This window comes from Sus scrofa, chromosome 14 (genome assembly GCF_000003025.6).
Source record: "Sus scrofa isolate TJ Tabasco breed Duroc chromosome 14, Sscrofa11.1, whole genome shotgun sequence".
Taxonomy (NCBI): domain Eukaryota; kingdom Metazoa; phylum Chordata; class Mammalia; order Artiodactyla; family Suidae; genus Sus; species Sus scrofa.
The window spans coordinates 131,110,856-131,171,803 of NC_010456.5; the positions used below are offsets into that span (position 1 = coordinate 131,110,856).

Here is a 60,948-nt window from a genome sequence, read left to right on the forward strand (position 1 = left end):
TACGGCTAATTGGAGTTCCTAGAGGAGAAGGTAGAGGGAGTGACAAAAAAAAATATTTAAAAAATAGATAAAACTTTTCAAACTTAATGAAAATTACAAATCCACACTCCAAGAGGCCCAACAAAATCCCAAGCAGAGGAAACTTGGCAAAAAATACACCAAAGCACATCATAGTCAAATTGTTTAAAAACAGTGATAGAGAGAAAATCTTAAAAGCAGCCAGAGAAAATTTCATGTTATATAGAGAGGAACCAAAAATGACAGCGGATCTCATTGGAAACAATGTAAGCAAGAAGACACTCATGTGACATTTTCTCATGTGACATTTTAAAGTACTAAAACAAAATATCTGCCAACCCAGAATTCTATATCTGGCAAAAGGATCTTTCAAAAGGAAGGCAGCGACAAAATAAAAACCCTAGTTTTAATTACAACCCAAAGCAAAAAGTAAATATCCTTGAATCCATGACTATATAACAAAATGACTGGGCAAATCAATAAGTGGGAAACAATTCATGCAGAGACCACCTGCTCACAGAGGCGAACAAAAGCTCTGCACGCCTCAAGTATCGATGGCACAGAGCAACTTCTTTTCAAAGACAACAGAATAGAAGGGAAGGGGACAATTTTACAGTGTAAAAACCTGACAAATGCCAACAGTAACAGTGTTGGTCATGTTCACAGCGTGCACCCTTGAAATGATGTGATGAAAATGACACTGTACCCCCGTGATTGTCCTCCCCAAACCCCATGACTCCAAGTCAAATCAGGAGGAACAATATCAGAAGAATACGGTATTATGGGGCATTCCAACAAATATATGACCAGTACATCTTAAAACATTCAAGGTCAAAAGGAACAAGGAAAGTCTGAGAAACAGTCACAAGCAAGAGGAGCCTAACAAGCCATGATTAAATGTAACAGGACATCCTGGAAGAGAAGGACATAAAGTGAAAGCTAGTCAAGGATATACGAATAAATTATGAGCTTTAATAACATTGGTTTACTATGGATGACTCATCTACCACAGTAATGAAAGATGTTAATGGTGGGGAAAACTGGGTTTGGGGTGTTTGGGAACCCTCTTTACTGTCTTCGCAACTTTCTTATAAGTCTAAAATCATTTTAAAATTAAAAGTTATTTAAAATAAAACAAAAGTAAAATAAAATACCGGCAGATACACGAAAGTTGCAAGAATGTGTTACCAACAGCTCTACTCTATAAGCAATATTAAAAGATGTCTTTTCAGGCAGAAGGAAGATGACCCCATGTGAAAATCTGAAAGTATACAAAGAAATTTAGATCTTTGGAAATGGTTACTAGCTGTGTAACTAGGTACGATTTTTTCTTATTTTAAAAAATCTCCATAAAAGATCACTGACTTTCAGTTCCACTGATACAGAGCAGTTCCATTCCTTCCTGGTTCTCCTTCTCACCCCTTAAAAACCCTGGACATAAGTACAAGTAGAAAATGAACAGCAAAACAAATCCAAAGCAAGGAAACGTAAATAACAAAGATATATGCAAAAAAATGATAAAATTGAAAACAGGAAAACCACAAAGTCAATAATACAAAAAATGATTTGTAAAACTATTGTTCAATAAAATTTATAAATCTCTAGCAAGACTGAGGTCTAACAGCAAGAAAAGGTATAATCAACAACAGCAGAAAGGAAACAGAATATTATTACATATCCTTTAATAAGAAAATAAGGGAATACTGCAGACAACCATGCCCGTAAATTTAATAAACTTGAAGAAATGGAACAATTCTTCAAAAATCACAAACTACAACAACTCAATCAAAATGAATTAGACAACATTGGAGTTCCCACCATGGCACAGTGGAAACGAATCCAACTAGGAACCAAGAGGTTGCAGGTTCAATCCCTGGCCTCACTCAGTGGGTTAAGGATCCGGCATTGCCATGAGCTATGGTGTAAGGTCACAAATGCGGCTCGGATCTGGCGTGGCTGCGGCTCTGGTGTAGGCTGGCAGCTGTAACTTCAATTATACCCCTAGCCTGGGAACCTCCATATGCCACAGGTGTAGCTGGAAAAAGAAAAAAAAAAAGATGAATTGGACAACCTGAATAGCCCTATAACCATTTTATTTTGTGTGTGTGTGTCTTTTTTTTTGCTATTTCTTGGGCCACTCCCGAGCGGCATATGGAGGTTCCCAGGCTAGGGGTCTAATCGGAGCTGTAGCTGCCAGCCTACACCAGAGCCACAGCAACTCGGGATCCGAGCTGTGTCTGCGACCTATACCACAGCTCGCAACGCCGGATCATTAACCCACTGAGCAAGGGCAGGGACCGAACCCGCAACCTCATGGTTCCTAGTCGGATTCGTTAACCACTGCGCCATGACGGGAACTCCTTTTTTTTTTTTTTTTTGTAATAACCATTTTAGAGTAGAATTTGTAATTTAAAAATCTCACCAAGGAGTTCCCTGGCAGTTCAGTGGGTTAAGGATCTAGCATTGTCACTGCCGTGGCTCAGGTCATGGGTCCCTGGCCCAGGAACTTTTGCATGCCACTACCAAGGGCACAACCAAAATAAAAAATCTTTCTTGCCTTTTTAGGGCCACACTTGTGGCATATGGAAGTTCCCAGGCTAGGAGTCAAATTGGAGCTGTAGCCACTGGCCTACATCACAGCCACAGCAATGCCATATCTGAGCCGCATCTGACCTATACCATAGCTTATGGCAATGCCGGATCCTTAACCCACTGAATGAGGCCAGAGATCAAACCCACGTTCCACGGATACTAGTCAGGTTCATTACTGCTGAGCCACAATCGGAACTCCCCCCAGGAAAAATTTTTAAAAACTCCCCCAAAAGCTGGACAGCTGCATGTAAATCAATGAAACTGGAACACACCCTCACACCATGCACAAAAGTAAACTCAAAATGGCTTAAAGAATTAAATGTAAGACAAGACACCGTTAAACTCCTGGAAGAGAACATAGGCAAAACATTCTCTGATATCAACCTGACAAATGTTTTCTCAGGTCCGTCTCCCAAAGCAACAGAAATAAAAGCAAAAATAAACCAATGGGACCTAATCAAACTGACAAGCTTTTGCACAGTAAAGGAAACCATAAAAAAAAAAAAAAAGACAACTTACAGAATGGGAGAAAATAATTTCAAATGATGCAACTGACAAGGGCTTAATCTCTAAAATATACAGACAACTTATACAATTCAACAGCAAAAAAAGCCAACAACCCAATTGAAAAAATGGGCAAAAGACCGGAATAGACATTTCTTCAAAGAAGATATACAAATGGCCAACAAGCACATGAAAAAATGCTCAACATCACTGATTATTAGAGAAATGCAAATCAAAACTATTATGAGATACCACCTCACACCAGTCAGAATGGCCATCATTAATAAGTCCACAAACAACAAATGCTGGAGAGGGTGTGGAGAGAAGGGAACCCTCCTGCACTGTTGGTGGGAATGTAAATCGGTACAACCACTATGGAAACAGTACAGAGGTACCTTAGAAAACTATACATAGAACTACCATATAACCCAGCAATCCCACTCTTGGGCAAATATCCAGACAAAACTTTAACTTTCCTTGAAAAAGACACATGCACCCCTATGTTCATTGCAGCACTATTCACAATAGCCAAGACATGGAAACAACCTAAATGTCCAATGACAGATGAATGGATTAAGAAGATGTGGTATATATACACTCTACGGAATACTACTCAGCCATAAAAAAGAATGAATTATTCATACATATAACAGCATGGATGAATCTCAAAATAATTACACTGAGCAAAAGAAGCTGAGGGGAAGAAAAGGATACAGACTGTATGATTCCACTTATACAAATCCTACAAAATGCAAACTAATGTAGTGCCAGAATGCAGATCAATGGTTACTGGTGGGGGGAGGAACTGAAGAGAAAGTGTGTAAAGCAGCACAAGGAAACTCTGGGGTGAAGGATGTACTGTGATGGTTTCACGGGTGTACAAATAGGTCAAGCATCAAATTACTCACTTCCAATATGTACAACTAATTGGATATCAATCACAATTCAATAATGCTCTTTAGAATAAAGACAATATAGTTTTCTCATTAAAATATTTTTATATGACCATGTATGGGGCTTGTTTTTAGGGATTAAAAAATTAATATGTTAAACATGTCTCTGTTTAACAGGATACATATTGATAGAGCCCTCAAACAACATTCTTACAGGTTCTCGATTTTTAAGCATACAAAGGGTCCTTGGACCAAAAACCTGAGAACTGCTGTCCTAGGAGAAGGAGATCCTGTCATTTCCTCTGTCCCAGTATCACCAGCACCCACAACAGCCCCGGGGCACATGGGGTGTGAGCAGAGTGACCAGAGGCATCTCTCCAGCAGCTTTTAGTTCATTCTCTTTCCTTCACTGGCTTCGCCAGGAAAACGGGTTTGAAAAGCATCGAACCCTACCTCCTCTTAGAGATGCTCTTTGAATCCATTTCCCCCATGTTCCAGCCTTCCCGGCAGCAACTGCAGGCCTGATTTCTGGAACATTCTCCTCACGGCTTACTCGGGATGGACAGACTGTCCTACAGTAAAGCCAGATCCTGTGTCCAAGCCAACACAAGCTGCCATACGCTGGCCATGGCAGCTTAGGGGACGCTGAGGCCCCAAAAGAAAAACACCTGCGCAGAACATCCCCGACCTGAGAGCCCAGGGACACCCCAGCATCCTCACCTGTCACCTTTGGCCTTCTTGGTGTCCCCACTCCCACCCCCAGGCGTCCCTCCCTTTTCTTCAAACAGAGCCCCCCTCCTCAACAGATAAGGTCCCAAGGGTTCCAGGGCTCAGGCTTACTTGGCCCAAGGAAAACAGGAGGAGTGGGCGTGTTGCCTTAAGATCGTAAAGCGCTTTCAGATAAGCCTGGCACTTAACAAAGAGGGCCTTATATTCCACCAGGAGGGCAGCTTTTGACATTTGCTGCTTTTGTCCCATAGGCTAAAAGTGGGAGGATACGAAAGCTTCTATTACTGCAGGATCCTGTCCTTTAAACTAAGTGGCTCCCGGGCCACAGTCCTGGATGGCAAATTATCTGCTCTGGGGCAGAGAGAGACAAAAGATAATTCTTTCCTACAGCAGCAAGGCCTGCCCTCACCACGTCCCAGTCTCCCTTTCAGATGGCATCGCTCTACACCTGCCTTAAAAACCAGCAGAACACCCATGAACTCAGGGCTCCTGGGCTCCTAAAGTTCCAGGGCTCTAACCCCTGCAGCTCAGAAAATCCCCCCTTCCCCCATCCCCACCTTCTCCAGTTTCCCCATCAGCTGCCCACACCTGCCACAGGCTCAGGGGCTCCTCGGCACCCAGTCTGGACTGGATCTCTGAGCTGTGCCCGCACTGGGCCCTGGGGACCTAGCCAGGCCCCTCCAGCAAAGGGGAATTTGGTGCCATGAGAACTCGTGGTACCTGTGCCCAGAGTGATGGCCAGAGAAAGAAAACCAAAATCAAGGTGCTCTGGGAGTTCCCACTGTGGTGCAATGGGGTTGGCAGCGTCTTGGGAGCGCTGGGACACAGGTTAGATCCCAGTGTGGTGGGTTAAGGATCTGGCATTGCTGTTGTGGCAGCCTAGCTCGCCACCTCGGCTGGGATCTGATCCCTGGCCCGGGAATGCCATTCACGGGACAGCCAAAAAAGAAAACAAACAAAAAAACAAATAAAACCAAGGTGCCCTGGGAAAGTGGCTCTCTCTCCCTCTCTCCAAATCCGCTCTGCACACCCCCTGACTGTGATTCTAGCAGAAGCCGGAGGACAAATCCTGGTTCAGCGGACTCGGAAGAAATGCTGGGGCCTCAGAGGAAGGACGGAAGTGAAGGGGGGTGGAGGAAAGACGAAGAAAAGGAGAAAAACAAGTGACCCAGGGGAAAGTGACTTGCCTTTAGGGCCATGGTCCCCAAAATGCAGTCTCCGATGAGCAGCAGCACCTGGAAATGTCAGTTCTCAGACCCCACCACAGACCTGCTGCCTCCGCGTGGAAGGAGGGTGTTTGCCACATTTTCAACAGCCTCCAGCTCAAGTCTGAGCCTGGGCCCGGCTCAGCCTCGAACACACATCGGCACCCCTGGGGATCTTTCAAATCAGACACAGAGAGGCCTGGGTCCCACGCCAGAGAGTCTGGTGTGATGGGTCTGGGGTACATCCTGGGCATCAGAATTTCAACCCAGGTGCCCCAGGAAGCTTCTAAAACACCACCATCACTGGGCCTTCCTCCAGGACTAAAGGAATCAGAATCTTCGGGGTGGACTGAGTATTTCCATTTCTTTTTTTTTTCTTTTTTCTTTTTTTTTTATACATGGCCCCACCTGTGGCATATGGCATTTCCCAGGCCAGGGGTTGAATTGGAGCTGCAGCTGTGACCTACACTGCAGCTTGCGGCAACACCAGATCTTTAACCCACTGAGCAAGGCCTCCATCCTCATGGAGACAACGTCAGGTTCCTAACCCGCTGAGCCCCACCAGGAACACCTGAGCATTTCTAGTTTCTAGCACCTTCCACCCATGTGATTCCAATGTAGTCACTGGTTTTGGAAGCATTGCCTTGGGAACCTGCCCCAAATATTGGTTCTTCTGAGCTTCACCAAACAGACCCAAACTTCTAAAATAGCCCCCAACCCCATTCAACCAATGGAATAGTTATTTGTCCATCATCAAATGGCATCTCACGCAACCACTGTGCCCCATGTACTGACCCCTGAAAAATATAAAAATAAGCAATACGAAACTACACGCTGGTCCCATTGTATAATGGGAGAGCTTAGGACTGAGAGGGGAAAAAAAAAAAAAAAAAAAAAAAAAGCAGAAAGGGCGATGGATAAGGAAGAATCAGAGAGGTGACTTTTTTTTTTTTTTTCATACAATAAGGACAATGAAATAAGGTGAGGCAGTCAAGAATCTCTTTGGAAATACCCAGGAAGGCCTGCCCACAAGAATAATAAGTACGCTTCCCTTCCCACGCCACCCCTGGCCCACTTATTCCTGGGGAGGTTAAACAAACAATTTGTTTTGTCTTTTAAAAGGGGTGTAGAAATCCAGCACCAAGGAAAAGAGCGAAACAGCAGGCCGCCAGCTGAGGTGCTTCCAATAAAGATAAAGGCCAAAAACCAGAGAGCAGACAAGGATCTGGAAAGGGTGATGATTGAGATTAACCTGTAAGTAACCTGCCAACCCCAGCCGCGGGGGCAGGAGGGTGAGGCCCGCGGAACCCACAGAGAGAGCCAGGGGAGGTCTGGTTCCCTGAACCACGTGTGAAGCCAACGGCTCTGGAAGCATCGTTCTGGATGGAGTCCTGAGCGAGCACTGGCCGAATAAAGAGAAGTATTGTAATTCGCTGTTTACATGTTGCTCTCCTCCACTAGACCCTGGGCTCCTGATGGGCTGGAACTGCTGTCATCTAGCCCCTGGCTCCCAGCATTTGGCATAGACCAGCTGGCAGGAACCACCTGGCCAGTGGCTCTACAAGACTTTTTCTGATGCCTTGTGTAAATAGCCTATTCTTTAGAGGGACTGAGAAAGTTACATAAAATCCTGGCTAGGTTAACAGGCTCGCGGATGGCAGAGGTGCAACAGGGAACTTCCATGACAGGCCAGCACTGCACTACAAGATTGTAGGGCATCGAGCAGGGCCCTCCAAAAAATGCATGTCCTCCAGGAGCCTCAGAATGGGACCTTATTGGGAAATGGGGTCTTGGCAGATGAAAAGGGTAAAGGATGAAATCCCACTGGATGAGAGTGTGTTCTAACCCCAGGAAGGTGTTCTTCTAAGGGACGGAAAGGACAGCCAGCGACACAGAGAGGAGAAGGCCACCTGAAGACAGAGGCAGAGGTTGGAATGAGGCTGACACTGGCCAAGGAATAGCCAGAGCCGTCAGAATCTGGAAGCACAGGGGAGCTCCTGCCATGGCACAGCGGTAGCAAACCCCACTAGGATCCATGAGGACGAGGGTTCCCTCCCTGACCTCGCTCAGTGGGTTGAGAATCCAGCATTGCCCTCATCTGTGGTGTAGGGCACCGACACCCCTCGGATCTGGCGTTGCTGTTACTGTGGCGTAGGAAGGCAGCTGTAGCTCCTGTTCAACCCCCAGCCTGGGAACTTCCATATGCCACCAGTGAGGCCCTAAAAAGCAAAAAAAAACAAAAGAATCTGGGAGTGCAGGGAAGCATTCTTCTCTAAAACCTTCCCAGAAAGCATGGACCTACTGATACCTTGATTTCAGACTTTTAGCTTCCAGAACTCCAAGAGAATAACCTGCTGTTGTTTGAAACCATCGAGGGGCTAGCAATTTGGCGCTCCTGGGAACTCCTGTGAGCTGTGTGCAGGTGGGGTTTCGTGTTTGCAACAGCCACTGGTTTCCAGGTGAGCGAAGGAGGATTGAGAGTGGAGAGTGTCGCACTCGTCGATGTGGCCAGGGACAGGAATCAAAGAATCGTTGCTTTCCTGCCCAGCGGCAAACAGTTCCAAACAAGGGGAAAGGGAACCCTGTGATGCCGCAAGGCGGGTGGATGGAGTACAGCCTAGAGATGGGAGCTCTCTGGACCCAGGTCCGAAATATGCAGCCCTGGCAATTACAAACCAGGCAGCGCCTGCAGACACGCTTCTCGGGGCGACGCTGGCCAAGACGTCTCTGCAGGCCTGCGGTGTTTATAAGGGAAAGGCTCACCTTTGCAACTACAAAGACCTGGAGAGACAGAACACGTAATCAAAAGGAGCACATGAAAGGGAGAGACACATATGCTAACCATAATGTGCTATTTCTACTTAGAGAAGAAGGAAAAATCGTCTACATTTTTCTAGAGTAAATGTCTCATGATCCTGTTTCAAGATGATAGTAAAAAGCTACTTGCATCTGACACCGGCATGTTAAGATCTTAAGAAGGCCAGAACATAATAAGGGAGGCATTAAAAAAACAAAACCAAAAAAACCCCACTTTTCTTCATTCTCATTCTTCCTGGCACTTCCTTTGAAGGGTATTTAAAGTGGCTTGGAGCACTGGAAAATATGGTTTTCCATATTTGGAATTCCTCTTTTTCTTTCACACAATAGCACATGCTTAAAACTGTAAGTGACATCCCGACCTGCCCCCATGGTTGTCTTTAAAGACGTTAAAACTCCTGAAATATTATGGATGGAAGAAAAAAAAAAAAGGCAAAATAATCCCAGGGTTAAAGAACCTGCTGCTCCGTCTCCCCACAAGGGCTGAAACTTGGAGTCCCCTGTTTAGCGTTCAGGATTACAGGGTGGTGGAGCATGCCAATCCTAGCTCCCCGACATAGGCAACGGGGAAAGACTTATTTTAAAATATCTATTTAAATTGCAGCTCTGCATATGCTGGACACTCCTTTCTCCTCATCTCCTGCATCTTTCATGGAACTTGCCTTGGATGGAGGAGCACGAACAGTGGTGGATGGTCATGGACCAAAAGAAAGCACAGGGGTTTGGGAGAAGGGCTGCCAGATGAAGGCTGCCATTTAAATTTGAATTTCATATAAACAACAAATTTTAAGTATAAGTATATCCACAATAATGCATGAGACATACTTATGCTTAAAAAATTTTTCTTTTTTGTTGGTCTGAATTTCACATTTAACTGGGCATCCTCTATTTTTATTTGCTAAGTCTGATAACCCCAGTGGGGAATGGCTCAGACATGGGCTGGCATGCCCGTCCTGCTGCTAGTGAACGGTGCAAACTTGGGCAAGTTGGCTCACCTCTCGGAGCGTCAGTCTCCTTTGCTGTCTACTGCGGGTACTTCCTCACCATCTGCAGGGCAATGGCCCCATCATCAAAATAGGGCTACCAGCGTCCCCGTAATCAGTCCTTGCCACTGAAGGACTTTAGAGCATGGCAATTACCAGATGCTAATAGAGCTGGTGTGTCATGGTTCTCTTCCTTCCATGCCTTTTATTCATGGGGTGACATTGGCCTAGAATACTTTCCCTGCCCAGGGCATGCATACAGACACAGACACACACACACACACGTGCACGCGCACACGAGCCCACACCCACATTCCCACCCATTCCAGGCTATCTTCTGTTAATCCTTTGAGACTTGGCTCTGGCCTCAGTTCCTCCAGGGTCTCCCCAACTTCACTCTCCCGTGCCCCTTACCCAGAGCGGGTACAGATGGCTTTCCACTCTCCCGAAAGCCCTGTGCTCACCACATTGCTACTTCATTCCTCTTTAGGGGTCTTTGTTCCCCCAATAAACCATGCACTCTTTGTGCATTCCCTTTACTTTACCCCAAAGCAGCAATCCTGGGCAGGAAACCACAAGGCTCAGCCCCCAGAAATGCCCCAGGCATTTCTGCCATGGCAGACAGGTGTGCAGCTCTCAGGTTCTAAAAGGGCTTTATATATATCCCCCATTTTTCTTGTGCTGTTTACCTGAATCCTTCAAGCTACCCAATACACATCCGTGCAAGACTCACTCTATCAGGTAAGAGTCTCAGGGCAAAATGAAAAGGCAGGGTCCCTTGTTTGGAAATTAACAAGAATTTCAAGATGACAAGCAGAGACCGAACTCAGTGTGGGCCTTTTCTAAGCCCGGGGCAGCTGTACGGATGACAAGGCCACAAAGCCAGCCCAACTGCACGCTTTCTCAGTTCTGCTCCCTGGGCTACCCCCGTGGCCTTCACCAAACATCTGCAGGACTCGGCCTCCTGCCTCTACCCCTAGATGTCTCTCTAGAGACCTGCCTCTTCCAGCATCCTGTGGACCATTTAGGAGGCTTTGTCTACGCAGGGATTCACACGGAATGAGCCCTTGGTATTTGAGGGTGATCGTAAATACAGAAACCACATGTTCTGGTCAAGAGTTTTAAATTCTACTGCACAAATGAGGACATCGTCAGGTACAAATGCAGGGGTCAAAGGGACCAAGGGACAGTCTTTGCTGGCTGCTCGTATTCAACCAGAACCCTGGGGCCTGCGGAGCAGAACCCAAGGAGGGTGGACCCCATCCGATGCAAAAGGGCCTGAAGAGAATAAAAGGCTGAGTGGGAAAGAATGGAGCTGGGACCTCTGTCTTCTCCTGCCTTTGGTCTCGGACTCTGGCGGGAACTTCTTCTGCGGGTGTTCCTGAGTCATTACTTCTCAGCCTCCTTAATCGCGTGAGCCCCCGTGGGGGTGCTCCTCTGTGGAGAGCTGTCTGCCTCTATATCCCATCTAGAAACCCCCTCACAGACACACCCAGAAAAATATTTAGTCAAATAGCTGGGCACACCCCACACAGTCCAGTTGACAACATAAAACTCACCACCACAGGGAGACATCAAGGCAGGCATAGCATTTTTAACATGAGAGGGCTTTGAAGGGTCCTATTTCCCAAACTCCACTTTCGCAGTTTATCTGCCCAACCCCCAGCCATGGGGCACCTGGGCACTGCACCTGTGATTAACAAGGTTTGCGTGTGTGGACCCCAAAGAGCTGCGTGCCTCGGTCTCCCTTTGTGCAGCAATACCCAGAACATCAAAGCCTGGTATGCTAGCTATGTATGGGGTTTTAACCCAATATTTATACTTTGGTAGCTATTAAAGTGAAGAAGTGTTTACTTCTGGACTTGAATAGCGGAGACTGTAGGCCTGAAACTGATGGCAGCCTTTTTCCTGCCACTTGAAGCCTGAACATGAAGTCAACTCTAAGAAGAGCAGAGAAGAGTGATGGAGAAGAACTAGGATGTGGTAACATCATCAAGCCCTAGGTCAACCATCTCTAAAGCTTACATTTCCCGTCTTTTACTAACTGGGCCAATAGAGTCTTTTCATTGACTTTTCACAGTCATTTGCACCAAAATATCCCTTATGAGGACAAGAAGTCCCTTCAATTTTTTAGTAATGCTTGCATTTTATGATTAATCAAGGTCTTAAGACACATCTTCATGAATATCAGAGCTGAATATTCTTTCAGAGAATTAGTCACTCTTCCCTTGTTTTGTTCTTTACTAATGAAAAATTTTCCAGTTGGAAATGTTTTCAGCTACAAGTAACAGAGTACCTAACTGAAAATGGCTTATACTATTAGTCTCCCACAACAACTGGCTGGAGGTTAGCCTTCCAACAATCCCACCAAAGATACCAACTCTTTCTGTCCTTCCATCCTCACATGTTCGTGAGTCTCCCCTCATGGTCACAAGATGACTGCTGCTGCCCCAGAAATCACATCCTCACACAGCAATGTCCCATCCATGCAAGAAGGAAGATGGTGGGAGTAAAGGGCTTTCTTCTCATAATGCTCTCTGGCTCTTATCAGAAAGGTAAATCTTTTCCCAGACCACTTACGGGTTCCCCATTATTGGCCAGGACAGGGTTACTTGTTCCCCCATAAACTACTCACAAGCAAAGGAGGATGGAATTTCCATGACTGACTTAGACCAAGCTTGATTGGTCTAAACCTGATCGAGGAAGAAGGAAGACTAGCTCTTGGGAGGCATCTACCCTGAGATCTCATTGTCTACCATCACAGAACCAAGGCTAATATTAACACATAAGAAGAAAAAGCAGCAGGCAGGTGAATTCCAATTTTACCCAAGCCTAGCTCAGTGTTCTTCTTTGCCCTTAAAATAAGATCAGAATAAGCCGGAGGGAAAGGCAGCAGTATTAAAATCTATATTTGGAGTCCCTAGAGCTGGAGGAGATGAGTGAGAGCCACAGGGCTGGGCCTGGCCTCTGCACCAACTTCATCTGCCCCCGGCAATGAATTCTAAAAATATAGACCTTTTACGGTCCTGTATTTTAAATAGCAAACTCCACATATATAATCTCTACTCCTTCCTTGCTACAAATTAAATTTTCATGACAAGGAAGGAATGACAGCTACATCTTGCTTTAGCAGAACAAGTGAAGGTGACATTTTGAATCTTGGAGCTCAGGTTTCCTAGGTGTGTGGCCTTGGGCAAGCCGGGCCCCCTCTCCGTGCCTCATTTTCTCATCTGGACTATGAAGGTATGAGTACTGTCTGATGGGAGAGTCAAACCGACAGTCAATTGGGTTATTCCCAACTACAAGGTTCTTTCGGGTAAACATCATTGGTCTCCAACAATTAGATGAAAGTGGTACTGGGATCTCCCCCGCCTCCCCCGCCGACCACCTCTCTTCAGGCCGCTTCTTAGCAAAGTGGTCACACACCTCGTCTGTAAACTTGAGAAAGTCTCAACTGTCCTCTTTTCAGGGGCTTCAATTGCACGTACATAAAAGGTCAGTGTCATTCAAGGTGGACGCCCAAGCTCAAGCCTCAGTTACAGGCAGTAAGAACCCTCCAAAGCACAAGCTGCACTGGGCCAAAGCAGAATCAAGTTTGGGACATCATTCCAAAGGGCACAGACTGTCTGTGGGCCTCCCTGTGCAGTCCTCTACCTGCTCATGCAGTAGGGAGGTGGTTTTATACCACAGGCCAACCCCCGCATGTCAAACACATAACTCACCACTGGAAAGCGATTGCCCTCACCCGTTATGCTGTTAACAGAAGCCCCTTGGAGTTCCCTGGTGGTCTAGCAGTTAAGGAGTGGCATCGTCACTGCCACGGCCTGGGTTTGATCACTGGCTCAGGAACTTCCGCCTGCCATGGGCATGGCCAAGGAAACACACAATAACTCTGTACCCTTGTCAAACACTAAGTGACCACCCCTGCGTGTATCTTCCCAAACAGAGCGATTGATTTCCCCTCCAGTATTGGTTATAAAAATCTACTCCATACATTCATATCTAATATTTTAGGCTGAAGTATTTTCAATTATGTCCAGACCACAAACGAGGAGAATGACTAGATAATAGGCATGAACCTGCCAGCAGACAGACAGGAAGAAAGGCAGGAGGCAGGCAGGGTTGAAGCCAGCCCTGCCTTCAATCCTCTCACTACCATCCCAGAACCCAGCTGAAGCCCTCATCTGCATGCCGCTTTATTATGTCTTGAACAGCAGCATCAATTATAAGCTCTTCTTCCTCCTCCTCAAAAACCATCTCAAGCTCCCCTTCTTTTCCCATTCAAGATGCTCCACAGTCTGATCCAATCTCACTTCTCCAGCTCCATCTCCCACTACCCACATCAGCCACAGAGCTATCTGGGCCTTTTCTGGCATCCTTTCCTCTAACCAGGATACGCTCCCCACTCCCATCTCAGAAGCCTGCCTGGCCTTCAGATGCCACCTCCTCCATGGAGCCCTCCATGCTCCCACAGCCAAGGCAGTGTTGAGAGTTGGGCACTAATGGCCAAGAATTAATCCTGGGTTCTAACACATATCTGCTGAATGACTGTACCTCTCTGGCTCATCTGTACAATGGATGTGATGAAAATATCTACTCCACAGAGTCATCGGGGGCGGGGGTTGTTTCTATGAGGTAATTCGTGTGAAATGCTGCTCATAGTCACCGGCGTATAGTAAGAGCCCGGGGACACGTTGAGGATTACTGAAAACAAAAGGCAAGACTGAATTCCTGGAGTGCCCGTCGTGGCTCAGTGGTTAACGAACCTGACTAGGAACCATGAGGTTACGGGTTCGATCCCTGGCCTTGCTCAGTGAGTGAAGGATCTGGTGTTGCCGTTAGCTGGTTGCAGATGCGGCTTGGATCCCGTGTTGCTGTGTCTCTGGTGTAGGTCGGTGGTTACATCTCCAATTTGACCCCTAGCCTGGGAACCTTCATATGCCATGAGAGCGGCCCAAGAAAATGGCAAAAAGACCAAAAAAACAAAACAAAAACAAAAGCAAAAAAGACTGAATTCCTATCCCTTCTCCCTCAAGGGAGCTCTCACGTCCGGCTTGGGCTCCTGACCCCTCTTCCTCCTCCTCGTCCCTTCTCTCATTCTCGACAATATTCTTTGTCATCTTACTGACATGAGTTTTTCTCAACTCACAGGTAAACCAGAAATGAAATGTACAAACTTTCAGTTGTGAAATAAGCAAACCACAGTATGAAATATAATGAAATTCCACACAGTGTGGAGGATACAATCAATAATAATATAGCTTTGTATGGTGACACCAGAACTAGACTTATCAAAAAAAAGAAATGTATATTTATAATAAAAATAATCCCAATGGAATTATCAAAACTCTCATGATGAAAACACATTTCAGGCCTTCCTCTATTTCCATGACCTATCCAATAAAGTTATAAATTTTGAAAGTTTTCCTATGCCGCCCCCCCACTTCCAAAGTAGTTTTTCCACTCTGACCAGCCTGTGGCAGTACAGGATGGTGCTTAAGGCCACAGATGCCAGGACCGGACTGCCAGGTACCCCCTGCCTGCCTCTGCTTCCTCATCTCTATATTAGAGAGAACAACGGAAGACCCTTACACAAGATGCTACGTGCCTGTGAAGCTCTTGGAAGCACCCCTGGCTGGAACAGCATAGATCTACCACTGTTACCATCCACAGAAACATCTCTTACAGCCACGCCAACATGCGATGGGGAGAAAGTTCTAGAGGAAGAATTGGAGGCACCTGGGACAGAGTCTTATCTTGGCCGCCAACTTGCTCTGTGTCCTGGGACAAGTCACCTAAGCCTTCAGTTTCCTTGCCTCTAATCCAAGAAAATGGAAATAAATGATACATAAAGCCTACGGAGACCTAAATGTCCATCTCCGTGTGTCCAGAACCGTGGAGGATCTGAGGCTTGGCCCTCCTTGCAGGCTAACCTGGGAGCCTGGCACAGTTTCATGAGTGTTGGAAGAAGATCTGAGACTCCGAGGTCATAGAACAAGGACACCCTTGCTCACAGCACAGCAGCATTTTCATCATGGGCTACAAGCAAAGCTGCTGACCTTTGAGGTAGATGTTATCTTTATTTTGCTGGACAACAAACCAACTCACCTTGCGTTCCGTAGGAAAACACTACCTCTATCTTCCAAGTCTGTTCTTGTCCTTGAAAAGAGTCAAGAACAAAAGCCATCTGCGCCTCTGCTCACGAGAGATGTACAGAAACAGCAGAAACCCAAGGAGAACACATTCATTTCTTCCTGCCTCCCCTCGAGCTTAACGGTTCAGTTGAGCTCATCATCCTGCTCTCAAAATAGCTCTTTTTTTTTTTTTTTTCCCCTCTTTTTTGGCTGCCCCGTGGCATACAGAGTCCCCTGGCCAGGGATCAGATCCAAGCCACAGTTACAACCTATGCTGCACAGCTGCAGCAACTAGCCGACTTGCTGGGCTGGGCTGGGGATCGAACATACAACTTGGCATGGCAGAGACGCGACCGATCCCATTGCACCGCAGCAGGAACTGCTCAAATATGGTCCTCTGGAGCGTGTATGTTTCTCCCGGTGAGACCACTCCCCCTCTGCTCCTCTCCTCTCGTCCCTTCTGTTGCCACCTGCGTGGACCGTTGGGACCTCTGTCCTGGGGGGACACTTACTATAGTCTCTCTTCCCAGCCCATCCTTCCCACACTGCCTTCCAGGCGCACGGCTCTGCGTCTGCCCCTGATCAAGAGCTGCCCAGGCCTTCCTGCTGCCTCCTGGCTCCAGTTCCAACTCCTTCCAGACACTACTTTCCTCATTAAATAATGAGTATCTGGAAACCAGTTCTTATCTGTTTTTTACAGCACTTAGGAACAAATATACATAGAATAAACCCCCTAAGAGGCTTCCTAGCTTTCCAGTCTTTAGGTTTAAAAGACGTAAGTGTCCACTAAGGATGGGATATATTTGAAGAAAATAGCAAGCAGGAATAAACCATTAAACAGCGGATTTTCCTTTTTTGTTTGTTTTGTTTTGTTTTTAGGGCAGCAGCCATACAGAGATTCCATATGGGTTCGCCTATGGAGGTTCCCAGGCTAGGGGTCGAATCAGAGCTGTCGCTGCCAGCCTACACCACAGCCACAGCAACATAGGATCCAAGCCTCATCTGCGACCTACACCACAGCCACAGCAAAACCAGATCCTTAACCCACTACACGAGGCCAGGCATTGAACCTGCGTCCTTATAGGTACGAGTCAGATTCATTTCCACGAGCCACACCCAGAACTCCAGCTTCTCCTTTTTATAGGGTTTCTTTGGTGGCGGGCGGAGTGAGGGTGTGGGTGTTTGTAGTTGAGGGGTTCCATCATGTCTTTGGTCATTAGCTACAGAAAACATGGTTCAATCAGAATTCTCCCCAAACACCCCAAATGCTGGGCCGCCCCATGGAAGGGGCAAGGGACCCACACTGGGCATCCCCTTTCCCAGGGCTGCTGGGGTGGGGAGAGCGCCTGCACCCCTACATTCAAAGGAAAGGAGCCTCCTAGGGGGCCGGACCTAGCACTCTTAGTCTGACAGGTACGATTGTACTTTCCGGAGTAATAGGACAGAACATGCTAATTCAGGTCTGCCTGGTCTTCTAAAAAGTGCCAGACACATGGACGGGAAGAAACAGCCACTCCTTTCTCAGCAATCTGCACGGGCTACAAGAGGGATGACCCCGTGACCCTTGTCGATCCGCTTACCCAGGGTCAGTACACACATCGTTAAAAAGAGTCCCTTTCAAATAATGGGCACTTTCCCCTAAAGACCCAATATTCTTGTGCCATTCGTGATGTGTGTTGTTTAGAATCCTCTGGGCTTACTGGAATTTCTCTGAAACATGTCCCATCCCTCAGAAATCATATCTAGAACATATATAGTTAAGATACAGTTGATTTACAATGTTGTGCCAATTTCTGCCATACAGCAAAGTGATTCCACCATATACATATATACATTCCTTTTTATTTTTATGTATTTATTTTTTAGGGATGCCCCCATGGTATATGAAGGTTCTCAGGCTAGGGGTCCGATCAGAGCTGTAGCCGCCAGCCTACACCACAGCCACAGTAACGCAGGATCCAAGCCACATCTGCAGTGCACACCACGGCTCACAGCAACACCGGATCCTTAACCCACCGAGCGAGGCCAGGGATGGAACCCGCAACCTCACGGATGCCAGTCAGATTCGGTAACCGCTGAGCCACAACGGGACCTCCACATTCGTTTTTATTTTCCTTTCCACCACGGTCTATCCCAGGAGACTGAATACAGTTCCCTGTGCTATACATACAGTAGGACCTCCCTGCATGTCCACTCTAAGTATAATAGTTGGCATCTCCCAATCCACCCCACTTCTCCCTTGGCAACCACCATCTCCCAATCCACCCCACTTCTCCCTTGGCAACTGCAAGTCTGTTCTCCATGTCTGTGAGTCTGTTTCTGTTTTGCACATAGGTTCATGGAACCATCTCTAAACATTCACTTTTTTTTTGGTCTTTTTAGGGCCATACCCACAGCATATGGAGGTTGCCAGGCTAGGGGTCTAATCAAAGATGTAGCCACTGGCCTACGCCACAGCCACAGCAATGCCAGATCCGAGCCTCATCTGCAAACTACACCACCGCTCACGGCAACGCCAGATCCTTAACCCACTGAGCGAGGCCAGGGATTGAACCTGCAACCTCATGGTTCCTAGTCGGATTCGTTTCTGCTGCGCCGCGACGGGAACACCACATGTGCATTTAAAATCACAGCTTAGAAAGAGTGACCTGTACCTGGCTTGCCTCCCTAGCCCCAGTCTGTGCCACTGAAAACAGCTTGGCCTGCTATCCTGCAGCAGGCTGTCAGCTCCCATCTGAGGAAGGACAACCAGATCAGCTGCCCTCCCTCCCCCTCACACCCCACATCAAAGCCACAGAAATGACTGACCAGATCGTTGAAGCAGGGCTGGGCTGGAGCCGGCTTATACAGGCTCGTGAGAACCTATTCTGCGTATCTCTCCCCAAATCTGTGTGTGGTGACATCACACTGGAAGCTCGAAATCAGCCACAGTGGGAGTATTCACACCATGGAAATCAGCAAACACGACAGACCAGAACTCGCCCCCCACCCCCCCCCACCCCCAGAGCCACTTGCTAAACATTTACCAGCACACCGCTGTTTATTTGACAACCAGCTCCAGCCTTTTTTCATCTCTGCTTCATCAGCGCTGATAAAGAGAAACTCGAACAGCCCATGATTTCTGCTGGGCTGCAGTTACAGCGAAGCCTTCACGAATTCCACCCAATTAAAGAAGCATGACCTCTCCCGTTGAGAGCTCAGACCGCCTTTTATCGAGCTCTGTCCTCCAGAACCATCTCCCATTTCATCCATTAAGGCACTTCCTAAGCCTTTCCCCTCAAAATGCGCAATAAAACAAACTGGTCTTTATTGCTGTCTCTCTCCAGACCCCCTTGAAATTACATTTTCCAGTCTAGAGCAATCCCCTCTGCCCGGAGGAAGCCTGGGAGAGGAGTGCCAGGCTTGATCAAGTTTCACTCTGTATTTTCATTTGCAGTCTTGCATGGACTCCCATTCAAGAACTACTTTGCTTCCCTCCTGCTAAAACTCCTCAAGCTGCCGTAAAGGGCTCGCCTCGGGCCCACCAGGAGGTTACCCGGCTAACCTCCCCAACTCTGCAGCACCTCTTTGGTGGCATTGGCCTCCGTGCAAATCGAGGACACTGAACAAGCTTTTCAGGGGCTCTTCCTGAGACTGCACCAGGGGAATGAGCCTACTTCCTCGCCGCAGAGAAAAAGAAGCACCAAATAGTCAACCGGCAGGACGCCACCCGCGGTGGGCACTAACCTGACTGCCGTTGGTACCTTGAACATACCTTCCAGAAAGCCTCGGTCCACCGCCCGTGAATTCACAGCCCATTGGGAGAGCATTTCGATCGATAGCCAGTGCTTACCTGGAAGCCGGCTGTCCCCTTTCGTCTCTGGCAGTCAAGTTCATCGATCCCCACGAGGAAGCAAAGTGGTCCTCGGCCCCCTGCTGCCGCTCTCCAGGGCCACTCCCTCGCCTTGTCTGATTGCTCCTAGGTATCAGGTCATGATGGCTTGAGTACATGCCTCTAAGAAAACTCCTCATGACCAAAGATCTTTCACAGGCCACAGGAACAGAACTAAGCAGGTGGAATTTGGTCACTGTGACAAGCAGGTGGGATGGAGAAAAGGGGAGAGATGGAGGAGGCAGAGCCCTCCCCACTCTCAAACCACGCAGCCTAAGCAACCACCTTCTCCAGTCTCGCATGGGCTGCGCCCCGTGGAAGCCACCAGGTGGTGAGAATTACATGAAGCCCAGGAAGCAGGGCATGGCAGGTGCATTTCTGCTCAGTGGAGGCCCTGCTTCTGCAGGCTTTTCAGAAGTCTTTTGGTAAGAGGGTGGAGAACTAGTTTCTTCAACGTTTTTCCCAGCCAGCACGTTGTGGGTCAGACCAGCCTTGACCTCACTTCCAAGGAGCATAGCGATTGCTGGAGCCAAGGGAGAGATGGCACAGGGGGCAGAGGTACGTGTGCACAGTATAGGCATGAACACACATGTGTGTGTGCAAATGGATGTGCTCAGGGGCTGAGGCAGGGAACACGCAGACAGGCAGGACCGACAAGGCTGGATGAAGAGAGACAAAGAAGGTCACCCGTTCCCTAGTGAATCATCACAAGTTCCAACTGCGTCACCAACTGAAAGCAAGTAGAAACCTCTAATACAGCGAAAGCCACAGCAAAATGATCCTTGCTGGAAACCAGCTTTTCAGTAAAACCTCATGTACTCATTTGTCTCTGAATGGTATCCAGGCCATTTTTTCCATTCAAAGAATTTTCAAATCCATTTCCTTTTGCAAACATGGTTGAATGGGTGCATGGTGCAGATATTATGCTGGTGGCCATGCTTTCTGTGTGTGTGATCATGATGCTGGCCTGAGACAACCTTTTACGGGCATAAGTACACAAGCCAAGGCACAATTTGGCAGCCCCAGAGAACAGCTTCACCCTGTGATGTACCCACCCAGCTCAATTTTGCAGCACCAGAAAAAAATAGCTCTGTACTCAGCCCCGGGCTTTGGGATAAAAGCAGGAATTTTCTAACCCACAGTGCCACCTTGGAACTGCAGTGCCAAGTACAGAGAACAGAGAGCAGATATAGAAACTTGGTTGAGCATCCTCAGTTGTTTAAAAAAAAAATTATGACGTTCTGATGGCCAAAAAACAATCCAGACCCTAAATACTCCTTGTGAAACGATACTTTAAAACATTTAGATAACACAGAGTTCCAGGTTTTAACAAATTTGGCCAGGGCAGTGGAGATCTTCTGTTGGTGGTGCTCATGTCTAGAACTGAAAGGGACTTTAAAACCATGAAGACCACACGGTTGTGTCTGGAGAGAAGAGGGGACAATGAAGTGGGGGCGGGGGGTTAGCGGTGATCTTTGGAGGCGGGCATTATTCCACGTCTTGAGCTGGGTGATATTGACACCATAAACGCCGCTGTTGGCTTTGTGGAAATTCACATGTTCTGTGCACATTCCTATATCCGTTATCTTTTTTCTAATTTCTTTTTCTGTTGAGTTTATTCCCATCCGGTCACACTGCAGATGAGCCAACTGAGACCCAGACAGCCAGGTTAAGGAGCAGGTGGCTGGTTAGGGTGGAGCATCGTCTTTGCCAAGAGAGTTCTCTGTCTACCATAATTTAGCACTTCATACACAGCTGGCCGTATCACATAGGTGGATGGATTGGAAACCATCACTAGGGACTGCGTCTTAAGCTTCATGTCGCACAGAGGTCCCCGCACGCGCGCGCACACACACACACACACACACACACACAGAGTGCTGAGATCACAGTAGACGCTATTATCTCATCCTGGACTGTGTGCCAAGCTGAACACCTGCTCTGGTTAGCATGAAGGGGCAATCTTGCTCTTCCCAGGCACCACAACCACCACTGCCCTCTGCCCGCCTCGCTGGCCCTGCCCTTGAGGTTGTTCTCTTCTTGTCTCCCTTGCCAAACCAGGGACCTATAGGTTCCTGCTTTGTCCCCTCTTCACTGGCTTCTGTGGGCATCCTTGATGCCCTGCTTGATAAACTGCTCATGCTGGTCCAGGTCCCCCCAGATCCTGGTCCAGCTGTGACCTATCCATTTCTGTGAGTGGGTGTAGATGAGGGTAGAGAGAAAAGAGAGGCGATTCAGTCAAGCGATGGATCAATAGCTCGGAACTAATCAGACTCAGAAGCTCAGCTGAGCTGGACAGCTTCAAAGCTAGGTCAGTAAATTGTCCAAGATACTGACCCACTGGGAAAACCTTTTCAGGAAACACAACACAGATTGTTTACTAAAGAAAAGAAAAAAATGGGGGGGGGGGAGCAGGTGGCATGGGAGTGGATGAGGAAGTGACTGAGTCACAGAGCCTCAACGTCAAGGACGTGAGCCGCGTGTACTGTTGGCTAAGGGCCAGCAGGGACCAGGCAGGTCTGACACTCAGATGACAATCAGGACCCCTCCCCACTAAAGCCTTCCCACTTTGACTTCATTCCCAACTGCTCTCAGGATCTTCTTAGCTCAACCAAGAAAATAAAACAAACAGTGATTACCACAAGCAACCAAGAGCATGTGCGTTCCTAGGGAAGAGCTTAGCCTGGTCTGGGGGACTTCGTGCCCCATAAAGGATGGATTTCTGGAGAGCCAAGAAAGACTTGTGTTTAATGCAGGAAAAAAAAAAAAAAAAAAAAAGCTAACTGCTACCACACTTGGGATGTTTCCAGGTAAATACATAAACCCCCGATCAAACGTGTGTGTGTCTGGGCTGCCTTTAACCAGGGCTCGCCTATACTTAGGAAGGCCATCTCCACTGCTAAGAGCCGTTAAACAGAATCTAAATGTTGCCCCTTACACATGGGTCCTTGTATGCATAGTCAGCTTTTTTTAAGTGGCTCTAGTCCCTTGAAATGTCAGGTTAACCGAATCCAGGAATTCACGCCTGACCTCTGCTGAGCCAAAGACCATGGGCTGGATTTGGGCCTGGGTTTCAACAGTGAAATTCAGCAACAATGTTGACACTCGAGATTGCTACTTCTACTTTCTGTTTTCTTAGCAATGAAATCCACAAAACTTCCATTTCTGTCACTTTGCCCAGTTTGGGAAGCTGAGCCATCAAACTGAACTTTATCTTGTGCGGGTTAACAGGTTTGAATCCAAATATAGCAGTCCCATATACCTACCAAGATTTATTATCTATTTATGTCCACGTTTGCACTGACAGAGTTTTAACAGCCCCTGTTTTACCAGAAACCCTGCAGACCCAGATACTGTGGTTTTGACAACGTTGATATTGCAAAGAAATATGTTATTTCTCCAGTGTTGCTCTGGAATGAAGTGACCACATGTGAGTCTGTTTCTTATAAATGTAGAGGTTGCTAAGTGTGAGAGGAGGCGCTGGCCAGCCCCTTCATTTGCAAAAGAGGAGACATGCTCAAAGTCACACCTTGTCCCTGGCAAACGGCAACCAGAACCTCTGTCCAGGGTGCCTTGTGCCATGCCACACTGCCCACTCCCCCTGGCACATAAAATGCAGAGAAAGGTATTTCGCAGAGAGTGTGCTGCATAGCAGTCCTGCTCACAATTCTGTAGAGGCAAAGGAGAGTTAAGGAGTTTGGCATCCAGCCACACGCACCCCCCACTCCTCACCTGAGCACCCAGCAATCTCACAGAGTGAGCATCAGCAGTTCTACCCAGAAGGTCCGTTCAGCATCCCACAGAGACCCCTGCCTATGGGGCAACCCTAGTGTGGTGTATGGATCCCCAACATCCATGGGTACCCAACATCCATTCCACCCTCCTTCTTAGATGCCTACTTGAGTTGCGGAGGCTAGGAAACTCAAAACTACATTTCCCAGAAGCCCCTGCCATGAGGAGGCCAGATGTGATTTAGTCTCAGCCAATCAGATGCAAGCATGTAAGAACAGGACGTGGAAGTAGATGAAGGTAACACTTTGTTGATGCTCCCTACTGATAAGCTTGGCCTTGGAGCCATTTGGCTTCTCTGTAGCCGTGCCAGGGCTGTAGCTTCCCAGGTATGAGGAAGCACATCCACTCCACTGGGTGCATTACTGCAGTGTGGCCTGATTCTGGGCCTGGTGGAAGCAGCAGTGGCTTCTGGATTGCCAGAGCCAGTGGCTTCTTTTTCATAGAAGAGCCCATACTCCCTTGGTAGTCAGTTCTGCGTTATTTCCTCCATCTTCTCAATAATTCTGTAGGCTATTTAATACTTGGGGGAAAACAAGACCAAGCACTAACCATGTCCCCCCATCCAAAGCAAGAAGCTGGACTTTAAGAAGTGAGCATAAGCTGGTCCATTGATCCTCCCCAGACATGCTAGTGTTCAGAATGAGATGGCAGATTGATCAATACCTTTCCAATTAACAAGTTCAGATATCAGCAGCAGGGGCAGCAGCAATGTGACAAGAGGACCTTAAACTTAAGAGTCTCTGGGCTTCGGTGTCCCTCCCAATAGGAAGTCAGTCTGTATCTTCCTCCTTGGGTGGCCTTGACCCTCAAGTCTCTTAAAATCACTGTTCCTTCATTTCTTTATTTGTAGAAGTTCACATTCCTGCCTAGCTGGCAGGTTGTTCTCAGATGAAATGAGAAGGAAGGACCTAGCACAGCTGTAGATGGAGCACGCCAGTCAGCAGGCTTCCTGCAGTCAAGGTGCCCAAGTTGATTTTACATACATCAGCAAAAAGTGCAGTACAGGGGTTGGTGGGCTTGGCGTGGGGGTTCACACAGCGAGCACAGGTGAGCAAGGATGAAGTTGGTATCTCTCTCTCCATCTCCAGTCTCCGCCATGGTTTCCCCATCCATCAGCACATTCTCCAGCTGCAGACGAGCTCAGAGCATCAGTCACACAGAGATGAACTGCCTTTAATGCTCTCTCCGGCATTAAGGATGCTCAACTGCCTCGCTTGAGGCAAAAAAAACTGAGGGTTTTCCTAGGATGTGGAGCTTTTAGTACTAAAACTGGGGCACACTGGTCACCCTCCTCCATTCTCACATCTAAAAGTAACGGACTGATTGGCCCAGCTTGGATCAGGGGCTACTGAAGACCAACTGATAGCAGCCAGTAGGTCTGGTCACACTGGAACATGTTAGTCTCTGCAGCAGCCATGTGAATTCAGGGGACAGGATGTCCCCAGATAATAAAGGAAGGACAGACACCAGGCAGAGAATCCTATAAATCCTGAGTGGAGATGGAATGAAGGCGCCTGCACACTTTCGTGTACTTAGCATGCATTACAACGGCCTCATTTGTGTCTCTCGATAGACAACGCAAAGGAGCCCAGTGGAAACTTGACCCCAGAAAAAATGCAATGGTGTTTGCATTTAAGATTCAGGTTTCAAGGTCGGAACAAAGGTGAAAATCACATAGAGTCAGAAGACCTCCCTACCTCTAGGCCTTGCCATCACAATGAGCTTCCCCCACAGAGAAGCGAGCAGGAACCGGAGCCAGACAAGCACCAGCAGGTTCTCACCACCCTTTGCAAAGTCACTTCACGACACGGACTCACAGGTTGAAGGGTGGTGGACAGGCCTGCAGAATCGAAACAGCTATTTCGCTCTGCCTGGAAGAGACAGGCCACAGGGTAGTTTCAGATGCTGGAAGGCTATGAAATGCACTTAAAAGATCAAGGCTCTCTGACCTGCAAGGGGCAAACAGAAGAGTTAAATAGCACTCAGCCTTCAGAAACAAAAACCATTTAGGTGGATGAAATGGGGCATTTATCTTCCACAAAACAAAGAATTGGGGTGGGGGGGGGGAGGTTGGTCTTTGCGTAAAGAAGAATTTCCAACGGTGATTTCATATTATTCATCAGAACAAGTCACCAGAGCCAGCGACCTATACGAACAGAGACAGGGAAAAGCCCATTTTGTCTGGTTGAAGGCACATCATTCACTCCTATCCAAACAGTCTGTCGGGCAGCAGCACACATAGCAGATATTCAAGACAACAAAGAGGCAGCTTAAAAAGTAGAATGCAGATTTGAACAGAAAAGCATCACTGGCCATTTTAATTCCTTTCCTTGCTACTACAGCTGGGGAAGCAGGCAGTTTCCCCCAAGCTATTTCAAACAGGGCTGAACCTCTAATTTTAAAGAAACTTGTGGGCGGCACCTTACCCATGAGATTGCTTTGGCTCTTCCTCCTGATGCACCTGAACAGGTGGGAGGGAGGTGCCAGCATATTCCTCCCCAGCCCCAGCTCTGACCTGCTGGCCCTGTCAGAAACCTGTTCTCCAGCAGCCAGACTACTGCTCCCTACAGCCTCATTTCCAACACCTTTGGTCATCTTCCCCATCCAGCGCAGCTTTCTCGGAGCCCACCTTGACCTTCTTCAGGTTTCTAGATCACCGTCTTCAGAAAAATAGGTTTGTTCCCCCTTTCACCTCTCCTACCTGGCCCCACCACGAAAGGCCCACCTGGCCATTCGATCACTCTCCTTCTCCAGCCCCACTCGACTGTGACCCTGGAAGATGCTTCACTGGAGGCACCGAAACAGCCCTCCTACACCTGCCTTCTCAAATCCTGGATCTCTTGTCTCCATCAACTGTATTCTGCACCCCCATTCTGCTACCCAGTGGTCTTCCCTGCAGAAGGCTCCACCTCTGGAATCACAAAGTCAGACGTTCCTCTCCCCTTGCTCTTTCGATGACTCCTAATACCCTATTTATTTGCCCCTGTATTGACTCTCCCCACCTTTCATCTCTTTACTCCCTTCCATATTCCACTTGGGTTCAATGATTTATTCAGACTCTCTCCTACCAATACCCTAAATTCTTTGTCCATTCACCCATCTCTGTCACCAGGTGACACATGCCAAATCCACTCAAGGATGCCTTCCTCCCACATGCACCCAGGCTACTAAGCATTGTTGGCATCCGTGGGACATCCAAACGGACGGGTGCCATCCTGAAATCTTGCTCATCAGTACCCCCTGGGCCTGTCATTCTGCCAGGCAATCCAACTCTATCTCCTTGATCCGTTCAGCCTTCCCTCTCCCACAGTAATTATTTCGAACTTGCATTCGGCTCAAACCTCCCACCAACTTTCCACCCTCCTCACTCACAGCAGGTGACGGAGAAACAAGAACCCCTCGTAAGAAGAGATTATCCTCAGTGTCCACACATCTCCAAAGCTGCCTGGCCGTCCCATCTCCCCCCTCCTCCCACCCAAAGTGAGCCTCCTTCCCCAGGGTCCAGCCTCTTGCCCACACCATCAGCTCAGCTCAGGACCCTGCACCTGCCCTGCAGCCTCATCCTCTCTTTTGCTAATGACTCTTCTTTCAGCATCTGAGCTCCTGATGTCCCTTATATCTTGAGGCAAACGAGCCCTTCCCTCCACCCCTTGTCCACTGCCAGCCACCACGAGTCGTGGCTCCCATCCATGGTCACATTGCTTAATGGCAAACTCATGTTCCTCAGCCCTCATCTTCAGACCACCTGCATCCTAAATCATCCAGGAGGGTTGAAGGAATACATAGCAGAAGAGAAAGAAGCTAGAAACCGAAGACTATCTACCGTATGGTTCCACTTACGTGAAATTTCAAGAAAAGTCAAAACTGTAGCAACAGAAAGCAAACCAGTCATTGCCTGGGGCCACAGATGAACAGGGACTGACTGCAAAGGGGCATAAGGACACTTTTTCAGATGATAGGAATGTTCTAAACCCGAATTGTGCTGATGGTGGCAAAACCATGCGAATTTACAAAAGGCTCATCAAACTGTGTACTTAAAATGGTTGACGTCTATGATATATGGATTATATCTCTATAAAGCTGTTTGAGGTATATGTTTATATGTACACACACACACACACACTCCATTTTTTTTACTCAGAGAGCAAAGGGAAAAGGAAGCTCAAAAGCTCAACTCTGAGAGAAGGAGGCTCAAGCATAACCAGGGCGTCTGCATGAAAATGAGTCCTGCTCTTCATCCTGGATAAAGATTCTCAAGTTGAAAGGGGACGTCCCAGGGGAAGGTACCTTCGAGAACACTGGTTCCTGAGAGGGAGCCCCAATCCCCCACCCCAACCCCAAGATTTGAGTGTGGCAGGATGATGACAACATCCAAGAGTGATTTCTGGAAGCCTGGAATGGAGTCACCTATGCCCCATAGTCTGGTGGTGCCCCCAAGAAGGTGGCCAAACTTCAGCCAAAGAAAATGAGGCAGACAGAGCCTCAGCGCTCAGAAAGCTCCTCTCACTCGAGTGCAGTGTGGGTGCAACAGAGGTTTCCAGCGTGCGCTGAAGGGCCTCAGAGACCAGCAGACCAGGGCATCTCAGGGAAGGGAATGAGGACGACCCAGAAGCCATGTGTCCCCGGGTGACAACAGACAGTTCCCAGGCGCCAGCATGAATAGACGGTGAGTAAGTGCCTGGCCTCCAGAACCTCATAACCTTGGCGCCTCGTAACCCCTGGACTTTGAGCCCCAATCCCAGGAAAAGAAGAAAGTTGTCTCAGATGGAAGGAACTTTGACTTCTGCCACTCTGAGGTTCAAAACTGAGAATTTAGCTAAATAGGGGAATTCACCCTTTGAACACTTGCGTGGATGAGCCACCCCCTGGAGAACTAGGGCATCGCCCACAGGCTAGGCCAAGGGTAAGGGGCCAGAAAGGAGACAGCGTCCCAGTTCTCCCACGTGAATTGAAGCCGGGAACTTGACTTCTCCTACAGGAACCCAGAGGAGCAACATAGGAGCCTCTTAAAGCAACGAGGAGAGTCAAAACTTCACACTAAGGGTTCTTCCTTTTCCTACCAAGTCAGGCTTTATACTTACTGGGTGTCCAAGGATGTGGATGGCGGGGGAGGAGCCCAGTATCTGGGAGAGAGAAGGCCGAGCCTGAGAAAGTGGAGATGGAATAGGAACTGGAGACAGCGTGCAAGGAGGTAGCCTCTGAGGTCCGCCCTGGCCTCGGACACAGTGGCAAGAGTCTCACCCTGAACCCAGGGCCCCCAGCACCACTTAACCAGCAGCCAGTCTGAGAGCAAGGTGGCTTACACAGCAAAATGTACCAATTACAAATGCAACATCTCGGCCCTCCGACTGCCAACCTCAGATCAAATCCTGAATCCTGAGCAGGTTGAACCTCCGGGTCCTGGTGGAGCAAGGAGAATCCAGGGCTATTGAAGGCAGAGGGCTGGGGGTGGGCACTGGTGGTCACATGACTCTGGCTGGTGCCTTCTCCTCTAGTCCCCTGTCTGGAAACCGCTGGGGACAGTGGTGAAGGGTCAAAAGATACAGACGTAGGTTATTGAGGCAGCTCCTTAGGGCTGAAATTCTGATTCCATTTCAGACAGGTCACCCCAGGCCCCGGCCCCTTCCATCCCACATCTGAAGAGGAGTTTGTCATGTTCTTCCAGACACACCCCTCCTCCCGCATCTGAGATCCATGCCCCCTCACCGCCCCCCCAGCCACCCCAGCCTTGGAGACACTGTTTTCTTTTCTTCCTACTCTATGTTGTCAAGCAGTTATGCTGGCAGGGCAAACACTAACAATATTATCTTTGCTCAGAGAATACATTGATCAAATGATCTATTTCTCTTTTCTGAAAAAGAGACCAGGGGTGACACTTGATCACCGAAAATGAACTTTTAACCCAAACGATTCAGAATTGACTTGCGCGGTCCCAGCAGATGAAAACAATTCCCCCAACAAATAATTTCCCTTTTCTCTTATAAGAAAGCATCAAGGCCACACAAATATATACCCCAGGTCTTGGCAATTGATTAGCACTACCTGCAGAGCCCCAAGTTCTGGGTCTGGGTCCCTGTGATCTGAAAAATCAATAAGGAATCAACAGCTGAAGCTACAAAGCTCCCTTGGTGAGTGGAGAAGCTTTAATGGGGCTTATCACTGGAAGCCAGCACCTTGCACAGAATCCTGATTCTAACCACAAATCCCAAGGTTAGAGGACACAATTCTGGGCACTTCCTTATCTTTTCTTTTCAAAACTAGCTTTTCCCTTTTTTTTTCTTTCTTTCTTTTTTTTTTTTTTTTTTAAGAAACTTGGACTGTTCCACATGGAACTTTCGCTCCAACTGTGGTTTGTACATTTTTTCTAACTTTCAGACAGCAATCATAACAAAAACTTACACCAGCCCAGGGCTCCTCTTTTGGCAAAACAATAATAGTTCCAATGGACTCAGTCCGCCAACGTTGCTATTCTGAAATGGTCTAACACCCACTTTATTAACATTAGGGCTAATTTCTTTTGAAGGGAGTTTAAAGCCGCCAGGACTTCGATTCTGGGGTTAATTGGTCCGTTTGCCACTGTTTGTCAGAACTGTCTTTAAAGAACATCTTCAAAGACGGCTCTGATACTGGCCCCCGCCTCGTCTGAAATGCCTCAAATGTCTTTATCAATGCCAAAAATGCAGTGAGTGAAAGGGCTTTTTACTTAATTATTTCTGAAAACCAAAAAGGGAATTCCATGCAGACAGATAATGAGAATTGACACAGTGAAATTAAAATGTGTGTTCAGGCAAAGAAGGCCAGGAGCACTGAACTTCTAGCTAGAACCACCCCGTGGGGAATCTATCCGGCCAGCCCACCGCATCCTACAGAGCCCTGGGTGCTTCATTTTGTCTCTTGGTACAGTGTCCATTTTAAAGCCCATGTTGATTGGGTTGCGCAGGTTGCTTAGCAACCCGCGGGCCAATAGTATTTGGTTCAAAATGCCAACATCTGTACAGCATTCGAAGTACAATTTTTAATTCAAACACTTACGTCTGGCGACAGGGAAGAACATGGATTTTTAAAAAATAAAACAAAATTATTTCTTTACACAATTCTTCTCTCGCCCTCATGCCCTTCTTGGTTTATGCTGTAGCACTACATAGCTCCGTGTCTGCATTCCATTTCTGGTTTCTTCTTCGGGGAGAGATGAATAGAAAGGGGAAATAAAGTGGAACCGTTTTATCAGGCATCCAAAAGAAAAGCAGAAAAAACGTTGCACTTTATTTTAAACATAATTAGGAACACAGAAGAGCCTGGTCTCCATTCTGTTGAAAATAATGGTTACTCTGGATCCAAGTTTCCACGCAAGTCAGATAAGAATCGAGATCTGTCTCTTGATGACTATCCCATGATGGAGTGTTCCGTCCGCGTGAAGACACTATTTGCTAGATCTGGAGAGCTGACTACTTCCTTGCCCCCCAAAGTACTGAACTGCCACCCCGAAATGAAATCAGAGAAACCAATCAGCAGAGAGACACCAACACCCAACACCTAATAAGGACTTGGTGATCTCTAAGCATCAATCATATTTTGAAGATCTTGGCCTCTAGTGTATGAAACTCATACATGCTTGGGCTCCGTTTTTAGCCTCTTCATACCTTGGCAATTGCAACTTCCTGTTCTTGCCACAGTCCAAATTCCCAGGTATCAATATATTTGCATGTTGTTTGGCTAACAATGCAACAGAAACCCCCTCAGGGAAATCAGATTTGGAGAGAATGAGGGCAACTCCAGAACAACACCTTTCTTTTAAAAAATCCAAATGGCATTGCAAACTGATGCTATCATTCAACTGGCCTCTGCTGGAGTGAATACATTAGCCTGCCTTCGCTCCTTCCTATAATGTAGAGAGGTCAGATTACCTGCTGGAAAGCAAAGGAAGCCCTAAATCATTTGATGCAAGAAAAAAATTAGCCAAGAGAATCTGAGCACAGAAGGGAACTTCAGATCTCGGGTAGGGTCCCTTTAACTGGACAAATTCGGAAGGGCTTGAAGCAGGAGATCCTCTGCCAGAAAAAAGAAAAAAAAGTGCTCAGTGCTTTGGTAAAACAAAAAACACACAAACACATTCCCCTCACCTTTCAGCATAACTCCCAGCCTGTTTTTAGATTTTGGCCATTGGTTTTTCGCAGAGCACATGAGATCTGATTACTGTTATCTTCGCTTGCATAACTACAAATGTTATCATTACTGCTCAACTGATATGGCTCTGTTTTACAAACACAAAGGAAGACTGTATCTACACTTGCCCTCTCACCAGAAGGGCTGGTTTAAAAGGAAAAAAAAAAAAAAAAAAAAAAAAAGAGAAGAAAGGGGAAGAGGGGGCTGGGAACCAAAAGGTAGGCCTGCTGAATGAGCCTTTCAGAAAGAATTATGTGATAGGTTTTGTGTGTGTGTGCTTTTTTAAAATGCTGCTGCCAAAGCTAAGAATTGAAAAGTTTTCAATGGGCATCATGTCAGAAACACAATGATTTATTTTGCTGGTTCATTTTCAAACATGAGCGCTTTCTCCTTATTCCCTGAAATGTGTTTTGGGGCCGAATCTTCAAAATGTGAGGAACAGAAGTTATGCAGAGAGCACAGTCTGATTCAAGATAAACAAGGATTCGATTATAAATATGACAGTGGCATATCCCTGGCCTCCAAAGAGCCTCGTCTGTTTGCCCAGACGGCAGACGTTTCCCCCATCCAAATCTGCACAGCCGAGATCCCAAGTCCCCTCCGGCCAGCCCTCCCCAGCACAGAAGGCGTGGTTTCCAAGCTCCCCCACCCCCTGCCATGTCCGGGGGAGGCCTGCCTACACCAGGGCTTGTGCATACAGAGCGGGTCTGAGGCTCAGTTCCGCAAGTCAGGAGTACAAGTGAGACTGCTTTATTTTCCATCCCACAAAGCTGAAGCCTCGTCACCATTAATTCCCACTCTTCCTCTGGGATTCCCCGGAAGTTTCCAGAGGCTCACTCCAGCCTGGGTATGGGAGGCAGGCCAGGGGGCCAGAGGAGCTTGTCCTCCATGGGCCATCTCTCCAGACCACAGCTCCTCCCTGGACTGCTCTGGCTGGCCTTCTGTCCGGGACACGCTTGGCCCTACTGCAATCAAAGAGACTAAGGCAAACACAGCTTTGCTTTGGGCCTTCTCCTGTTTGGCTCCTTCGAGAACTCTGTGCCTGATGTTTTTTAACAGAGTATTTTTTAAAATTGGAATCTAGTTCACATACCATAAAATCTGCCCTCTAAAGGGTACAATTCTGTGGTTTTAAATATATTGGTAAAGTTGTGCAATCATCACCACTACCTAAGTCCAGGATATTTCCTTACCTCCGAAAGAAACCCTGGCTATACCTAATTTTGAATTCAGCCTTTAGAATTCTGTTTTCTAAAAGAGAGCTCAAATTGTTTAAGCCTCAAGCCCCATAAAAATTAAATGCACCCGTGGATTCGGAGACCTTCTATAAAGCAGTATCAGGTCAGCCTCCCACTGGGCAGCCATTTCCAGAACCAGATCCACAAGGTGAGAGGAGGCACAGATGCCCTGGAACACGGATCCTCCACCTGCCTGGGCTTCTGGTTCTGCAGCCCTTCCCTCAGGGTACTGAGAGGCTGGAGTCCCTTCTGAGGGACCCACCAGAATCCAATCTCTCTTCCTTTCCTGGGGTCTCTCCCCAGTCCTGAGAACTACGGCTGTATTTCTTAATCTATTTCCCCTTTTAAAAAAGCTTAGGGCTTCCCTCTGTGGCACTATGAGTTAAGGACCCAGCATTGCTGCAGCTGTGTTGTAGGTTGCAGCTGCAGCTCAGATTCTATCCCTGGGTGGGGAACCTCAATATGCAGTGCAGGTCACAGATGTGGCTTAGACCTGGCGTTGCTGTAGCTGTGGTGTAGGCCAGCAGCTGCAGCTCTGGTTTGACCCCTACCCTGGGAACTTCCATATACCACAGGTGCAGCAAAGAAAGAAAGGAAGGGAGGGAGGGAGGGTAGCCCAGGGACAGAAAAGGTGCCAAGTGCCACCTGGCCAGCACAGGTGTGAAGACAGCATGAATTGGGGGCCCAGCCCTGCCCTTGGTTCCTGGGAGCCCCTCAGTGTAAGCGCCTTACCATGCCAGGAGCCATTTTAGTGTTAAAAATTCTTTATGTAGCATGGCTCATAAGTGCAAGCCAACTACTGGTGCTCAATGGCAAAGAAAACAAAAAACAAAGCAACAACCAAAAAAAAAAAAAAAACACCCAAACAAACAAACATGATCAGTTTCATCACCAGAGGAAAAACTGGCTAAAAAGAACTTTTTTTCTTTTTTTTCCTTTTTAGGGCTGTGTCTGCCGGCATATGGAGGTTCACAGTCTAGGGGTCTAATTGGAGCTGCAGCTGCCAGCCTCCACCACAGCCACAGCCACGCAGGATCCAAGCCGCATCTGCAACCTACACTGCAGCTCACGGCAATGCCAGATCCTTGACCCACTGAGCAAGGCCAGGGATCGAACCCAAGTCCTCACAGATACTAGTCAGGTGCATTACCACTGAGCTACAGTGAGAACTCCTAAAAAGAACTTTTTGAAAGACAGCACAGTACTGTGTTTTATAGGCATTTTCAGGTATTTTCAAAGATAATTTTGATCATATGTGATTTTTCACTTCATGTGATGGCTTTAGAGCCTAACCCCTGAATTGGATATGACTCCACTGTAATAGCAGAGGACAACAGACTCTGCTTGAAGAAAATAAGAACCAGACATAGACACAGGTGTAGACATGGTACCCCGGATTTCCCCAAACATCTATTACCATCCCCTCCTCCAAGTAGGTACTGATCACGTTCTTTAGGCAGGTAGCACAGGGAAGAGTCTAAACATGTTCAAAACTGACTGTGTTCCTGGTAATCTACATACAAATCTCTGAAATTACAGTAGCTATAGAAGGTAAGAAATTTTGCCCTCATTTCACTGGTGGAGAAACTGAGGTTCACAAAAGGCTAAATAAGAATGGATAAAGATGTGGTACATATATACAGTGGAATATTACCCAGCCATAAAAAAGAACAAAATGATACGGTTTGCAGTGACATGGACAGACCTAGAGATGATCCTACTAAGTGACGTAAGTTAGAGAAAAGCAAATATCATTGCATATCACTTATCTGTAGCATCTAATTTTAAATGTGATACAAATGAACTCATTTTCAAAATAGAAACAGACTCGGCGGCTTCAAAATCAAACTACGGTTCCCAAAGGGGAAAGGTGGGGGGGAGGGATAAATTAGGAGTTTGGGATTAACATACAGACACCATTATATATGAAACAGATAACCAAAAAGGACCTGCTTTACAGCACAGGGAACTCTACTCAATATCCCGTAATCACCTATGTGAGGAAAGGATCCGAAAAAGAATGGATATGTGTATATGTGTCATTGATTCACTTTGCTGTACAGCTGAAACACAACACTGTAAGTCAGCTACACTCCAAAATAAAATAAAAATTATTAAAAAAAAAGCTGAATAATTAACTGAAAACAAGTGGCAGAGACACTGCAGGGCACCCAGTCTGAAAGATCCAAAACCCTCCTTCTATCCACTTCATCACTTGGTCTTCTCATTCTGGTCAAATCACACTGATTCTCGCAGTTCATCTGCTTTTTCCCCCCCACACTAATTTACTCCTTCAATTTACATCCAATTTAGTCCCTCCTCATCAGGCAGCTTCCTTGTCTGCAAATGTTCACTGGGGAGATTTTAAGACTACTCTTACCCAGAAATGCGCTAACCCTCAGCTCAGACACACGTACCCAGGCCAACTTGCTGGGTCGCTGGATCTAAGCCATTTCATCGTGGATGGCTTTCTCCAGTAGCTTCTCAGCCATTCCACTAGCAGTCCTGATCCTTCTAACCCCATCCTATTCCAAATATTGCTAACTTCCAAGACTACCTGTGGCTCATATTCTTTCTCTGTCATGGATCTCTTGCTGGGATTTCTAACTGCCAATAGAGAGCTCATGCTTTTTCATCTCTTTTTCTGTCCTCGGAATCTGAAACATCTCCCAGTTTACTACCATCTGCTCCCTGAATTCATAGGCTGTTTACCTCCCCTATAAGACCTTGCAGAGATTCTTTGGGACCCCACCCCTAACTTGGTGCACGTCCCCATTCGTCTTGGTTTATAATCCAGCTTTCACTCTATGTGACAGCTCTCATCTCTAAACCAATTTAAATTACATTTTTCTTGTTAGATTTCATAAGACGCAAATATGCTTTTTGAAACCTGGAACAAATTACATCTAATACATTCCCTCTGTCCACTCCTTCTATAATGTGAAGGGCGCCCCTAATGAATGAATGAATAAATAAATAAATAACATCAATCTGGCTTGCTTGATAGAAGTTCATGGGCTCTCTCTCTGCTTTGGAGTCCCGGGTTTGCATGACTATCTCCCCAGAGTTCTCTCTTCCACATAACAGGATTTGGTACCTTCCTCCAGCCTCCCTTTACCCCAGCACCCTCATTAGCAAATTTAAATTGCACAGAGTGCAAGTACCCAGATGCATAACCAAAGGTATAAATGAATAAAGTGAAAAATGGCATTGTTTCAAGTGTTCCTTAAAATGCAATCATCCTCTGTTTATCAGTACAGTATGCAGAAGTGGAAGGGGGAAATGGAAGATCCCCATTTACTGTATGCCTACTCTGTATCAAGTCCTGAGTCAAGAATTGGCTCCGGAGTTCCCGTCGTGGCGCAGTGGTTAACGAATCCGACTAGGAACCATGAGGTTGCGGGTTCGGTCCCTGCCCTTGTTCAGTGGGTTAACGATCCGGTGTTGCCGTGAGCTGTGGTGTAGGTTGCAGATGCGGCTCGGATCCCGCGTTGCTGTGGCTCTGGCGTAGGCTGGTGGCTACAGCTCCGATTCCACCCCTAGCCTGGGAACCTCCATATGCCGCGGGAGCGGCCCAAGAAATAGCAAAAAGACCAAAAAAAAAAAAAAAGAATTGGCTCCGTAGGCTTGGTTTCAGGGGTGAGTTATAATCTGACGTCATCTGTCATCTGAAGATTTTGGAAAAGATGCAGATCTAGACCTCACGGCTAGATATTCTAAGTCAATACTTTCAGGGTGAGGCTCAGGAATTTGTATTTTTCCAAAATGCTACCAGGCACTCTTTTGATTACTGAGTTTGGGAAGCACCAAATTCTCAAAGCAACCCAGAAATGTCCATTTCAGCCTTTTTTGTCAGTCACTTGTTGGAGGAGGAACATAAGACTCAGAGAGATTACATAATTTGCTTGATGTCACAGACTAGGAATCATAAACCCAGCATTAAAGATGAGTCTGTAGGAATCTGGAGCCCACCCTTTCTCCACGAGCCCACAGAGCCCCCATTTTGATGGGAAGCAATTTTTTGTTGGTGTAATTGAAGATACCACAGCATCATGTTTATGAAAATGAGTATTTTTTCAGCACGGCCAAAAGACATTTGGTGTACGTGAAAGTTCATAGCTGCGTTATTCATAGTAATCAAAATGTAGAAACAACCCAATGTCCATCAACAGACAAATGGACTATATATATGTATAGATATATAAATTAAATATCTATATATCTATACATATAAATAATGTAGCCATTCAAAGGAATGAAATTCTGACACATGCCACAACATGGATGAATCTTGAAAACATTATGCTAAGTGAAACAAGTCAGACACAAAGTACAAATATTACATGATTCAACTTCTGTGAGGTATCTAGAATAGACCAATTCAGAGACAGAAAGTAGTCTAGAGGTTACCGGGGGCTGGGTAGGAGGGAAGCTGTTATTTAATGGTTGCTGGGTTTCTATTTAGGGTGATGAAATGGATGGTAGTGATAGTTACATAACACTATGAATGCTATTAGATCATACACTTAAAATGGTAAATTTTAGGTTATGCATATTTGTGCACAATTTTAAAAAGCATATAAAAGACATTTGGAAGAATGGAAGGCTCCTGGAACATGACCCAGGAGGCAGATTGTGAAGTTAGCCACCAAGGCTTTCTTCTATTTTTCCCTAAAGTTGAATTAAAAACATGATTTCTGATTAATCGAAGGCTCCAGGTGGTCATGGCATCACTGTATTTCACTCTTTGCCATTTTTCCTTGGAGCATGAATGGAGGGGAGCATTCAGGCAAGTATGGGGGTGAAGTTACCCTGGGTTTCAGGGCAAGAACATTTCTGGGGCAACCCTGCAACTCCCCTGAGGGACAGTCATGGTCTCTTGAACATATGTTGGACCTGGGATGTCTCCCCTGTAAGAGAGAGGATGGTAGCCGGTGATTTGCTGCCTGCCCTTATTTTTCTAGTAGAATCTCTATGCTAGGTACGCACATGACCCAAGTTCAGCAAAACTGAGCCCTTCTTCTGGATAATTTTTACTCTATAGACTGGAAACATCTTTCTTTTTAGCTACAGCTCCAAAGATGCAACCCCAAGGTATGGACATCCAGGGTGGACAAACTTCTGAGGTTTCTGTGAGATGCCACATCACCCGCCCCTCAGATCTCAGAGCTGCCTAGCCCTGGGGCCCCTTCTGTTCTGAGAATTACCCTTCTATCTTTTCTTTAGTGTCTCTTTATTACTTGAGCAGTTTTCTGGTATCTGCAACACAAAAAGTCCTGTACACTGTGACACATGTTTGATTAAATGATTGCTAAAATATCTTGGTTTTGAAAAAAAATTTTTTTACTTGATTGAGGTGTAATTTTTGGGGGGGTAGGCACATCTGTGACATGCAGAAGTTCCTGGGCCAGGGATCAAACCCAAGCCACAGCAGTGACAACACCAGATCCTATCCCACTGAGCCACCAGGCAACTCCAACTGAGGTGTAACTGACAAATGAAAGTTGTATATATTTGAGGTGTGCAACTTGTTACATAATTTGTGTATATATTGTGAAATGGTACAATCAAGCTAATGAGCATAGCCATTACCTTACATAAGTGTGTGTGTGTGTGTGTGTGTGTGTGTGTGTGGTAAGAACACTTAAGATCTACCCTCTTAGCAAACACAAATGTACAGTAAAGTGTTGTTCACCAGGGTCATCATGTTGTACAGTAATCTCCAGGAATTGTGCATCTTGTGTAACTGAAAGTTTGTATCCTTCACCCAACACCTCCCCATTCACTCCCTCCCCAATTCCTGGCAGCCACCATCCTACTCTGTGCTTCTAGGTATTTGACTATTTCAGATTCCCTATCTGAGAGAGGTTAGGCAGCATTTTTCTTTCTGTGGCTGGCTTATTTCACTTAGCATAATGCCCTTCAAATTCACTCTTGTTGTCACAAATAGCAAAATTTCCTTCTTTGTTAAGGCTTAAAAATATCCCATTATATCTATATATCACAATTTATCCATTTATCAATGGACATTTTAAAAAAATTAAAAACATAGAGTTCCCTGGTGGCCTAGTAGGTTAAAGACCCAGTGTTGTCACTACTATGGCTCAGGTCACTGCTGTGGCGTGGGTTCAATCCCTGGCCTAGGAAATTCCCCATGCTGTGTGGCAAAAATAATAATAATAATAATAATAATAATAATATTACATAATTAAAAATAGGCATTTAAAAACAAAAACAAGTTTAAATCCTCTGATCCTGTGAAATTCATTCCATGCCAATTTAATCAAATTTAAAGTTTCCCAAAATGAAAAATCAGAAAAAGAAATTAAGGAAACAATCCACTTACCATTGCATCAAAAAGAATAAATTACCTAGGATTAAACATACCTAAGGAAGCAAAAGACCTCTGAAAATTATTAGACACTGATGAAAGAAAGGGAGGATGACAAAAATAGAGAGAATGACATACCATGCTCTTGGATGGGAAGAATCAATATGGCCAAAATGGCCATACTATGCCAGACAATCTACAGAGTCAATACAATGCCTATCAAATTCCCAATGGCACTTTTTCACAGAACTAGAAAAAAAATTTTTTAATTTGTATGGAAACACAAAAGACCCTTAATAGCTAAAGCAACCCTGAGAAAGAAAAATGGAGCTGAAGGAATCAGGCTCCCTGACTTCAAACTATACTACAAAGCTACAGTCATCAAAACAGTGTGGTACTGGTCCCAAAAGAGAAATATAGATCAATGGAACAGGATAGAAAGCCCAGAAATAAACCCATGCACTTACAGTCAGTTAATCTATGACAAAGAAGGCAAGAATATACAATGGAGAAAAGACAGTCTCTTCAATAAGTGATGTTAGGAAAACTGGACAGCGACAAGTAAAAGAATGAAATTAGAACATTCTCTAATATCATACACAAAAATAAAACTCAAAAATGGATTAAAGGCCAGATACTATAAAACTCTTAGATGAAAACATAGGCAGAATGTTCTTTGGCATAAATCACAGCAAAGATCCACCTCCTAGAGTAATGAAGATAAAATCAATAATAAACAAATAGAACTTAATTAAACATAAAAGCTTTTGCATAGCAAAGGAAGCCATAAACAAGACAAAAACACAACCCACAGAATGGGAGGAAATATTTGTAAATGAAGCAATCCACAAGGGATTAATCTCCAAAATTTTTTAAAAGCTCATGTAGCTCTGTATCAAAAAAGCAAACAACCCAATCAAAAAATGGGTGGAAGATATAAATAGACATTTCTCAAAGAAGATATACAGATAGCCAAAAAAGCACATGAAAAGATGCTCAACAAGGAGTTCTCTTGTGGTGCAGCAGATTAAGGATCTGGCATCATCACTGTAGCAGCTTGGGTAGCCATTGTGGCACAGGTTTCGTTCCTGGCCTGGGAACTTCCACCTGCCACAGGCATGGCCAAAAAAAAAAAATTATACCCAACATCACTAATTCTTAGAGAAAGGCAAATCAATCTACAATGAGGTATCACCTCACATTTGTCAGAATGGCCATCATGAAAAAGTCTGCAAACAGTAAATGCTGGAGAGGTTGTGGAGAAAAGGGAACTCTCCTATACTGTGAGTGGGAATGTAAGTTTGTTCAACCACTGTGGAGAATAGTACAGAAGTTCCTTAAAAAACTAAGGATAGGAATTCCCTGGTGGCCCAGTGGGTTAAGGATCTGGCATTATCACCTCTGTGGCTCTGGGTACTGCTGTGACTCAGATTCAGCCTCTGAACTGCTGTGGGTGTGGCAAAAAAAAACACCCCAAAACCTAAAAATAGAACTACCAGAGTTCCCGTTGTAGTTCAGTGAGTTAAGAACCTGACATAGTATTCGTGAGGATACAGGTTCAACCTCTGGCCTTGCTCAGTGGGTTAAGTATCCAGTATTCCTGCAAGCTGTGGCATAAGTGACGGATGCAACTCAGACCTGGCATTACTGTGGCTGTTGCATAGGCCTCAGCTGCAGTTCTAATTCTACACCCAGCCCGGGAACTTCCATAGGTCACAGGTGAGGCCCTAAAAAGAAAAAAAACTACCCTGTAATCCTACAATTCCACTCCTAAGCATATATCCAGAGAAAACCATAATTCAAAAAGATACCCACATCCCAATGTTTATTGCAATATTTATTTGCAATAGCCAAGCCATGAAAGTAACCTAAATGCCCATTGACAGATGAATGGATAAAGATGTGGGGTGTGTGTGTGTGTGTGTGTGTGTGTGTGTGTGTGTGTGTGAACATTACTCAGCCATTAAAAAGAACAAAACAATGCCATTTGCAGCAACACGGATGGACCTAGAGCTTATCATACTAAGTGAAGCACATCAGACAGAAAAAGACAACGATCATATGCTATCACTTAGATGTGGGATCTAATTTTAAAAGTGATACAAATGAGCTTATTTATAAAACAGAAGCAAACTCACAGGCTTCAGAAACAAACTTATGATTACTAAAGGGGAAACATCGGGGGAGGGATAAACTAGGAGTTTGGAACATATACAAACCACTATATATAACATAGATAACTAACAAGGACCTACTGTACAGCACAGAGAAATCTACTCGACCTTCTGCAGTAACCTATATGGGAAAAGACTGACAAAGAATGGATATATGTATATGTATTACTGAATCAATTGGCTGTACAGCTGAAACTAACACAATACTGTAAATCAACTACACTCCAACAAGATAATTTTTAATAAATAAATAAATGAAACAGCAATGCCTCAAAAAGAGAGGTTTTCCTTTGTGAATGAGGTGTTTCATCCAAGATCCAGGGTGGCCAGCCTAGATGATGCAAAGATAAGATGAGAACAAGAGAGAAATGAGAGAACTAGGAAATAATTCAAAATAATTCATTTATGTGTTTAATGCAGTTTGAGAAGTTATTTAAGGGCATTTTGTCCTCTTCGGTATTTTTCCTAGATGATTGATATCTTCAAGGAACATGCGATTGCTTCCTGCAGATCAAAGATACTGGAAAAGGATGCCTATAAAAGAAGATTGTGGGCCCATGAAAGTTAGGGCTTGTGTGCTCCTACAGTGAAAAATGCAATCTGTTCTTTCCGAGAAAGAAAGGGAGCAGGGCTCTCCCTCGCAAGCCCAGAATTGGGTTCAAGCAGAGGGAGGTAGATTTGGAGAAGAAACACAATGATTGCTGGTCCTCATTTATCTCAGGCTGTGAGTCTGTGGGATCCCAGTGGACAGTGTGCTGAAAGACACCCCTCCTGGGATGGAAACAGAGCAGGCTAATTTAACATCGCAATGAAGTAAAAACACCATGAATCTAGGCATGGAAGTGAATCCACATTCGCTGTCCTGAGAGCCAGGAAAAGAGCTACAGCTTAAAGCAAGGTCTGCGAAAGCCACAGGGTTGGTGTAGGCTTTAAATGAAACTTCCAGTTTTGTCAGAAATACTTTTTGTCCTCTTTTAATAGTTAACCTGACCCCAGCTCAAGAATCTAAGATACTGAGTAGGCTATTGTGCACCTGGAGAAAACTTTCAAAACTTTAATTACTTATAATCTTGGTTTCAGCAACAATCTCAGTAATGCTGGTATAACCCTCGTTTTTACAGCTCCCAGATGCGCCAAACCAACATCTATCTTATCTCCCGCAGGAGACTCTGTTTTTTATGATGTGAAAACATAGCTTGAAAAAGTCTCCATCTTATCTCGGAGCAGAAGTGGTGTCACTTGCCAGCCCAAATATTCTAGTAAGAGTTTTCCCTCTCACTCAGCTGCCACAGCTGCTTCTTTCAGCCCCAGCCAGACTCCTGCTGAGATAAAAATACAACTCATTTAGGTCAATGATTAAATGGAGAGTTATCATATTACCAATTAAGTTTGAGCAAATAGAGAATAAAAAGGAAAAAAAACCCAAACAAATTCCTTGAGAGGGTCACCCCAATACCTGTCCTCACAAACGGCAACCTCGCGACTCCCCGCCCCTAAGTAGAAAGTCTTAGGAGGGTGCTTAAGAAAACCTCCCCCGTGCCTTGTCACTAGGGTCTCGGCTTTCAATCTCAAAACAACCACTTATTGTCTCCTAAGCATATTTTTATCTGAGAGCCTGTGTGTTCATTGGGCTGTGGAAGAAATCTTCCAGAGTCAAGCTCATTTCCTGAGACGGCCAGCCCCGAAGGAGCTGGGGAAGAAGATGCATGCTGGATAAAGAAGTTGAGGAGACCAGGCGGAGAATTATTTGTAGTGCGTAGGACTTGGGTGGAGTGAAGACAGGTAACCCTTCTGAAGATGAAAACAGCTATCAAGGAGTTCCCGTTGTGGCTCGGTGGTAAAAAAAAAATTCGACTAAGGATCCATGAGGATGCAGGTTCAATCCCTGGCCTCGCTCAGTGGGTTAAGGATCCGGCATTGCCATGAGCTGTAGTGTAGGTCCCAGACGTGGGGCTCAGATCCTGCATTGCTGTGGCTGTGATATAGGCCGGAAGCTACAGCTCTGGTTGGACCCCTAGCCTGGGAACCTCCATATGCTGCACCTGTGGCCCTAAAAAGACGAAACAAAACAAAAAAAAAACAAACACAAAACCAGCTGTCAAGGTAAGGCATACAGGAGGATAAGGCCAGGGCCAGGTACCTCGGGGGCAAGCGGCTCCCACTCTCAGATGCCCTTACTCCATATCTTAAAAGTTGGTACCCTACGTGCCTCCCTTGCCTCCTCCATCCCAGCCCTATGGTCGACACATCCCCAAGAACGGCAATTACAGGTTTGCCTCCCTACTTGGCTTGTTTAAAAGAAGACTTACTAAGTCTCTAAGACGTATTCTTAGAACAAGCCAAAGCTTGTCTGCCTCAGTTGGTCACCAACTCATGGATGGTACACCTCCGCCAGCCACAGCTGTCGACTCCTCCCACCAACACCCAACATCTTCCCACTGAATTCCCAGCCCAAGTCTCAAGTGGCCTGGGCTAAAGGGCTGGGGCCCCCTTCCCAGCTCACACTACAGGAGATTCCCCAGCCAGAGACACCCAGTGTTCTTGATTCTTTGTGCTTTCGAGGGGCTATTATCCCTGTGATGATGGGCTGGTAGTTCTCAAGTAATTAAACAACGCCAGGAGTCTTTTAAACAATCCTCTAATTACTAGTCTCACCACCAGAATTACACCCTCCAAATCCCAGCTGATGCTACTGTAGACTGTTGGGAGCTACAGACGATGGGAGAAGAACTCATGAGAACATCTCATCTGGGGTCATGATGTGTGAGTAGGTAGAGTTTCCCAGGGTGGTGGCGCAGTCAGGACAGAAGCCCAGGGGTTTCCTCGGGGCCATTCCAGCCCCCAAACCACAAAGATCCTCTGCTAAGACCCAGATTGGCCGTGATGTTTTCTTCTGTTTTAAGAGCAGGTTTAGGTTTATAGCAAAATGATCAAAGTACAGGGAGTTCCCACATAACCTCACCCTTTCCACATTCCCCTATATCATGAGCATCTGCCATGAGCGTAGTTCATTTGTTAAAACTGATGCACTGATATTGATGCATGTTAGTAACTAAAGTCATAGTTCACATTAGGGCTCACGTTTGGTATTGTACACTCTATGGGTTTTGGCACATGTGTAAGAACCTATATCTACCACTGCAGGATCATACAAAGCAATTTTACTGCCCTACAAATCCCCTGGGCTTCACCTAGCCCTCCCTCTCCCCAAAATTGCTAAGAATGTGTTCTTCTCCCCAGTTTTCTAGAAAAAGGCGTCTACTTTTCTCTCTTATTCCTTTAAAGATAAATGGTGGGGATTCATTTGGGTCACAGGATCACCAAGCTGAGCTCACAAATTCTCCTGAAGCCTGGTCAAGATCCCACTGTACCTCCCATATGCCCTGCTCAGCGTGGAGAACCCGGGCTGCTCACCAGACCATAGCAGCCTCTCTCCAGGAGCCCAGTGGCAGAGCTGAGCTCAACGGCTGCCATTTTCTACGGTAAAGGATGGGTGCAGAGTGCATGGGGACCCTCTGGGATGTCACCCAACAATGAATGGGCATGAATGCATCCCAGACTGCGGAAGAGGAGACAAGTACCCAGAAACTATGAGAAGGTAGAGAAGGCAGAGCTGACCAACGTAGAGCTGTCATTCTCAAAGTATCACCCAGGCACCCTTGGGTACCCCTAAGATCGTAGAGGGTTTCATGAGCTCAAAATGATTTCCACAGCAACGCCAAAAATTATCTGACCTTTTCACTCTCGTTGTCTGCAGAGTGTACGTTGGAGTTTCCCAGAGGCTACATGATTTATATTGCAACAGACCGACAGCATAAGCAAATACAAGCATCCAGATATTGGAGTTCCCATTGTGGTGCATCAGAAATGAATCCAACTAGTAACCATGAGGTTGTGGGTTCAATCCCCGGCCTCATTCTGTGGGTTAAGGATCCAGCATTGCCATGAGCTGTGGTGTAGGTCGAAGATGTGGCTTGGATCCTGCATTGCTATGGCTGTGGTGTAGGCTGGCAGCTATAGCTCCGATTGGACCCCTAGCTTGAGAACCTCCATATGCCACAGGTGTGGCCCTAAAAAGCAAAAGAAAAAAGAGTCCACCTATTTTGGCAAAATCCACCTAGTTTGGCAAAATGTAAAATAATGCCACTTTTCATTCTTTCTGTTTTTGGAAATATAGTTAATTTTCACTTAAAATTTATATGTGTCATAGGTAATGATTTTGTTATTGTTATTTTATGTGAAATAAATACTCATGGCTTTTTTCTGGTTTTATTTTCTAATGTGGCATAGGGATAGATCTATCCCAGATTCACAAAGGTTTTTCAAAATCATCGATAATTTTTAAGAATGTAAAAGAGTCTTGAGATCGAAGAGCTTGAGACCCACTGGTTTATAGCAAATGATTAGTAGTCAGACAGACCTGGGGTGAAAACACAATTCTACCAATTGGACAAGCTATTTGCCCTCTTACCCATCCACTCACTCACCCAGAGCCTTGGCTTCTTCATCTGTCGAATGGTGATAATAATGCTTACTTGATGCACGTGGTGGCAAGGATTAATGACCTGACATATAAAAAAGCACCTATGATCCTGGCAGAGATGAGGCAGTCAATAAACAGTGCAGAGAAGGAGGAGGAAAGAGTTTAAAATTGAGTTTCATTCTCAAAATCTGTACACAGTAGGATGGTTCGTGTACGGTTGTATGTGAAACAAGAGCAAATCTTTTGGGGGTGGTGCTTGCAGCCTACAGACGCTCCTGGGCCAGGGATCACATCCATGGCACAGCAGCAACCTGAGCCTCCAGTGACAACACTGGATCCTTAACCTGCTGTGTCACAAGAGAACTCTCGAAACAACAAAACACATTAAAGGGGACTTCCTCCCCCTCTGTGTGCCAAAAGCAATGGTGGCTGAAGCAGGTGGGCCTTGAAAGATGGGGTGTTTCCATGAGCAGAAGGAAGAGTATTTCTCTTCTGTTCTCACAGGAGAACAGCATGAACAAAGGCTCTGAAGGAGCAGTGAGCAGAGCCTTTCAATGGGACATTGAGCAGCCCAGCCAGCCTGCCCCTACTCACACACAGTGTGCACACCCATACAGACACCCATGCGTCCATATGGAACGAGTTTATACACATGAAAGTGGTCACGTTCAAAATCAAGCTTCTTGCATAATCATAACAGAATTAACAGGATCTGGAATATCACCAACCACCTCCTCAGTTGCCTTTCAACCCTAGTCTGCTCACCCAAATCCAGACCCCACCCAGAGATCTGGACATAACAAGTCTGGGCAGAACCCAGGCATCTGTATTTTTATCCAAGCTCCAAACGTGCAACCAAAGGAGGATTCCCCAGGTCCACTCTGGGTAGACATCCAAGAAAGTCTCGAGAGTTCCTGCTTTTAAAGAGTGCGCCTGTGGAGTTCCCATCGTGGCTCAGCAGAAGTGAACCCAACTAGGATTCATGAGGATGCAGGTTCGATCCCTGGGCTTCAGCGAGTTAAGGATCTGGTGTTGCCATGCGCTGTGGTGTAGGTTGTAGACGTGGCTCTGATCCCTCGTTGCTGTGGCTGTGGTGTAGGCCGGCAGCTGCAGCTCTGATTCAACCCCTAGCCTGGGAACCTCCATGTGCTGCAGGTGTGACCCTAGAAAGACTAAAATAAAATAAAATAGAGCACGCCTATAACATAACTGGAAAGATGCGGCATAGAGAACGGGCCAAGCCGGTCTGCTGTGAGGAGAGAAGGCTCTGGCCAAAGGAAGCAGGCTGGCAAGAGAGAGCACAGGAAGCCAGAGAGGAGGAGAGGGTGCTGTAGACTGAGGCATCCTCGGGACCCTGGCGGGAACCAGAGGGCACACTTAGGATCGTTCCAGAAGGGTTGTGGGCAGAGTGACAGCAACCCCAGGGAAAATGCAGAAACACAGCAACAGCACGGCTCTTACCACCTTCAGGCCACCTTGAGAGGAGCAGGGACCCGGGGTCAAGTGGCAATGTCAGCCTGAGGGGACTTCACCAGGAGGTAGCAGGGGTGGATATGGAAGGAGTAAGTATCACGAACCCTCTCATCCTTTCCTCTGGTCCCAACGGGACCATGTGTGTCAGCCTCTGGGGCAGGGAGAGGGAGAGAGAGTGGAGAGGTTCCACTGGCACAAATGGGAGGGGTCGGCCCAGCTGGATCTTGCCCTGGAGGAGGTGATGAGCCGCGGCCATGGTGAAAGTTGTTTTTTGTTTGTTTTTGGGTGTTTTGTTGTTGTTGTTTTGCTTTTTAGGGCCTCACCTGCAGCATATGGAGGTTTCCAGGCTAGGGATCAAGTCAGAGCTATATAGCTGCCTACATCACAGCCAAAGCAATTCAGGATCCAAGCTATGTCTGCGACCTACACCACAGCTCACGGCAACGCCAGATCCTTAACCCACTGAGCAAAGCCAGGAATCGAACCCACAACCTCATGGTTCCTAGCCAGATTCATTTCCACTGCGCCATGACAGGAACTCCCACAGTGAAAGTTCTCATTACCAACCCTGATCAGAGCCCATGAGCAGTGAACACAGGAGACGTGCCAGCCCGTGCCAGGCTCCCCTCCAGCACCCAGAGCCCCCACAACCCAACCAAGTAGAACTTGTTATATGTGGGCACTGAGGCGCTGAGAAATTAAATAACCTGCCTGAAAATGCAGAGCTAGATGGAGCCCAGGTGGGATTCAAACCCAGCTCTCTCCCATGGGAGCTTGAGCTTTGGCCATCCCATCATGCTGCCTCTTTCCAGAAAACAGAGTATGGCAGAAGGAGGATTTTCCTTTGGCACCTGCCTCCTAAAACGGAAATAAGTCAGGAAAAGTTAGGCTATGCTGCAGTAACAAATATACCACATGCATGAGAGGCTTAACCACTCCAAAGTTTCTTTCTGCTCCCATCGTTGTCTAGTGCAGGAGGCAGGGGCTCTGCTCCTTGTAGTCACTGGGGGACCTAGGGTTCCCTCTCAATGTGTGCCTCCACCATGGCTGTGGCAGAGGAAGGGACTAGAGCCGGGTGAAGAGCCTTCACCTACAAAGTCCCACATATCCCTTCTATGCGCATTTTATTGGCCAGAGCACATCCCATGGCCCCACTGAAGTTCATATGGGTGGGAAGTTGTCATCTTCCCCAAGCATGACTTAATGATCCCCGTTCATTTCCCTGGGATTCTTACTACCCGCCAGGCATCGTGCTAAGCAGTTGGCACATATCGTCTCATTTGAACCCCTCAGCCACCTTGGAGGTAGAGCGTATTTATAGGCCCTCTTTACAAACGAGGGCTACAAGGCACAGAGAGGTTAAATAATGTGCTAAGGTCACCCAGGTAGCAAAATACAGGGCTGTGACTGAATCCAAGCCGTCCGACACACTGAACCACTGAAGCCTGATGCTTAGTGATCAGGCAGCTGATAACGATTTGTTCAGGCCCTCTATGGGAAGAGCGGAGGACCCAGTGGAGATCCAGAGAGACAAGTCCCTGCCCTGGAGGGTCTGGAGTGCCGAGGACCACCTGCTCTGGCGGACTTCATCTTTCAAGGTGCTTGTTAGGATTTTGAACCCCAAATCTCAAAGCTGGAAGAAACTGAAGAACCCCAGTCAAAATGACCCTCTATCTCAACTTCACCCCATTTAATGGGGGGGGGGATTCTCTCTGGAGCACCCTCTCCTTCTCCCTGGGACCTTACAGACTCTGCCAACACTTCCCTCTCTGGGGACAGCTTGGGGCCCCCCACGACCTCAGAGCACTGAGCTGTCCCTCCTGGGACAGAGGGGAACTGAAGCCACCCTCTTCCTCGTGGCGTTCCCCCTTCCACATCCTGGAAACCATTACCGCATTGTTCTCTGGGTAAGAATCAGATAAGGGGACAATGCTTTAAATGTCCCCCGTCCCCCTCCCCCTGCAATGAGTGGGTTTCTTTAAAGAAAGGCAAAGTTCCAATGGTTTCCCAGCCTGGCCTCCACGTGGCTGCCTCTGCAGTTCCGGATGCCATCATGTCCCCACTTCTTTCCTTTGTGCCAGGCACTCCCTGGAGATAACATCGGCCAGGCCAGGTTTTTCTGTGGGCGGGGGAATACTCACTTTGAAAAGTCAACACATGTTTTGTTTGCGTCCTGAGATGTTTGTCCACCCTCCTGGAAAAGGACTGGGGACCCCCTCGGAGAATTATCTAATCAGTTCTAGTTTCCCAGGTCTTTCTTGTTAGATTTTAACTTTATTTTTAAGAAAAAACAAACAAAGACCACAAGTTACTAAATTTCTTTCTCTTCCTTTTTCCTTTTTTTTTTTTTTTTCTCATAAAGATTAGGCCCAGGCACTAAGATTTGAAGTATTCTCTTTTTCCCAAATGGACCATATCAAGGGGCCATGTAATCATAATACCTAGTAAATACCTAGTATTTACTCAGTACTTTGGGGTTTGCTTAGCACTTTGATATTTATATTCCCTGATTTGATTCTCCTGTACTTCTGGTAAACTTAGGCATCAGGATTCCGTCCATTTTACAGATGGGTAAGCTAAGGCTTAGTGAGGTTCAGGAACTGGCCCAACGCCACACAGCCTTTAAGGGGGCCTTGTGCTTCAAGTTCAAACCAATCACGCGACCATTGCCAATACATGCTCGCCAAATTCTCCCTCAGGAAAGCATCATTTCCACTTTGGATGATTTTGTGGCCCCAGAATGGAACGAAGATATTTTTTCAGTAAATGTATAAAACATTTGTGTATAAAGCAGGTGCTATGGAGAGTGAACCTAGAAAGGACAAGTGGGTGGGCAAACACCGGAGTCCAATGAGGAGGGTAAGAAACATCATTTATCCTCACTGTAGGAAGCTGTCCCTACTGAGGCTCCAGACCACGAGTGGACCCTGGGCTCTTCGCTCTGGACCTACAGAGAGAGCGCCCCTAGGACAGGGATGCAGAAAATGCTCCCGAAGGAGGGGAGGGGAAAGGCCTTAGAGCTCAGACTTGAGGAGCCAGGATGAAGGTTAGAACAGGCGCAGAGGAAGGTAACTAAGCTTCTGGACAAGAGCAGCCAAGATCCAGGTGGGAATTTTTAAGGTCTTCATTCTTAAGAGCTTTGGCGCATCCAAGAATACAAGAGCACATGGAGCCCCGAAGGCATCACATCCCTCTACTCCCCCCCGCCCCCGAAGCAGGTGCCCCACCAATAACCCTGGCTCCCAGCAACACCTGACAGAGAGGAAGAGAAAGAAATGACCCAGACTTCAGCCACCCTTGCACACATGTGCCTGTGTGCATGTGTGAGCATACACACACACATACACACACACAAACTTCCTTCTACCCTCTTCTGCAGCTTCTATAATTTTCAAATATTCTAGTTTGACCATCTTTCTCCTAACAAAGATACAAGCCCCTGGGACCATCAGAGGCCAAAGAAGTGCCCACATGAATCCCTGAGGTCAAACCCTTCACCTCTGTTTCCTTGTTTCCTCTCTATTGGCTGTAAACTCCCTGGGAGCAGAGTAGGTTCACGAGTCCCAGCGCCCCCATAGAGCTGCCCACAGTAGGGGCTTGTCAGTGGTGACAGGAGGCTGAATGAAAGGGTTGCAGCCAGAGCAGAGGCCAGAAGGGCACCCGGAATAAGTGATGGTACCACCTCTCCAGCCTCAGACACCTGCTAAAGGGAAACGCTTGGTGTGGGGCACCTCTAAGACCTCTCATGCTATCCTCCTCCCTCTCCATCCCGGGAGCAATTTTTGGCAGGCTTGGGGGGAGTAGTTTTTTTTGGCCCCCACCCATTACCTCCTGGCCCTTTCTGCCCAGAGCTTCAAAGTTTGGAAAGCTGCAGGGAGTTCTCTTACTTGGCATGCATAACACCCCAACCCCCGCAGGCTGCAGCTTAGCCACATGGGGGGCTGAGCTCTGAAGGAGGAGCCAGAGCTGCATAAGGCTGTCATCTCTCAGCTCCGTTATCACAGCTGGCCTGTCTCTTAAAGTCACCTTGTACTCTTTTTCTTTTTTCTTCTTTTTGGCCATGCCAGTGGCATGGGGAAGTTCTCAGGCCAGGGATCGAACCACGCCACAGCAGCGACCTGAGCCACTGCAGTGATGATGCCAGGTCCTTAACCTGCTGTGCCACAAGGGAACTCCTCAAAGTCACCTTGCAGAATGACCGGTCAGCCTGGACCCAACAATGTCTTCAGGTCCACCACATTTAAAAGGCCTCCGGGCCTCAGAGGTGTTAGAGGAAAAAAAAAAAAATCCACAGGAGGCAGAGGGGCAGGGGCTATCTGCGTCCCCACCACCACCCAGTGTTGTGTGGGTTTCTGGCTTTTGCTGGCACCCAACCCAACACCCACTCTCCTCCCTTTGCTGCAGTAACAGCATCGTGATTTCCTCCTGGAAACTTGCAAGCAGTCTGACGGACCATCACTCAGGAAGCTCCCCCTCACCCCAAGACAAGAGAGGGCACCTCCACCCACTAGCAGGTTTTCCTTGGAATCTGAATCATGAGCAGAACAAAAACAGCAGGAGGAGGCTGGTGCCCTTGTTCCAGGGGCAGCACCAGGCAGACCTTCCATCCACTTCTGCCAAGACTCTCAGAGCAGCCCACGCTCCAGTCCCTCTGTCTGGCTTGTCTGCTTTCTCCGGATTCTTCCCCCTGGTTTTCAGTTTCTTATTCTGTTGCCCACATGCCCAAAGCCCTACCTGAGGCACCTTTCAAATCCTCAGCATGGAGTTCCCATTGTGGCGCAGTGGAAACGAACCTGACGAGGAACCATGAGGTTGCAGGTTTGATACCTGGCCTCGCTCAGTGGGTTAAGGATCCGGCGTTGCTGTGAGCTGTGGTGTAGGTGGCAGATGCTGCTCAGATCCTACGTGGCTATGGCTGTGGTGTAGGCCGGCAGCTCCGGCAGCTGTAGCTCCAATTTGACCCCTAGCCTGGGAAGCTCCATGTGCTGCGAGTGCGGCCCTGAAAAGCAAAAAAACGAAAAAAAATCCTTAGGCAAAGGGATGGAGATCACGCAGCTGGTTCTCTTCCCATGAACCTGCCCAGTCGAACCACAGATGAGATGGGAGCTCCTGTCCGGATGCCACCTGATGCCACCTCTCAGCTCTGTGGTCTCGGCCTCTGGACTTGACTTCTCTGAGCCTCAGGTTTCTCATCTGTAGAATGGGAACGTCTGCCTACCTGGCGGGACTGGAGCGTGGGTTAAGAAAATACCCAGAGAAGACTAAGCAGGGGCGTGGAAACTCCAGGAGGGCAGATGGGACTGCCATTCTGATGAGGAGGTCTCGGTGCTTCTCACCTCTTACCCCCAGGATGTATTTGAGAAACAGCTCAACTTCTCTCTGACTCACGTGCTCAGCAATCATCACTTTTCCAATTGCCTGAACCATGGGGCCACCGAGAAAAGCCTTCCCAAGCCCCTTCCAGGAAAGGACTTCTTTTTCTAACTTGAGACAAGGAGGAGTCATTTGCCAAACTGAAATAGCACATAAACCTTAGAACCCACAGATTTGAGGGAATTCTAATCTTGGCCCAAACTGGCAGGAGTGAGAGGGCGTGGGGGAGGGGGAGGATGAGTCAGAGATTCCAGCCTTCAGAGGGGGCAGCCTAATATGGCATTGGGGAGCCACGAGAGACGACTTAGGTATGCCTGGACTTCCAGACTGGAGCCAGACTCTGGCCAGGAACCAGCTGGGCCCCCCCACCTACACCCCCGTCCCCCCCCCCACACACACAGAGTGGAGCCTTGGGTGGCCAGTCAACACTGGGAGCCCAGATGGAGCAGGAAGGAGCCAGCCAGGAGGCCGGGACCTTGACCCCAGAAAGGATGGCACCCACCTTTCTCCCGGCATGCCCCGGCTCTTGGGCCAAAGGCAGACCTGTCCCTTCAGGCAGGACGTGGTCCTTGCCAACTCCAAGGTCTCCTGAGGGCAGCCAAGGTCAAGTCTGTGAGCGAGCACGAGGCTTCACTCCACATAACCTCAGAGCGAGGGAAATTTATGTTCATCCCGGAGCAAAGGACGGGTAAGGGAGGCCCTGCGAAGGTGAGAAGAGATTCCTGTTGCTGATAGTTTTACAGTTTAATGGAAACACAGCGATGCCCCTTGCCTGGCGTGGGTGAGAGCACGGCCAAGTTCTCGACCTGGCTTGGCGCCTCCCTAACTCTGTGGCTTCGGGCAAATCACCTTGTTCCTTTGTGCCTTTTTTTTTTTTTTTTTTAATCATCTGTAAATTGAATGAAGTAGAGAAGTGATTCCCAAACGGGAGTGCTGTCAGAATTTCCCGGAGGGCTTGCTGCCTGGGCTCTGGCTCAGAGATGCTGACTCAGGAGGCCTGGGGTAGGACTAAGGATTGGCACGTCCAGCCCCCAGGGTCACAGAACTGCTCAGACATACGCAGGAGGAAGAGAACAGCCCATTGCCCTGCACTTGCCGCCGAAGTCCTGTGCCTGGATTGGCTGAGATCTCATGTCCAGTCCTGACCAGACGAGCGGGTTGGCCCAGCCTTCACACGGCTCCCACCCCGGGCCCAGCAGCTGAGTCCATTCCCACAACCACAGAGAGAAGAGATGATTGGGAAGGGTCAAAGAGGGAATTATGCTGGAGAGAAGCAGCAAACGCCTCCCTTGGTGTCAGAGCCGGCAGTGGAACCCCAGTGAGGCCCACTCCTCAAGCCTCTGGCCCTGGCAGCCCACCTGCCTAGAAAGGTCCCCACCTCCAGGGAAGACTGTACCCAAACATTCCAGAGAGATGAATCCCTCCACCTCCTTCCAGGAAGGAGGTAATTACCTTGGCTCTCCTGATGGGAAATTTCAGCCACATGCAAGAGTCACACTGGGTCATCGTTCATGTACAAGCCTGTGCCCTGGACAATGTGCAGAAAAACGACCAATCCCATCTGGGCTTACAGATCTGCCCGGTATCTAGTTGCTGACCTCAGAGAGACTCCCACATAACCAGGGTGGTGATAAAGGGGCCGGGGTGTCTCTGCCTTTGTTCTGGGGGCTTGACTCTCCCCAGGAGGTGTTTGTTCAGATCAGGATTTTCAGTTTTAGATGATTTGCTCCCAAAGGGGAGCCAGCCCTTTATCAGCCTTCCTCCCCACGCCTCCCGGGGCTCACCTGGCTCTAGCAGCTGAGGCATCAAGAGCCCAGAGATGGGTCTCCAGTCTGAGATGAAAATCCTGGCTTTGAGTCCTTACCATGACCTTGACCTCAAATCTATCCAAAGGTTGATCAGGGCACTTGACTTGGGAAAGAGAATGATGTTGGGATTCACCCACAGACAGGCTCTGTTTTCAGGCAGGATAAAGGCAATCCAGGCTGTGTAACCCTGGGTAACACAAATAACCTCTCCATCGGCCCCCGTCTTCTTACCAGCAAATAGAATTCTAAGAGTGCTGAGACCTCAAAGGAAGTTATGAAAATTAAAGTGTACAGAGCCTGCCATGTCCTTTATAAATATTAGCTCTCAGTATTCAATTCATAAGATATGAATGACCCATCCTATGGTTTAGGTATTAGGAGGCAGAAGTCAGAAATCAGTAGGGATCTGGAATAACATCTTTGAAGTGTTCATAGTCTAGGGGAAAAGACCCAAAGAAAGAGACGCCATAATACATGATACTGTTGCTGAGCTTGGGGTCAAGTGTGAATTCCACCTGCAAGAGGCCAAGAGAGCCTTCCAAAGGCTATGAGGTTTGACCCGGCCATGAATGAGTTTCCCAAAGAAAGGCTTCTGGGAAAACCATTCCAGAAAACTGAACGTTGATTTGGGGAGAGGTTGTCCATGGAATAACAGGTTGGGAGTGACAGAACATAAGGTCCCTCAGGGAGAAGTGGCATAGGACAGGCCTGGAAATTTGGTTAGAATGTCATGCTGCAGAATTTGGATTTTATCCCGAGTGAGCAGGGACCAACAACAAAAGTTTTTGATTGTGTGCGTGTTTAGGGCTGTACCTAGTTCTCAGACTAGGAGTCGAATAGGAGCTGCAGCTTCTGGCCTAACCACAGCCGCGCCAGATCCAAGGCACATCAGTGCCCTATGCCGCAGCTTGCAGCAATGCCAGATCCTTAACCCACTGAGTGAGGTCAGGGATCGAACCCACATCTTCATGGATACTGGTCAGCTTCTTAAACCGCTGAGCCACAATAGGAACTCCAAAGATACAGGGGTTTTTTGGTTTGTTTTTTGTTTTTTGTTTTTCTTTTTAAGGCCACACCTGCAGCATATGGAAGTTCCCAGACCAGGGACCAAAAGTTTTTAAGCAAGAGAATGGAATGGGAGGAGATGTGACTTTTAGGGGATTCAAACTGGTAGCGAGGTGGAGGGTGGCCTGGCTGGGGAGAGACAGTTTCCGCCAGGCTAGCCAGGAGGCGAAGGCCAGGCAAGAGATGGGATAACAGAGGTAGGGCCACGGTGGTGGACATGTGAATAAGGAGGAGAGAGCCTGGGTGTTTTCATCAGCACGGTGGCCAGGGAGTGGTGGCTACTGGACATTGGAGAGGACAAAAGGAAGGAATCAGGATGCATCTAGGTCTCTGGCTGACAAGTGGTCTTGACTGAGTTAGAGAACAGGGAAGAAGAGCAGAGTGGGTTGATGGGAACAGAGCAGGTGGCCACTTATTGGGCCGTATTCTGCAGGCCACCCCTCATACTTAAAATGTCAAGTAATCCTTTTTTTTTTTTTTGCTTTTTAGGGCCACATCCATGACATACGGAAGTTCCCAGGCTAGGCGTCAAATCGGAGCGGCAGCTGCCAGCCACAGTCACAGACACAGCCACAGCCACAGCCACCATGGGATCCAAGCCTCATCTGCTCCTCCACCACAGCTCACAACAACGCTGGATCCTTAACCCACTGAGCAAGGCCAGGGATCAAACCTTCATCCTCGTGTTCACTAGTCGGATTCATTTCCGCCACGCCACTCCAGGCACTCCATCACGTAATTCTTGAAAATGAAAGTAAGTGATTCAGAGTAGCTTTTCCCAGGTTTCCCCGAAAACCATCATACCAGGCCTAGAACTCTATTTCCTGATAATTAAGGCCATCAAGACCTCAAAACTACCTGCAAAGGGCAGGCAACTATCGAAAGACGACTAACAAGCAAAGGACTCCTGGGAAGGCAATCGCCTCTTAATTCGTTATTAAATCATACCCACTGATTTTTGGCGGTAATATATATTCACACACTTAGGAGACATTCGCTCTAGGGATTGTGCCAAGGCCCTGTGTCAGGGTGAACACCAACGGGGAATGACAGACAAAGCGCCCTTTTATGCAATCCTCTTCCAATAGGAAAAAAAAAAAAAATGCCAATTTTAACCATGGAAATAAAGGGAGAAGATGATGGCTTTAAAATTAAAGGTTGGAAAAACATCAGGCAGCAAAACCCCCAAGCCCCCAACCGTGGTGAAGGACGCCGCAAACCACATATATTTGTGCTTCAAGAGTGAAAGATGTTTTGGAAGAGTCCTTGAAATAAAGATTCCCAGGTTCCACTGGGGGAGGACCAACTTGGGTCCAAAACACATCTTTTTGGCTGGATTTGAAAGTCCAGGAAAGTGTTCCTAATGGAAATACTGACCAGCCTGTCCACACACCACACCAGCAAGGTCTCGGCTCTTTAAGAAAATGAGATTTTTCCTTTGCAACTAGGTCAACTGGGAAAGAAAACAGGAGTTTCTTCTGGAACGTTCGCAGTTTTCAAAGTGAACCCTAGAAAAATAACTTTATTATGGAATAAGATGTCATACGCTCTCGCTTTTACCTGAAGCCAGGTTAACTGGTTGAGAGAATGGAGAGGCAGAAAAACAGGAACCACCTGTTGTCGATGTGTTTTCTGATGAGCTAGGGAGAATAAACCTTCCTGGAGAAGCAGGTTCTACTCAGGTGCCACTGCTCAGGCACCCCATGAATCCAGGCAGGTACACTAAGCAATGAGGCGGGCTGGCCAGGTGGAGCTCACGTGCCTGTCTAAAGGGAACAAATGCTAATCTGCTCTGGCAACTGTGGCCATGAGACGCCCATGTCACCGACATCTGAATTTCCAAGAGAAGCTGGAGATTTGCATGTTTATGTGACACCGTCTGAATTTTAACCTTGAGAACCAAACCACCCCAAACTGAAACACAGCACAGTCCAAACACAGCCCAGCTCACTGGCACCAACTGAGATCTCTGCTCTCCTGTTCGAATCAGAATCAAGGCAAAATTTCGACGTGTCAAGAGAAGGAAAGAGAGAACTCCATTTTGTTTGCTCCCTCTGGTTGCTGGAAGCCAGGAGACTTGGAGTCCCATCCCAGCTCAGTGACCAACTCCTGTGTATGTCACTGGGGCCCCTGCCAGCTCTGCCCCCCCTTCTCTGAGCCTGTGGAAAGCAGGGCTAGGACGAGGTGACTTCCAAGCCCTCTGTCACCTACAGCCTGATTCTATGCCCTCAGCTGATAGAAACCACTCAATGGGTAAGAGGTGTTTTCTAGAAATCAGAGGCGACCTTGAGTTAATGGTTAGTGAGTAATTCAGGTGGGCACGGCCCTCTGCACACCCCTCTCAGTTTCAGGTGATTTCTCCTGAGGAATCTCCCTAACTTCCAGAAGGAAAAAGATCTGATAAACTGAAGTCCCAGTAGGCTCAGTGATGTGGTGGCTGGTTTTCCCACCCTTGCACCACTGGGGTTTGTCTAGGCAATATTGCCTAGCCATATCACTCCCCCGACCCACCGCGTTTTAGGGCCACACCTCATCATCTGAAAGTTCCCAGGCTAAGGGTCCCATGGGAGCTACGCCACAGTCACCACCACAGTATATACGAGCCACATCTGCAATCTACACCACAGCTCCCAGTAAAGCCAGATCCTTAATCCACAGAGCAGGGCCAGGGGTCAAACCCACATCCTCATGGAAACTAGTTGGATTCATGACCTTCAAGCCACAATGGGAACTCCAGCAATATCACTCCGGAGCCCCACAATAAGCCTGGAGGGTGTGTACCCTTGTCCATGTCTTTCTCTGCATTTTGAAGATGAGGCAATGGAGGCCCAGAAATGTTAAGCATCCTACCTAAGGTCACACAGCAAGAAAGCCAAGAGAAGGTCCCAGTAAACCAAGGCTGGTCTCTGTGAGGAAAGGCCAGGCCCACCCAGTTCTAGGCAATCAAGGCCCCAATACTACAGCAAGAGAGAGCGGCTCCGTGAAAAATGGACCATAATGGGCGTCTTTGCACCCTCTGCCTTTCCACGACTTCCGCGGCCACAGAAAGACAGCGTAGCTCTGCCTTAGGCCTGACTTGACACAGTCCGCCCCATCCTGGGCCACATTTCTGTGGTTTTGAAAGACTTTCTTCAACCAAGTAGCCCACGCTCTTTCTACACATTCAGTTTATAAACAAATCAGATTCCTTACCTGGAAAGAACGTGGGGTTTTCTCCTTTCTCTTTGACGGTGTTTCCCTTCAGAGTCCTGGACATGGGGAGGACAGGCCACCGTCTCTGTCTAGTGGACAAATGCAGGGGCCAGGCCTGCCGGGCCACCTTCATGAGGGGACGTCCTGACGTTTGAAAAACAGAGCAGGCAGGCCTTTGTCTCCAGAGGGATGACAGGCCCCTGGGTCCTGAGGGAATTGGTCTCTCTTTCTCTGGAACCATATGCCTCAAGCAGCCAAAAGGAGCCGGAGAACCTCACGCCACGTTCACAGCAGAGAGCCAGTGCCCACGGGGCGAGTCCTGACCAGGCCCCAAGACGCAGTCCCTTTGCCCGCAGCTGGCCGGGGAGCCTGGGTCCAGGCAGAGGCATCTTCGTCATGGCCCAAACCTGAAGTTTCTTGACTCTACAGCCACGGCCCAGGCAGAGGCATCTTCTTCGTGGCCCGAACCTTACGGCTTCTTAACTGCAGTCACGCTCACATTTACCCGTTACACCTGTTCCTGTTTTTGCCTCTTTCCAGGGCTTTCCCCAGTTACCTGCAACAGCTGTGTCCGGGGTGGGGTTGGGGTGGGGGCAGGGTTTCGAATGTGGCCTCTGTTGTAGAGGCGACACCTGAGGCCCAAGGAGACGTAAAGGCTTGTCTGGGGCCATCTGGCTGGTTAGGGCTGAACTGGGTTTGAAGTCCGGCTCCTGGCCTCTGCTGGCCTGGGCTGCCTGGCCTCCCTGTGGCCCTTCTTACTCCCACGGGAAGGCTGAGGGAGGTCCAGGAGGGGCCGTTCAGTGAGGGCGGGAAGGAGATGCCAGCCCTGGCTTTGAAGCCAACGACTAGGCCGCAGCCACCCTACTGGCTTGGCGCAACAAGGATGGTGCTTCCGGGCTGAGGTCTGCGCAGAAATGCAGCCCTTGTGTCCCTGCGGGACGTGAGGCCAGGAAGGAAAGGCGAGCAGGAAGCGAGGGACCAGGACAGCTGTGGACTGAACCGAGGCTCTCCCAAACCAGGTGGCGGCCCTGTTCCCTGATGTGACTGCCTTTGCAAATCAGGCCTTTAGGGGTGCAGTTAGAGGGCAGAGAGGCCCTCAGGGTGAGGCTCTCACCCCACAGGACCCAACCTCCCTCCTCACTCTTCTTGCACCGCCGCCCCCCTCACCGCCACAGGCTCTGAGGAGCGGCTGTCTGCAAGCCCAGAGGACAGCTCTTCCCCAGTCCAAACTGGCTGAACATTTCTTTTAGCCTTCAAGCCTCCAGAGCTGAGAGACGTGAAGACCGGCTGTTTAAGCCTCCCAGTCTCCGTGGCCCTCGCGGCTGCCCGAGCAGACGAAGATAGGCACCAACTCCAAGAAGGAGAAAGAGGGACCTCGCTGTGACCAGCCCCCGCCCCGAGTGCCCCATGTCCCCCTCAGCCCTCGGGTTCCAGGCCTGACTCCCTCCCCCAGGGTCTTCCACCTTCAGGAGGCCACAGGCAATCCTGGTCCTGTCGCACCAGGCTGAGATCCCCCCCAGTCAGCTCAGGGAAGCATTTCTCCTTAAAAACTCCCCATCCCGCAGGGAGGTTTTGCTCACCTTTAGTCCTCCTGCCATCGACCTCCAGCGAATGATGCTCAAGCCCTCCTCTGACCCGGGTCACGTGCCCCCCTCTGACCTGGGTCACATGCCTTCCTCAGCCTGGTCGGTCTCCAAGAAGGTCAGATGTGGTCACCACATCACCCAACGCTCACCCACTGGGGAGGGACGGACCACCGTGCAATGGCCGGAAGGGCAGGTGAAGAAAAACTCCTGGGAGTTCCCGTGCTGGCTCATCAGTAATGAGCCCAATTAGTATCCATGAGAGAATTCGGCTTTGATCCCTGGCCTCGCTCCGTGGGCTAAGGATCCAGCCGTGGTGTAGGTCGCAGATGCGGCTCAGATCCTGCATTGCTGTGGCGGTGGTGTAGGCCGGTGGCTGTAGCTCTGATTTGCCCCCCAGCCTGGGAACGTCCATATGCCCTGCGTGCAGCCCTAAAGTGAAAAAGGAAAGAAAACACTCCCAAGTCTAGAAACAGACCAGCCTGGGGGGTCTGGATCCGAGTCTCCCACGCAGCAGCTGTGGAACT

The 60,948-nt window shown here is 47.6% G+C and overlaps 1 long non-coding RNA gene across 1 annotated transcript; it reads right to left on the reverse strand.

Moving 5' to 3' along the window:
* LOC110256797 lies at window positions 30,779-60,687 on the reverse strand. Its single transcript, XR_002338794.1, has 2 exons — window positions 58,839-60,687; window positions 30,779-31,586 (listed from the first exon to the last, which is right to left on the reverse strand). It is a non-coding gene; the product is annotated as an uncharacterized LOC110256797 (long non-coding RNA).